This window comes from Numida meleagris, chromosome 12 (assembly GCF_002078875.1).
Source record: "Numida meleagris isolate 19003 breed g44 Domestic line chromosome 12, NumMel1.0, whole genome shotgun sequence".
Taxonomy (NCBI): Eukaryota; Metazoa; Chordata; class Aves; order Galliformes; family Numididae; genus Numida; species Numida meleagris.
The window spans coordinates 8,179,242-8,248,452 of NC_034420.1; the positions used below are offsets into that span (position 1 = coordinate 8,179,242).

General features: G+C 46.4%; 2 protein-coding genes across 3 annotated transcripts in view; both read left to right on the forward strand.

Moving 5' to 3' along the window:
• UBTD2 (ubiquitin domain containing 2) lies at window positions 5,189-52,287 on the forward strand. Of its 2 annotated transcripts, none has more exons than XM_021410980.1 (3): window positions 5,189-5,213; window positions 26,216-26,452; window positions 46,524-52,287. In XM_021410980.1, exons 2-3 carry the CDS (start codon window positions 26,278-26,280, stop codon window positions 46,919-46,921), a joined length of 573 nt encoding a protein of 190 aa, XP_021266655.1. In that variant the 5' UTR covers window positions 5,189-5,213; window positions 26,216-26,277; the 3' UTR covers window positions 46,922-52,287. The 2 variants fall into 2 exon arrangements, with proteins under 2 accessions (XP_021266655.1, XP_021266654.1); XM_021410979.1 differs by lacking the exon at window positions 5,189-5,213 and adding an exon at window positions 6,661-6,709.
• The window catches only part of STK10 (serine/threonine kinase 10), a 44,379-nt gene continuing 32,507 nt past the window's right edge, over window positions 57,340-69,211 (forward strand). Inside the window, exons 1-2 of the mRNA XM_021410977.1 lie at window positions 57,340-57,633; window positions 68,499-68,663. Coding sequence (XP_021266652.1) covers window positions 57,478-57,633; window positions 68,499-68,663 — 321 coding nt within the window. The 5' untranslated portion in view covers window positions 57,340-57,477. The remainder of the gene's footprint in view (window positions 57,634-68,498; window positions 68,664-69,211) is intronic.

Genomic DNA, 69,211 nt, shown 5'->3' on the forward strand with positions numbered 1-69,211 from the left:
GCCGCGGGGCCGGGGCCGGGCGGGGGAACCGCGCTGCTCCGCTCCGTTCCGAGCTCGCCTTCCCTGCACCGCGCCCGGCCGCTGGGCTGCCGCCCGGGCCGCAACTTTCCCAGAGCGATGTGCGGGTGTGCTCGGAGCCCTCGGCCCCCCGAGGGGCTTCCCCCTCTCGCCGGGAAGGTGCCGGAGCCGGGGGCTGCCGGGCACGTGTGCGCCCCGCGGTGCTCCGCGGACGGGTCCCCCGGCGCTGGGGGCTCTGCTCCGCTCCCCCCCCGCCCGCAGCGCTCCTGCAGCACGCAGGGGCGGGGGAGCGGCCTGCCCGGGGCTCCGGAACTTTGTTTTCTTCGGGCTCAGCTCCTTGTGGTGTGTGGAAAATAATTCTTCAGATAACTTAGGTCCTGGCACTGCCGTGGGCTAGGCTCTTTTCTCTCTCTTTTTATTTTTTTCTCTCTTTATTCTTTCCAAGAAAGATGGATGCTTTCTTCTAGCCTAAATCACCCATGCTAATAGTCGGTTTCCAGTGACTTCGGAAACTGGAGCGGTGTGCTCTCACTGTGTGGAAGTGCACTCCTCCTGTGTGCAAACACTGCTGCGGTGTAAGTGCCTCAGCCCTTATGCTTCCCTCCACCTAAACGTCTGAGTGATTGCTTTTTCAATCTGAGGTTTGTGGACCCCTGATGTTCTCCAGCAGAGCTGTACGTGGTGTGCAGTCATCTAAGTCAGCCTACCAACAGGACAATTCGTGTATCGGTCGTCCTTGTGCATGCAGGGGCCACGGGTTCTGGGCTGAAAACTGCTGACCTAGATCTACATCTTCCCCCGTGCCTTGCAGAGTTTTATTTATTGGTCTGCTTTTACTTCAGACAGCCCAGCTGGTTGGTGTTCTGTCACATCAGTGACTTTACCATCATTCCATAATACATATACAAAAATGCAGTTCTTACATCTGAAGCAGCCACCTGCTGATTAATGCTGGATACATAGTTTACAGAAATATCAGGAAGTCCAGCTGTGTGGGATTTAATCACATCGTTTTCATTAAAGGAAATCTTATAGCTTTGTCTAGTGTGAGTCTTTCTCGCTCTTCCCCTCTATTTAAAATAGGTAATTCATTTTTTTTAAGATATTCTTAAAAGCTGTGTCCAGTGCTAAGGAAACTCACCAACCAGTAAGAGATGCAAAAATGAGCAAGGGACGTGGAAGTCAAGGAAAAAGAATGGCAGAAATCATCACATACCTATAAAATCTTGTCCAAAAACCATCGTTAAAAGCTGTGTTGACAGTTTTTCAGGGAGGTGTTATGAGGTTAGACTGTGTCACAGAAATAGCTGTGGTTTAATTTCCTTACTCTTATCTTGCCTTTGATGTCCAATGAATGAGAGAGGGGAAAAATAATTATTATCAGAGTTGTGCTGATGTTGTAAAATAGTAATGCTGCTTTATTACGTGCAGTGCAGAGGTAGATGATTTCCATCCAAGTTGTCTGAAGATTGCTGTCCCAGGAAGACTTAGTTGGAGCACGTTCCCCTGTGGTGTTTACATGGCATGACACGCTGCGGCTTTTGGGTTAATAAGCTATTGTGCTTGGTGCATCAGAGCAGCAGCTGGATTCCTCGAGATGTAAGATGCAGAATGCATGTCAGCTGGCTCGTGTTGATTCATGCTCTGAGGATAATGTTCCTTAAGGTTGTCTTGCTGAAGTGAGAAGTGACGTAATTTCAGTTGAATTATGTGCTTCTTAGGACTGTCTTAAACAATGAGCTGCAGTGTGTGATAGCCTGTTTTGTAAGGCTGCGTATCTATTCTGCTTCTCCAAAACAAAAAAGGGGAGGTGAGAATATAGGTTAAGGTGCAAGAACTTCAGTACCTCTTCTGTTACGTTTAACTCCCAAGACACTGAAGTCCAGCCTTTGCTAATCCTTAGGGTTACAAATTCTGCAAGTTTGTCCATGCTGAGAATGAACTCTGAGTTGGTCTCTGGAGGGAGCTTATGTCTTGAGGCATCAAAAAAACAAACCAGCTGAAGCCCAAGCGAGTGTCATTTTTGAGCCCTTCCTGGTCAGAAGGGCAGCCTGCTCCTGTTCCTGATAACAAGGCTTACTTCCTCCAGCTGCTGTTTTGTGACCAACTCAAATGTAATCACTTTCAAATTGCTGTCAATCAGCAGCCTCATTTTATAAATCTCAGGAAGATGTTTTAGAATAGAAACATCCCAGTTCTAGCCAGAATGTTGCAGCTGATAGCCTTACTTTGGAGGAGCTTTGTTGTTTTTTTTTTTCCCCCCAGAACAGGAAAGTTTCTTAAAGAATGACAAGCAGTCATGAGATTGATTAGATAGCAGCAGCAGTACTTGATGTTGCATAAAAGCGGGAGCCAGATCTCAAGTCTAATTCATACCAGTCTCAATCTATTACAGTGCAGTGAGGAGCTGATGAAATCCTGCTAGATGATATCATTGGAATTAAAATGAGAATTTGTCACATCCCTGTATTGTCCTCTGAGCTTTTGTCAGTCACCGGCATTTCCAGTTATTTCCCTGCTGCTCAGCAAAGCTGGCAGTGCCCTGACGGTGTGCAGTTCCTTTGTCTTTTCTTATTGGAAAGGTCAGAGGGATGCTTGCATTTATCCAGAGAACTATTTAATGTACTTAGGTGTGTCTCTGAGTGTGAGAACAAGCTAATCAAATGTACCAGCTCTCCTGTGTGTGTACAGCTTACTGCGTGTTCTGTTCCCATTGACCAAAGCCGGAGGACTTGGCAAGAATTAAACAGATGCTGCTCTGCCCATCCTGCTGGAGATGAAATGTTTTTTTCAGCTTGATACCACCTGTTTCGTTATCATTGCCCTTTTTAGTGGGTTTTCATTTTGATAGAATAGTTCTGTTGTATTTAGAAAAAATTCCTGTCTCAAAGCTCGGGGCATTATAGTCCAGCAGAGCTGTGTGGTGGTGTGTGGATGTCCTGGATGATGAGGTGGATTTATTGGCGACTCTTTAAAGGAGATAAAAAGAACAATGGGAGATGATTGTATGTAGACACAGATGTTTTTTCCCATTGCTTTAGCTCAGCTGTCTCCCATCAGACATTCCAAGCTTTCAGGAGCCAAGCAACAAATCTCTTCTTGCTGTGCCTTGTCAAAGGTGACGGAATTTCTGCAGGACAGGGAAATCGGGGGAGAAATAGCTGCTCCCTGGCTGCATACAGGTTGTGTGATGACCTCGGTTGTCTGTTCAAAAAAGCTTTGAAGCATTGGGTTTGGAGTTAACTGCTGGAGAGCTCTGCATCGTGCTTGCAAGTATGATTTAACAGCTTATCAGGTTATGTTCAGTTTGGCATGAACCAGAAAATTTGCATTCCCATGTGAAAGCCCTTTTCAGAGGGTTCTTATATTTCTTTTCCTTTTTTTGGAGAGGAGGATGGGAAAGGTTGTGAAAGAGAAAAATGAATCCATTTGTTTTTTTTCTGGTAAACTCTTATGTCTGTTACTAGTTGCATATTACTTTGTCTTACTTCCCAAAGTTCAGAGACACAGTTATCTGTGCAGAGTAACGCAGGGCAAGAAATCCAATGTCCTGACGTGCGGGCATGACAAGTCATTACAGATTAAGTCTCTTGGTTGTGGCTGTCTGATTGCTGCTGTGCTCTCCTTGACGGGATGCGAGCTGCCTGTTGGAGCTCTTATCACCCTTCTTCGTTAGGTAAGGCGATGATTCTGTTGGAAATTTGTCTTACTGCCGCCCCTATCACCCAGCAGTGATAATGGAAGCAAGCGGAAATAGGGCTGCACATCTGACTGCCGCACTGGAATGTGTGAGAAGTTTAAATTATTCCTGCAATATTCGGTACGGTGCTGATGCTTTAAGTTCTAGAAAGCCACATGCCAGGCTTGACTTCTGCTTTCAGTGGCTGGACAACGGTTTCTGACGTATCTTCTGTTGAGTGCTGTGTCGTGCTGTACATCACATGTCTGATCTGGAGTTACAATAACTGCTTTCATGGTGCTTCTATGGAAGGCTGACCAAGGGAATTTGCATATTAAGTAGTCAGATTTGTTGCTCACAATTGCACTAATACAGTAGGCCCATGCACAGCTAGCACAGGGTTTTTAAACAAGGATCTTATGACTGAGCAGTTAATAGCATTTGGTGCATACCCCGTATGTCAGCATACAAAGAATCTCCCAGATTGCATTTTGCAGTGTTTTAGCTGCTGATTGCAAGCTGTGGGTAGTGTGTGCCAGCTCGGAGCACCTTCCTGGGATTATGATGTCATCTGAAGAAGGGTTGTTTGGGACTTCAGGTAGTTCCTGCTGTTTTATATTGCAACCCTAAGATAAGGTGCTGCGTATGTTTTTGCAACTGTAATACTAAATTCCGAGTAAGCATTGGGTGTCACATCCTGCTGTACTTTTTTTGTATTAAAATGGAATAAAGAAAGCTTAGTATGGTTCTCACAACTTGCTGTAAATCTCTCATGATTTCCACAACAGTACATGTGGTTTTTATCAGGGCATTTTAATAAAAACCATTAATGAATGACTTGGTTTTCTAATGGCTGGGAACCCACAGCCTGCTTGGATTCAGTGGGATGTGCAGATTGGCACAGGGAGCACCTGAAGGTCACCTTGATGATACCATTTGTAACCTCGTAGACTTTTGTTTTTCAGATGTCAACAAATAACTCTTAGAAAATGAAATAAGGTATTATTTTTACTGTTAATAAGGGCTGACTAATGCAGCTGTTGTTTCCTTTTTGGCATTGTTCCTTTGTGTAATTGTTTGTTTGGTTTCTAGATGAAGCAATTTGTTTTAATTTCTCTGCTTGGGATTTCGGTGTTGAAATCACTGAATATTAAATATAATAAATTGAACATTCTTTGTGCTTTGGAGATTTTTGATAAATGAAAACATGTTATTCATTGCCTGTTTTGAATAAACTCGAAAAAATCAGTAATCCCCTCTTATTACAGCGGGATAATATGATAGCTATTATTTTTCATATGAATGTCGAACAATACAATTTATGAGTCACAAGTTATAATACAATTGAAGCCAGAAATAAAGATCTGCCTTGCAGTTAGGTCCTGGCCATTCCTGCAGGTCCTCTTGCAAGTACCAGGAAGGATCAAGGAAACCACAGCTGGTCTGGTTGCCCTGCTCTTAAAAATAGGCATCTAGCTAATTCTGAAGAACTTCTGACCAGATGACAATGTTCCAGGTATGAATGCAACTATTCCTTTGTTTAAGTATCACAGTCCTTTTTTTTTTTTTTTGCTTGGAGGGTTTTAAGTAAGAAGCACTTTCGCTCTGTCCTGAAGGCAAACACTGTATGTGTTACTTGGGTTTTTAGGCAGTTGGTACCAGCTTGTAACCAGCATGTTATCAGCATCTCCTTCACTTAACATTCAGGCTCCACTGAAGCAAATTCTTATGCTTTATTTTCTTTTTCCTCTTAGACTTTTGTAAAATTATTTTTCTGTTATTCATACATAATTTTATTATATATTTATAACTTGGCAAATTTTGCTTGTGCCTGCTACAACAATGGATGGTTTCCTGGCCGGTAGGTTCCTCGTGATCTCCCAGTTCTTTCTCATCAGATTGAGGTGACTTTGGGCTTGGCTGGTGCAGTATGGCCATCCCCTGCTGCGGAGGGGCCAGGTACCAGCACGTATGTCGCCGTGCATCGTGGCTTTCCAAAGAAGTGCTCTGGAGGAAAATGCAGTGGGGGGTGGTTTCCATTTGTGCTGGGGATAGTCCATGAAAACGTGACTGAAAAGTACAGCCGGGTGTGCAGCAGCAAGCTTCGGTTTTCCAGTGCCAGTGGCATCCCTGCTCCAGAAGGGGAAGGACAGGATCCTTTCCAGCCGAGAGTCCTGCAGCCAGAGAGAAGACCATGTGGCATCAGTTGGATGCATGTCAGGCAAGTGTCAGCCTAAAGGCAGGAGCCACTGGTTTGCTTTTATCTTCCCTAAGCAGGTGCTTAGGGTGTAGTTCATGGAGGTTTGTTTTTTCTTCTTCCAGCTGGAAGCTCTGTAGGTCTTAAAGGCACATTATGAAAATAAGCCTTTCTACATGTTGCTATATCTAGTTTGAAGAGCTGTTCCATTTAGACAGCCCTAATCATCTTATTCATAGCGTGAGTGCAGTAAGCAGGCTGAGCTAGAAGTCTCCCCAGTTTGGGATGCTGGCAGGTGGCTGACCTCGGGTGGGTGCTGGGCGACGTGGGCGCTATGTGCGCACACATCAGGCTCTCAGTCCTCTCTGCGCTTTGTTTACTGACAACACACGGTCTCTATTTACTCACAGTGATGCTAAGCCTGGGGTGTTTGTGTTGCCACTTGGCACTGTGGAGCGGTCGACAAGTCGAGCACATCGGCACGTCAGAGTCATTGCATGGGCAGCGGTGGTGCCACAGCCCCCATTGCCTGTCACTGGGGACTGGCATGGGGATTTAGTGGGTACTGGGTGGTGTGGGAGCGTGGCAGGGCTCGGTGACCCGGCTTCGGTGAGGTGACCCTTTCCGTGAAGCACATAGAGCAGAAGGAAGAATAAAAGAGCTGAACCTGGTTTCTGGCTGTTGGATGAACAGCTTTACTTGCGCTTTGGGGTTTCCAGTTACAACTTAATCTGCTGCCTGTATGCTGTCTGGCTGAAATCTAAGATTTCAAGGAACAGAAATGTTCCGCTGCTTGAGATGCGAAAGAAGTGAAGGTTTGTTTGTTTATTTTAAAGAAAAACAGGTTTTCCCCGCACACTGTGATTGTGTTTCTGGTGTGAGAAGTGCGGAATTGAATTCAGTGCTTCATACTGGTTTATCAGAGATAGGCAGAAGTACAAGTGACACATCCAAAGCTGCTGGAGTGCTTGTGTTACGCTGCTTGTACAGTTAATGGAAAACACCTATAACATCGCGTGTAACTGGATATTTTACTGTCTTGACCTGTGCGCAGTAAAATATGCAGGATGTCTGATGTGGTTTAAGGTTCAGCCAGATCCTGAATTTTACATTTCTGCCTCTGCTGACCCTGGGCTGATCTCCCAGCTGTCACCTGGCAGCAGCTCTCTCTGCTGGCAGCCTGGGTTAGGGCTGTGCAAGTGAGCGATGGCCAAAGACAGGGCAGTGCAAACTGTGTAAGTGGATTTTAAGCTGTTTTCTACCTTTTGAAGTGAACTAAAAACTCTATTTTAAATGCTGAGTGGTGCTGGTATCTCTTAGGCTACCTTAAATATTTGAAATGACATAAGTAGCCTGTCATCCTGAGACTTCACAGTAGTGAGAGAAGCAGAGCAACTGCAGATTCTGCAGGTAAGAAATGCACAACTAATACATGCAGAGAATGGATTTGCATCCATTTGACCCATTGGGAACTGAAGTACAGCATTTGAAAACTGTAATTTATAAAGTATAAATACAGGTGAAGGGGCAGGGCCTTGCTGCTGCGTTTGCCTATTTGACCACTTTTTCAGCTCCCCCATTCTTTTTCCCCTTGTCCTTCTCTGTTCCCGCTTCCTTAGTGAACAAGATTTAACAGGAAAAATTCAGAGCATTGCTCAGAAGCCATTTGTGGGAGGAGATGGGCACAGTTTAGAAGGGAAGAATCATTTCTTCAATAGAAACTCAGGTGTGCGTGTGTGTATGTATATGTGCATACAGAGAACCTTGTGCTGAAAATGAGGTAGAAAGGGGGGGGCTGGGGAGTTTCTGCAAGAGCTGTCATGTGGTTCTCCCATGTTCTCAAACGTGAAAGAGAAGGCCCTTTACAAATGGCAGTGAGGAGTACTTCAGTAGTTTTAAGTGAGAACAGGTGCTGCCATGGAGAAAAAGATTACAGGCTAAAGCATTTGGAAATGTACAGTGTTAATGTTGTAGACTGCATGTTATCATTTCATGTTTCATAGAGAGTGTTTATACTTAGTATATGTTCAGTCTGCCACTATTGACATTTTTCTATAAATAACTAAAATATTGTTCATAATTATTAACATTTTATAATTTGTAATTTCTAGTAAATGTCACAAATGTAAATAATTCGTGCAGTGTAGACAACCTATAATGTAGGAAGGAGTTTTTCACCTTTTTCTCATTAGAGATACGTGTTCTTTGAGAATACTCTCAGGGCCTGAAATTGCATCAGAAGCAGAGCACAATAGTTCGGGGTTGGGAGCCTGCTACCTTTGTATTTTTAAAATTCAGTTGTGGAACTCAATTTCTGATCTCACGCTGTGATCAAGGGCACTCCAGATTCATGAGAAGGATCTCTCATGGCATTTACTTTGTCGCTTTATTTTTCTGCCATAGAACTATCATCTCCTGTGATTCCTTGTCTGTAGGGATAAATACAGTCTTTTTGTAAAAGAGTACCTACAAAACAGTGGATAGCACCTGCAGCTGGCAAATGCCATTTCCTCCTGCCAATTTTTATTTGGCAACGTGCTGCTTCTGAGCAACTGAGCTTACTGTGGAACATTGGCAGCTGCAGGGTAATGCCTATCTGGCGAAAAGGTAAATAGTTGAAGAAAAATGGTTAATTCACATGCTTATCATAGACTCGTAGAATGGCTTGGGTTGGAAGGAACCTCAGAGATCGCCCAGTCCCAAGTCCTGCTGTGGTCTGGCTGCTCCCACCAGCTCAGGTTGCCCAGGGCCCGTCCATGGCCTCGGGCAGCTCCAGGGATGGGGCACCCACGACGCAAAATGAAGTGAGCAGGAAGGCGAGGGAAAATAAGCCATTTGGAAATGTTAATGGGAATGAGGAAAATGGTTTGGAAGTGATAAACATTGCGTGGAGGTTAGACTAACAATTTCACTAACACTTGGTGGATGTACTGTCGAGGAAGCTATATTTGGTGGCAGCAATGGTTAAACATACGTTGAGATGAAGCTTTGCGCTCCAGTCCTTCACACCTCTCACTAGCATCGTCCTTCGCTCCTGCCGCATTTGGTGCAGTTGTGTTTGGAACATGAGCAGAACCCCCCGCTGCTGAGGGCGAGCAGAGCTGTGCTTTGCATTGTGTGTGTGTCACGGGCACAAAGTGCCCACTGCAGAGTGGGGAATTGTCCCAGCTGGGAGCTAGCACTTCCAGGAGTGGGGAAGGGGAAAGCTGTCAAATCGCTGCTTAAACTTGTTTTAAGGAGTTGGAACTGATTTGAGTTATATGTTGATGGTCTGGCTGGGTAAAATGCATAATGGACTGATTTTTAAAAAATGTTTTCTATATGCCTAGAGAATGACATTAAAAAAACCATGGTTTGGTATACACGTTCTGCTATTTAGTGATTGCTTCTGTTCTGTGAAGTGTTTATCAATACTGGGTATTACTCTTAGACAAGTTAAAATAATCATTTGAGGTAAGTTCTCCTATTTGCTCATTTGTACGTCAGCTTTTCACATCTGTGTATCCCCATTGTATCCCTGTCCAAATCTAAAACTAGTTCTGGTGCCAAAACAGCTTGAGTTCCAACAGAAAACCACATGTGTATTGAAATTACATTGCTCAATTGAAGTCACATGCTTTAAATCAGTCACGTATTGTATAGCCTCACGCTGATGGTACTTAAGACAGTGATGGAACATTACATTAACACGACTGAAACAAACGCGTTCATTGTACGTATCCAAGGCATTTCGGCCGCTGCATTGATATTACAGCACAAAAATAGCTCCAAAAATATGACAGGCTCAGTTTCTGGCCTCAGCTGAAATGCCTTCGGAAAGGAACAACAGAATTTTGGTCTCCCTTCTGGGAGAAGCAAGGAACAGCAGTACTGTCAGAGCAGGCAAGTATGGATGTTGTGGTTCAGCATCCCAAGGCAGCACTGCAATGAGGGACCTTGGGCCATAGGGAACCCACTAGTCCTCCAACTGTAACTTACAGGAGAGGCTCTTAAAGTCTTAGTTTTTCTCTCAGTGGGAGAAAAACAATACAGTAAACAGTTCATTTTCATGAAAACCTCATCAAAACAGCCTAACTATTTTGAGATTTTAAAAATGTATTTAAATGGCATGAACCCTATGGAAATATACCTGGTGCTTCTACACTGTGATGAGGTGCTGATGGCCTAGGCAGCTCCAAAGAGATCATTACGGAGTTCATGCTGTGCCTCTAAACAGGATTCCAAAAGCTTTTATACTTTTTATTTCTTCTGGGAAAGGAAAAAATACATTATCAAAATGCTCAAAATGCCCTTTGAGTTAATTTACAGTGAGAAGGAATACTGCAGTGTTTCGTGACTTTCTGCGACCTTGTGGAGCTGTCTCGGATTCTGTCCTGCTGCTGATTTCTTTGGGGAAGCTGCACTTGCAGCTGGATCACACGATGTGTGAAGTCACAGACAGAGTCCTTGCTGGACAAGCTAATGAACGCTGGATAGATTGAACCGATGGAACAGAACTGGCCCCAGAGGGTTCGTAGTCAGATGGGCCCCGAACAGGCTTGTGAGAAGCAACTTCTGCATTTTCTGATTGCACGGACCCATTTTTGGTCAGTAGGCCTGACCAAAAGTGATTTTCTTTGACTCCTTTTCTTTCCATCTTGCTTCTGTTGTCACCCGACTTGTTTACCATTAGTTAGTGCCCCGAGGTAGCGACCTTGTGTGGAATGCTGTCTCGCTTGTGCAGTGATGGGCTTTGTGGGCCTTCACTCACTGAAGTCCGGTGGTATGTCAGTAGAGGTGAAGCTCAAGTTTTGTCTGTTTGTCTTCCTGGGCTGTTTCACACCCTTTCTAGTAGCCCCACTGGTCTGTTGTGCCTAATTCTCCCAAATAGCGTTCTTTCTGGGAACTGGTTTTAAGTTCAGAAGGAGGAGAAGTCATGGCTTGTGGTTAAATGGCCAATGGAGCTTTTTAGGCAACTTGAAGAGGGAAATACTTTACTGGCGTTTGGAGAGTCAGTGCCCAGCAGTGGGGAAGGCACGGCACCCTCATTTTGAATGGGAAGAATTTGTATTCCCTGTTTAACTTTAAAATAGTGAGCACAGCTTAGCTTTGCCGGTGGAGAATTCCAAGCGTATGTGACAGAAGTCAGTTATGTGTGGATTATTTACCAGACAGCCGAGGAGCAGAGCTCTGGCGGTGTGTTAATTTGTGAACCCCAAAGGGAACCTCGCCCTTAAGCCCACCCGTGGCCGGGTCCTGCTGACTGCTCTGTGCTGGTGTAGCAGTGGCACATGCAGAGCGGGAAGGCTTTGTCACTGCCTGTATCCCAACACCATCAGCCCTGGGGCTGATGTTCACTTCCCATTGTTTATACTTAGGGAAACTAGCATGCTGTGGAGCTGTGGAAGAAACAGCATTAGTGTTTCACCATCTTGTGGTGGAAATGTATTAGCGAGACTCAATAATTTGCATGAAGCTCCACTTTAGTTAGGAAAATGCGATAGATACTTGGGGAGGTGGGGGCGGTTCGGTTCCTGCAGGCATCCCGCCTTGTTGATATCTCTTGGCAGCCTCCATGCAGAGAGATGCTGTGAGAGCTGCTGTCTGATGAGCAAACCCGTTAATAGTTTTTGTTTATTTGTTTTTATAGAAGTAATGATGTTTCAGCTTGAACCAAGATTGTGCAAAGTCCAAGATGACAGTGCTGGCAGAGGTGTCTGTGTTTTCTAGTTCAGTGCTGTGTCAAACAGAATATTCCCCATTAGAAATGCTACCAACCAACCTAATCTTCTCTTAAACTCTTTCCAGGGTTGCCTACTCAAGTATGCTGTCACTATCTGATTGCTCTTCCTGCCAAATTTCCGAGCTGAATTCATCTCCCATTGATAAAGTCTGCTTCTCTAACAGCTCAGTGCAGCCTTCCTTCTTTCTCATGTCGTATTTTGTTATTATAAAAATAAGAAAATAAAGGATTTTTTCCAGCAGGAGGTACTCTTCCATGCAGGTCAGATTTAGGTATGTGCCCCTCCTCTTTTATTGTTTTGTTTTGATGCATTCCAATGCAGATTTGTTAGTTCATACTGAAGGTTAATAAATAAAGACCACAGTTTCTTGGAAAACGTATTTTCTAAAAAGAGTGCAGGCTATTATGTATGAAAGTCAATTTTAATGCTGAATAATGAGCCCATATGAACCAGCTGGTTTTGGTTAGGAGAGCAAATGCTGTTTTTACTCCACAAAATGTATCTTAGGATGATTCAGTGAATGGTTCTGGGCAGTGAATATTCTGTATTGCTTTTAAGGACTACTGGAAGGCTTAAGACTCCCTTGCCTTGAAAATGGGATTACAAATAGTTATGCCTGACTCAACCTAAATTTAATATTTTTTCATTATTTTTGTAACTGTTGAATGGTGAGTTAGAGGGGAAAAGAGAATGTGTGATGTTAGCAAGGCATGCTCATTACAGGTGCTTAGAAAATTTAATCTCAGCAAATATCTGCTATCTAGGAATAGGCATACCTTGAACTGTATTAGCCAGAAATTTTTTTACTCAGCTCATACCAAATGAATCAGAAGGCACAAGCTATTCTGTGACAGCTGAGAGGAAAACGCCGTGATGTGGGGAAGGGAATTACAGCTCAGTTGTAAAAATAGCAGTCTGTTCAGAATGCAGGAAATCAATCTTTCAGGTCTAGTATGAAAGGAATATGAAAAGTGGCTTATTCTTTCTGGTGGTTTTTCCACCCGTTTCTAAGTAGCTTGTACTCATCCTGGACATACCCCAGCAAGGATTACTCTTCCCACAGCAAGGGAATCTTTTGTTTCTTGCAGGTTTTCTGCTTATTTTTAATGGCCTCTGTTGCTAGTAGTGCCTAAATATTGCTGGAAAAGGGAGGGTACTGGATGCTGGCCATAGTTCTCTGAATCAGAGATGCAGCCTAAATAGCAAAGAGAAACTACTGTTGGAAAAAAACCCTTGCCTGGGGGCTGGCTGTGATAACAATGCTGGATTGATGGCTTCCAATCCCAGCCGTACGTTTTTAGTTATTAGTTTTGATACAGGCTTTTAAAAGCAAGAAAACTTAAATAGTTTCTTTGTGTGTTTGTTCTATTCACGGGGGCATCTGAATGGCTTTCTTTCATGTTTACAGTGGGACTGCTAGTGTCAGGGAGGCAGTAGTGGGGTCCCTGCTCAGCCGGGCCCCTGGTTTCAGGGCGCCCTGATCGCAGTTTTGCAGAAGCAGCGTTCTGTGTGCATAGTTTGCTCACTAGAGCATAGCAATTAGCACAGCAGGCTGGGTGAATCAGAAGTCTTCTTGCAGCCAGTCATTCTGTGTGTTCTTCCCTTAGCCCCTGTAAGCAGCATTTTGCTCAAGGCTTTCAGTAGTGCCTTCGCCTAAACAGAAGAGTTGTACCTGCACAGTAAGTGTATGGAACTCCGCAGGAGATGGCTTGTTTTCACATGGCCCAAATAAGAACCTCTTTGTGAATGCTTTCATATGCATTGACTGCCAACATTTCTTATCCTTAAATTTTTAACTTAAGTGTATTTTCTCATCAAGTAAGGGAAAAGGTTTGAGAAGAGGCATCAGTCAGATGATGCCCTAACCTTAGGGCCAAAGACTTCTCCTACAAGAACTGAACTCTCAAGTTCAGAATCAACACAGACTTACTTCAGTCTGCTATTACACCACTTGTTACTTAAATTTCATGAAAGTAAGAGAAGGGGCATGTTTCCTGACATACAGTGCTACTTTTTCTTACAACAGATGATAACAACAGAGGAATAAGCTCCCTCGAGCATATGGTGAATGCTTCTTTGAAAAGACAGAGGTACCCACGTTCAAGGCCTATTGCAGCTATTGCTGTGTGCACAGGAGCCAGTGCCTTTGCCAACATGATCATTGCACAGCAAGTCTTTAGCATGCTCTGAGCTTCTGAGAATTAAATGCATTTTAAATCAAATCCTACTGCCTAGTTATCCCTCCTTTACAGAGGAAGAGAAGTTCCTTAAGTGCTGTTGTGTCTGCTGGAAGTGCTGCCCTTCATTACAGAGCAGGCATCGCTCCGTGCATTCATAGAGCTGAAGACTTCTGCGCTCGGGGCCTTTTGAAGGAGATCAAATTAATTTGCAAAAGGTGGAAGGGTTCTGGCTGCTCTAATCTATCTTAATTTGAGCAATTTCAATGAAGAGAGCAGTTCCCTGGCCTGTCCCTGGGTCCTTCATGCAGGCTCTGTTGGAGGTTGGCAGCCGGGGCTGAGCCAGGCACTCAGTGAGGATGCCGACCTTGCTGGCTGTGGGGTTGTGCTCTGCTTTCAACACCTTCAGTTAAACACTTACATTTGGATTGTGTCAATAATCCTCAAGTAGAGGCTATAATTTGCCTCCTTTCTATTTTTTTTCTTTCAAGTGCATCCACAAGGGCCTAAAATGGCCTCGAAGGGATGTGATTTTAAGGCTACTTTGTGCAAGTGCTCCCATTTAGGACTGGTTTTATTTCTGCCTCAATGTGAGAGACGCTAGCCTTTTTTTGCAGCCTGTGTATATTTGTGTACACTTCTCATTTTAGGTTAGGAAGACAGATGATAGCTTCCTAATTATCAAAGCAGTGCACTAAGGACCCTCGTTATTATAACATGTCTCTAATCCCAGGAAAAGGATGGGATGTTTTTCTTAACAGAAGGTGTACTTGGGAAGTAGGAATTCTATGTCAGAGTTTTATATGCCTAATACAAACAGACACAGTTCTTGCAGCTTGGTCTTTTGAAGTTGCTTGGGCATTATTAGTAAACTGTGCATAAAATAGCACAGGTATACTTTGTGCAATTCTAGAGAAGTCCTGCTTGTAGATAAAAGTTAACAAAACCTCCCATGAGTCGTTCTGAAGCTTCACATGTTAAATAGCCTTTCAGAAATGTCTCGATATCCGAGCAGTCCTGTAAATTCTATCAGCATTGATCTGATCAACAGTGAAAAGTAACTAAACCAGTAGAACGTGTTCAGCTTGGCCTCTGCTAAAATACAAAAAATAGCAGACAAAGCACCCCAAGTCCCTGAACGCAGTTTGTTTCATGTTGATATCATATGCTGTTAGTTTTGTTGTCTTGCATTACACACAAATTATGCACAGAGGAGAGGGATTTCTCTGCTTGTACCACCAAAAGAAGGATTACTCAAGGGTAGTTGTGCTAACTAATGATGAATTATTATCTTTAAACTAGCTACTTATTAATTATGCAGCAAGATGGTATGGAAGGTAAACCCTTATTCTGATTACAGAAGAATAATTGGCTGAAATTTGTTACCCGGAACCCTCCGGTTCTGATAACATTTTTTCTCCTTTACATTTAAGGTAGCGACTGAAAATCAGTTTTACCATAAAAACTCAATTCCTGGCGTGTTTTAACCTTTCTTCCATGATCTGCATGTTTCCACGTGGAAACCGGAGCCGAGAGGATGGCTGTCACCGTGTCACTGTAGTGGAGCCTTGCGGCTCCATGCTGCCTTATGGCACAGGAGGGAAGTGCGTACACCAGACACGAGCTGGGACACATGGGCATGAGCTGGTGGTAGTGGGAAGCCATCCAGCTTTGCTTATACTTGCGAGACAGCGGTCCTGATCTGTTCTTGTGCTGTCAGGAGATGCCAGTAGAGCTTCCCGTGCTGAATTGCTGTCCTGGAGGGCCATGGCACCGTCTGCCTGGAGCCTTCTGTTCTATGCCTGTCCTCACAGAGAGCTGCTGTGTGTGTGCAGCAGCTGGGGCAGAGCAGAACCGCTACTGCGCGTGAAGTGAAACTATTAGAACATCTCTTAAATGGGAAGCAAATCGAAAGCATCTAAAAATTGATAAAAAAAAATAATCTGTCAATAAGTGTGAAGCAGTGATTTCATCGTGGAAAAACCGCCTTGTAAAATAGAGCTTAGTGAAGCAGCAAGTGTAAGAAACAGAGCTTATTGATTAAATCCTTAAATGTTTGCGTACTGTGTCTTACCCATTCCTTACACTGAGCGATTGCTATTTGGCTTTCCAAATGGTGCCTGTGGAACATAAAGCAGAACTGTAAAATTAAATCATTAAGATAATGTATGTTTGGTGTGTGTGTCAGGTGAAATTCCTATTTTCAGTTCATACTGATCTCTTAATTAACTGATGAGCTTAAGTAGCTGAGATGCAGTAGCAGTGCATTTAGTTAATTGGCTAACGTGAAATTCTATCCTTGTCAATAGCTATGTCACTGGAATAAATTCAAGATACAGTGTTGGGCCCTGTAACTAAGCTAATTTAATCATTGATCTTTGTTTGGAGGAAAAAAAAAAAACAGTTGCCAACTGGGGGCTTTTTGTTTTTTCCTTTCTGGAGTTGGTGACATCTGAGCACACCTGGCCCCATGCTTCCCTTCCCAGCTCCTTGCTGGGTTGGGAGATGGGACAGCGAAGGGGAGCTTTGTATTGTCATCAAGGAAATTCCCTGGTGCTGTCTCCCCAGAAAGCCTTCGGAAGCAGCAGCATCAGAGTGCACGCAGCCGTGTGCGGTTCTGCTGGCAGGGGCTTGCTGGCTGGATGTCAGCAGGTTTACACCTAATCAGGGTGGAACCAGCTGCATTGTTTAATGAAAGTTATTAGCTTAATAATTCTTATAACTCTAGCAGGATAAAAGATAATGCTGCCTTTGATTTATAATTTTTTTCTTAAATAAGTCCTTCCAATATTAGCAAAATTGTGGTGCACTAAATAGAGAGCAGATAGGCAGCAGATGACCTTGTCTGTCACTTGGTGAATGCAGGGAACTCGTGACACCCCTGTGCTGCTGTGCTGCACAGCAGGGGCTCAGCGATGGCACGGCTCCGTGGGCACGGCCCCTGGGAAGTCGGGCTTTGCCCTGAGCTGAGCCCAGCTCTGCCTTTGTCTCACTTGAAGCTCATGCAGCTCGGCTGTTAGCTTGCAGGGAAATGCTTGCAGCACTTCGGCTGTAAGTTTTTTGAGTTTTGCTGTCCCGTGATCGCTGGCAGGCGTGCAGCTGGCTGCAGGAACCTCACCATGCAGTTTTACCAGGTGGCTGAAGTTCCCCTGCTAACGGGACAGGAGGGGAAGCTACAACAGGATCTTGGCACATTAGTAGTGAAGTTGCTGAATTGCATTCTTCCTCATAATGGGAGACAGAATGCCCTGGGTTTTTAGGTAATTCCTGCAGAAGCTTCCTGCTGCATTCTCACTGTGGTTTCCAGCTCTGCTGTGCAGCGTGCTGTGTTTTGTTTTGCACGTGAGAAGCTATGTTGGTGCCAAGCTCTCCGCTGTGACCAAGTCTCAACTTAAACCACGTTGTACAGCCTATCTCAAACAGAGTCACAGAATATCCTGAGTTGGAAGAGACCCATAAGGATCACTGAGTCCTACTGACCACTTTCTTAATGGTGGTTGCCACAGGTAGCCAATAAGATGGCCAGGTTGTGCAGTGAAGGTCTCGGTGCTCGCATGCTGTGATTTGCAAACATGTAAATCTTCATCCTGTTCCGCACCAAGCTGAAAACAAAATATTCCTATCTACCAGAGATAGGAGTAGTTTAGATTCTAGTTTAAAGAGCACTGAAACTAATTGAGGTAATTGTGTTGATAAGGGTGGTCCCTTGAAGCTCATCTACCACAGCAGGGCTGAATCAGTGTGGTCAGTGTCTCTGCACTGTGCTCCTTGCCTGCTGCAGAGCAGGATCTGTGGCTCTGAGATGCCTCTGGGGTGCAGTCGGAGCAGGTGGGCACCATCTGGCTCCATGTGCCGTCACCCCTTGGTGGAGGTGCTTAGGATTGGAGGTGGCGACTGCTCCCAGTTTCCTCTGTCTAGAGAGAGATTGTATCAAAACTTTGAGATGATCAGAAAATTTCTTGCTTGTGCTTCCAGCAAGGCGCCAGTGGGCAGGCAGGGCTCAGGAGTAACCATAATGTCCTTTGAAGCTTTTGCAAACAAATAATAAAGAACTAATACTAGGAAATAGTGCTGAGCTTTCAGTGACAGACCAATGTGAAAAAATTCCCCTTGAAAAATTGTTTGAGAAGTTGAGGCGAATAACAATAGAGAAGCTTCGCAGTGGCTTTTCTTGCATTATTGCTCTATCCTGCAGCACTTATTCAGAGTGTTTGTAAATGTCAGGGTTCATTGTCCTATTCTCGCAGCCTTGGAAGCAGAGAAACCATCCTCATAAAATGTGAATGAACCGACTGGAGGCTGACTCTCACCTCTCGCCAGCTGGCTCTCTGCTGCGAGCTGCACCTCACAGACTAAACAGAGAGGTTTCCGAGTTCTGTGAAAAGCACCTCCATTATCACAGTGCAAAGCGGGTGTCAAGGCTGCTGGGTAGCTGGGCAGAGCCTGTGTGTGTTTTGGGATGAGCTGGGGTGTTTGGGTCTGGTATGCTTTGAGTGTGCAGATCTTACTGCTTTGAAGCTTTGACTTCTTGCTGCAGTACTGTTAGTCTCCTTGAAATGTGAGAGGTGATGAGATGAGCTGGAAATCCAGGCACTTTTGATTTCTTCTGCAGTTCCTATTGAAAATGATGAGAGCAGTGGAAAATACAGCGTAATAGCTGGTAATTAGAGTGAACTCTCTTTGTCTAGCACATTCATACGCCTTCGTCCTTTCGTGTGTTTTATCCCGTGCTGTGAAGTCTCTAGATTGACTGTGCAAGGATCTAGTGCCTTGTATCTGCAGAGTGCCTTCTGTTTGACTTGTCCAAAGCTGCCTCTCGTTACCAGCATAACTTGCGTTTTGCACCATACCTCTGTTTCTGTACAATCAGTTGGTTTTAGAGGAAGGTTTTGGGAAAAGGTGAGGGGAAACTTTGAGAAACAGAGAAGGTGTGTTCCCTGTTCCTGCCTTGCGTGGTGCTCCATGCAGCCACTGGGATGGCACAGGGCTGGCACCTTCGTCCCCAGTGGACTGCACACATTGCACCAGCACGCTGCGATCATGGAGGAGTGCAGGCCTGGCTCTGAGCAGTCAGTTCCCTGGCCTCCACTGCTCCTTCCCCTTTGCCACCTGTTCCTTTCTTTCTTTCTTTTTTCCTTCTGTAACCTTATGTTTTATGACACATCTGTTCAAATACAGAACTTGAATTCCTGTCAGGAGATACAGTTTTTCTTGTAGTGTTCATTCCCCCCCGCTTCACCGTCTCCCTTCATGAAAAACTTAGTTTCAAGTATTACCAGATGGATAGATATACATACATATACAGCATCTGGAAAGTTTGTGACTTTCCCAGTCCTCAGCATCCCCAGAAGCGTTACCCTGCTCTGAATGCTCTCACAACTGTCCTAATAGGCATTTCCTTCAGTTTTCTTATGAAATCTTGATGTTCCTTCTTTTACTTGTTACAAACATTTGACTATTCAGTGACATATTACATTTATAAGGCTGAAAACCTTTTATTACTGCCCAGGGAGGCTTCCTTTCCAAAATACTGTTCTTGCCTTGCAAAAATGTAGCCTCCAAAAGAAAAAAATAATGTGGAAAGCAATAAACATCAGATTCTGCTATTTTCCCATTGTTGTGTAAGCCTGCATTACTTAATGCAGTTTAGGTTGTATAAGTCTATGTGACTTAATGTAATTCAGATTGTCGTCATCTTAGATGCAATGCATTTTTCCCTACCCCCTCCCCAGTTTCTGTTCTTCTGCACCTATTCTTTGTAGTAACTTTTCCTCCAAATGTGATTGTCATTCAGTGTCTGGAAGGATTACACCAGAGACAGGTACAAAGACAGGTACTAGCTATTGATGCCGAATTACAAAATGCCTTATGAGGAAATTGGAGCAAAATAGATTTAAAATGAGAGTCATTTGATGATAAAGTAGAGTACTACTCACTGATTTTGGGGAGGGAAGCCCTTGGGACTATTACTAAAAGAAACTTTATCGGTAGCAAATTGTTACTTTGCATTTCATTTATCTTTGAAAAGTATTTTGTTAGCAACCGATCCTGAACTGCAAAGCAATTTTTCAAACATTATTTTTGATTAGTTCAATTTGTGTAATAGTTAGTTAACTTCTCATGACTGTCTTCCAGTAATTACCCTTTGTTTCTCAAGTTGCTCATCCCCGAGAGGATATCACTTCCTCTGTTGAAGCTGTGCGTACCTACGGCTTAAGTGAACTGAGCAGGAGATGCATGCCGTGTTCCTTGCTGGCTTATGCAGAGCTTGGTCAGCTCTGTCTCCTCGATGGTTATTGCTTCTGTCCTCCTCCCCTGGAGCCTGGCAGTCATCAGACCTCGCCTTTTCACTGAGAGCAGCTTTGGAAAATCTGTCTTTTTCTTTCCTATTCAGATAGTCTCCATTTTGTTAGTTTTCTGCCCTTCTTTCAGCACTTCTGTTAAATGTTCCTGCTCTTTTCCCCACACTTCATTCAAAATTTTTCATTTCTTAACACTTAAGCAGTTGTCTCCATCTCTTACATATTAAACAACAATAAAAAAAATCATGCCACATTCTCCCGATGCTGCTGTCATTTCAACATTTTTATGTTCTCTACTAACACTTGCCCATATCTGTTCTTAACTTGTGCTCTCCAGGCTCAGGAATCCTGCATGCTCGTCGCCTTGCTCACTGCTTAATGTGCGTTGCTCTTGCTGCACATTTGCAGAGGTGAAAGCTGCAGAGCACCTTGTTCTTGCAGCTCCTGTACGCAGCTTCTGGTAAATGCATAGAGATCAGCAGCTTTGGGCCTGCAGCCCCAAACCAGAGTTTGACCAGTCCACAGGTTTCCTTCTGAGAACTGTGCTGCCGGGCTCTCCACGCTCTCCCTGTGGGCTATGCGCCCATAGAGACATTCCTAAGAAATGCTTTGGCCAAATTTGGATGTGTTGTCTTGCAAGAGCAGCAGAAGGCTGATGCTCCAAGCAACAGTTTCAAAAGAAAAGGAAGAAATTCACTGTGGAGCACTTGCATGAATTTAGCATAAGCCCAATATTATTCCTAACCTCATTTTAAGAAGTAGATGGAAGATATTTGAAAAAGTGGAGTGAGAGGGAAGAAGTTGGCGTGAGGATGACTGAAAGCAAAGGGGCCTTTCCCTGGGTGGTTATGGTTCAGCTCAGCTGCAGGAGGTAACTCAGGCTGTTGCCACAGACCAAATCCTGTGATCTTAGGGGGTTACCTGGGTGGTTAATAACAGGGAAAGGACGAAGATCGAATTCAGCACTGAAGCAGAGATCTACCCGTCCTTCCGTGGAGAGCGTACATTGTCTGATGTTGCATTTGTGTTATTTGATTTGACAGTAAGCCCTCTGGGGCAGAAATATTATCCCATTTGATTATCGAGTGCTACAGTTCATGGGTTTATAAAACTAGGAATTATGAGTACTTTAACTGGATATTGGCATTTAGCATGAGACTTTGTTACCAGCTGCTTCTGCTCATCTGGCCCGCTGCGAAGGAGGCAGCAGTGCTGTGATCTGCGGTGATAGCGGCGTAACGAACACAGCAGCTGTCTGAAAAGAGTTCCACGTAGACACTTCTTGACATTCTGTGAAGAAACTGATTTAAATATCTGGATTTATCTGCATAAGCTCACTCGAAGTGTACATAACCTACTGATTCCGTTCCTTTGCTGGGAAGCTGTGGGGAGAGGAAAGAAACCTTCAGAGTTCCTGTTATAAAATAGTCTGAGGGGACTGGGGATGTAGATCTGTTCTTCTGAAAAATAAGATTTTGCAGTTCTTCAGGAGCTGTGGTTAATGGGACCTGCAGCAGAAGCTGCCTCCAGGATTCAGGGGTGTTCTCTGCCTGTGAAGACACGTCACGTACTGCAGCACAAGCAGCCTACTTGCCTCTCTGAAATAGTCTTAGGCCACTGAGGGATGAAACAGCCCAGTAAGGGACACTTGGCTGGGTAGGTGACTTGAGCAGTGCTTGGATTCTGCATGTGTAGGAGCAGCACGTTGCAGCCATCCCTTCTCCTGCCCCAACCCCCTGTATCCTGCGCTGTCTCAGTAGACAGGTGTTTTTTCTTCTTTGCATGCTGAGCCCTAGGAAGTTCGAGTATCTGTGAGCTTCTGGAGCAAGAAAACCCTGAATATTTTTTTTGGGTGGTGTCACTAATGGTGCTGACCTTTGTCTTTTGGAAAAGCAGTCTGTTAATGGTCTTTGTATTTCTATCTAAATAAATCTCTTGCCAAAAGATCAACCATTGCCGTCTATTGAGACTTTCAGTATTGCTTTAGAAAGAGCATGCCTTTTTGGCATTTATAAAACAGTTTCACATTTTCAAGAAGGATATTAATAATTTCTTAGTTATGTCGAAGTGATGTAAGATGAAAATTTAATGTGGATGTGACTGTCTATTTGAGATCTTGCAAGCTGTTGTACCTCTGATGTACGTGGTTTAAACAAAGTCAATGTTTTCTTCTGAGCTGTAGTTAACTTCTGAAGTGAGGAATGTAAAACCAGCATTGTAAATGCCTGACAAACTGCTAACACTCGTTTCAGTGCGGATTCTGACTCGTCTTTATCAGCTTTATTACAGCTTTGATGTTGTCTAAAACTTTGACGATAGAAGTTCATGTAGTGATGTTTCTCTCTAGTGACTAAAACTAGAAGTGGAAAATGAGAGATTTTGCCTATTTCGCACATTATATTTTTTACACGTCTTACTGCTTTTTGCATCATTTCTGCTCCATCAGTTCACACAGCTGAAGAGATATGAATATTTCTTCAGCAGGGCCTAAAGCTCTTAGGGGACTCTTGAAACGTTTTCAATAAATAGTAAACAAGCTAAAGACCTTTTTGAATACCAGCTCATGAAGCCAAGTTGTGTTTAAAGGCTTAGTGCTGGGATGGATGGCTTCCACTATCTGTCTTTCCAGCTTGGAAGGAAAAATTATCGCTGGGTTGTTCATCTCTGCTGTCTGTAGACAGGGTTGTATTTCTAGGAAAAAGTTACATGAGACTGCTGAGGTCTCTGTCTCTTTTGGTCTCCACCCTACTGTTGTTGTCTGGTGAAAACACATTATTCAGGTGATGTCTTGGGCAGAGAGGGGTGGGAAGGGGATAGAAATGGTCTCGTGCAGCTCCTGCTGCAGGAACCGCTGCCGTGCTCAGGGACTGCAGGGAGTGCCTTTAGCCTGCTTCCATAATTCATGTCGGGCAGGAGGAGAGGGCCCTGTGGGATAAATTAGCATCCATTGAACGTACATGCTAACAGATGTTAGCCGAAGTAAAATGGAGGAGAAGATGCCCACTGACCCAAATTTGTTGCATTGTCCTGTTTATTCTGTCTGTCTGAAATTTCCGTGCTCTGACATGGAATAATTGTTTCCTAATAAGGAGACAATTCCTTGCTCGAGTGTTTTACCACATACATTTTTGCAATTTCATAACATACTGTTTAATGCATGCAGTGCATCTTGTCTGGGCTGCCTCCTTCGCCGTTGTTCTTTGCTGAGCCATCATCAGCTCCCAGCCCGCATGTGCCCGACCAAGACTTGGACCATTAACATGGGGACTTTGCCAGGAAACTTGGTGTTTTGTAAACACTTAGGTTTGCTGTTCTGAAGTCTGTTAAATGGTCAGCACTTCTTTGAAAAGCAAATGGAAGCAATCTTGTGGAAGCAATCCCATGGAAACAACAGGCAATAAATGCTTGTGGTCACTTGAAAGGATTCTGTTTCAGAAGTTTATTATTGTTAGTTTCTGCATGGGATGCAGAGTAACATATGGAGTGGCATGCAGTTGTCATTTGCTGCTGTTGATTGTGCTCTGACTTAAGTTTCCATACAAATAAGTTCTCTACCGTAGTTTTCTTTTTTAATTTGAAGAAGGCTCATGACTTCCCATAGTTGGAAGTGCCACCTTGCCATCAGTAGTTCCATTAAATTCTCTATTTTCAATGACTTACATCACCGCTTCTTTAGTGTGAATGTCATTCTGAGCTATGAATTGAAGTAGATGCTTCTGTGGTCCTAGAAAGTCAGATTGTATAAGAGCGCAAGCTGTAACCATGAGTATGTTTTAATCTCCTTAAAAACTGTGTGAAGTCAGAGTGCCTTCTGCATCACCAGACGCTGGTGGTTGGTCCTGAGACACAGTGTTTGCTGTCGGCTGCTGTCCTGAAAGCAGGGCTGAACACATCTGTGGCAGGAAAAAAGTATCAAGGAGGGAGAAGGATATTTTGGCAAAGTGTTACAGCTCATTTGAGGCTAGTATTTCTGATATATTGAAATTTGATGTTCCCGGTCATGTCTCACCCCTGTCCCTCACACACAGTTGTGCTATAGTGAGCTGTAGTGAAATGCAAAAGTATGGGCTGCAGCTAAATGAAGGGATCGTAGAATCATTAAGATTGGAAAGACCACTGAGATCATCAGCCCATGCCTGTGGCTGCTCTAAACCACATCCCTCAATGCCACATCTTCCCTTTCCTTAAACACTCCCGGGGACAGTGACTGCTCCCTCTCCCTGGGCAGCCTGTGCCAGTGCATCGCCACTCTTCGTGAGAAGAAATTCTTCCTAATATCCAACCTGAACCTCCCCTGGTGCAATTTAATGCCATCACCTCTCGTCTTATTGCTAGTTACCTGGGCTGCAGTGTAGGTCTAGGTCAAGAACTGTGAAGGATATTTAGACATGAGATTATCCTTCCATTGAAATCTGAGCTCTAGAGTAAGACTAGGAAGAGATATAAGGCAGTTTCGTAGCTATTGCCAGCTCTCTGACAGAAAAATCAGAGGGTCTGGTGTGCCTGCGTATGTGCAGGGACAGCTGTGGGGTGCAGAATGCTGGAGGTAAGCCCTCGTGTTTGTCCTGCTGCTCTCCAGCCCTCATAGACTAACCAGGAGCCTGAGCTCAGCCTACCAGTAGCTGGGAAACCACATTCCCAGTGTGGTGTTCAGGCCTCAGCTTCACAGATGTGGAATGACAGGAGGTCAGCTTGTGCTTCCATGGCCTGGTAACAGCTGCAGTCTCCTCTGCTCTCCTGGGACTGCCCAGACGCTTCACAGAGAAAGGATGTCACGGTAGAATCCTTACTGGTACTCCTAATAGCATTTACCTGTCCATCAGGAATGTTCTGGAGCCATCATGTAGAGTTTGTGACCTCTCCATGTTGATGCAGCTGCTTATTTTCAGCTGCGAACACCCTTAAGTGCAGTGTGACTGCTGAAGGACATGTTACTTCCTCTGGAGACATCTAAGCTATGTACTCGAGGTTTTGCGGTACACGGAGCGGTGGTGAGAACTGCTTTTGTGGTTTGTCATTGTTCTCTTCCCATGCTGTTGTCGCAGAATCCCATTTCAGCCAGGTTCCTGCTGCCACTGGTGTTCTGACTCTTGCAGGGAGAAGTTCTTCCCTGTGCGCGCTGAAGTTCAGTCCTGTCTTTGTACCTCAGATGGTTATAAAAGCTTCCCTGGTCCAATTTAGTGCTGTACAGCTAGACTGTTAATTTTTAGTCTCTGCCAAATAAAACACGTGAAATAATTTTTGGAAAGCACAATTTTAATTTTCGTTTTTGCAGCACAGTGGAAGCTAATAATATGTATCTGGTTGCCATCACAATGTTGAAGTTCTCATTAAATTCTTTGTCCTCGGAATGGAAGTCATCTAGCCTTTTCACATAAACCACAACAGAAGAGCCCAAATGATGGATTCTTTCTGTCACCAGGATACGTTTGGGGCAGTTACTAATGACAGAGCCTATTCTGTGTGTAGGAAAGAGGCATTCACCCTGCTCCCAGGCACCTCTGGGCACCGTGCTTAGACAAGAGTTGAAGTTGGAGAAGCAGACAAACAGAAGAAGGCTTTTAGTGTGCTCTCAGCAGAGCTGTAATTTAAAGTGAGCAGGTAGTTTTAATCCACCAACATTAGACCTAAATGATTATCTTAACTGGCTTTTGCATAAACATAGCTGTAGTTAAAATAAAACAAGCGCTCTCATGTTTATTGTGAATGAAGTAACTTCTCATTAAAGCTTGACAGATTCCTGGATATTCTTCAGGGATTCGTCTCTGACTATTCTGGCGTTTGTGCATCTTTTTTGTCTTTCCACACTTACTCTGAATTAAAACCATTTAAAAGGAGAAGATGCAAGAAAATCCTTACCCTTTTAAAAGTCTGCATTTAACAGAGCACTGCATTAGCTGAGCAAAATGCGAGGTAGTCCCTTAACTTTTTTCAGAGAGCTAAACAATTGGAGCCCAGCAGGAGGAAGGTGATGTCCTGGAGCAGATTGGTGGGACAAGAAGGGTCAGGGTTGCCCAAAAGTAAGCTTTGTCTTCATAGAATAACCAAGGGACACTGGAGTAACTTTATGCTGTTAACTTTTTTTTTTCTAAACTTCTCTTTCTCTTTTCACTCCGCAGTTGCTCTTGGTCGTAATCAGCCCTTGAAAAAGGAGAAACCGAAATGGAAAAGTGATTACCCCATGACAGACGGACAGTTGCGCAGTAAGAGGGACGAGTTTTGGGACACAGCACCAGCTTTCGAAGGCCGCAAGGAGATTTGGGATGCCCTCAAGGCTGCTGCACACGCTTTTGAGAGCAATGATCATGAACTGGCACAAGCAATCATTGATGGTGCAAACATAACACTACCACATGGTAGGTTCATCTGAGATGGATGTGGCCTGTGAGAAGCGTAACGGCAGGTTTAGCAAATGAGGTTTTAATCTGAACATCATTTGAGGCGTGCAACAGGTTTAAGTACTCATATTTCAGCATGCACAATATCTTTCTATTTGATGTTTCAGAGCAAAATGAAGTTAGTTTGTAGAGGGACTAAGAAAACCTGCTTTTCTGCAGTTATTTAAGTATGAACGTTTGATCTGGTACATTTCATAATGAACAGGTTAAGCGTCTGATCTCTGTGAGTAACAGTTTTTTATCTTTCCCTAATCCTGTAAAACACCTGGGTGTTCAAAGATACAGTTTTAAGTTTTTCCAGTCTACCTTTGCAAAGCAGTAGCTATTTTCCTTATCCTATGGGAGTCTGTGACACTTGAATTTGTTCTTTAAGTTACTTTTCTCGAGAGTTTGAAAAACCAAAAGCTTGGTGCTGGCACTCTGCTGTAAGCTCTTGTGCAAGATGCACTGTAAGCACTCACCATTACACTTGCTTTCCTTTCACTCTGTTGTTCCAAATTCTATTTTTTTCAGGTTCTGCTCTTATTCACTTTGCCCCTCTGAAATGAATCACTTCCCTTTATGCCAAATACAAACATGGAAGAAAGAAAACAAGGAGGGGGAGGGATAAAGAGGTTTATACCAAAAAAATGAACTGTTGCACCAGACACATGAAAATGAGTTCTTTATAAACAACACTATGTATATGCTGACTTGGGTCTCCTGGGAAGAGAAAAAAGATAATTTAGAAGATTTTATACCTTACTTTCTTTGCTAATTAGTCTTCACAAGGTTGACTACTCATATAACCAATTTTTTTTTCTTATCCTTTTTTTGGCAATGTTCAGGATCTCGGTCTCCTTAAGAAGTCACTGTTTATCTTGCATTTCCTTTGGAAAAGGTGGATTTAGTGGTCTGGCTGTCTTTTTTCCACACAGAAGCATGGAGCATTGCTAGTTGTTGTGCCTCAGGATGATTTTCCCTCTCGTGTTCAGCACTCAGTCAGTAACCTAGCTGAGAGGTGGAAGGTTTCAGCGCCGCAATATGACCTGTCTTTTCCATAATTCATGGGCAGTGTATTGTAGTCCTCTAGAACATTGTTTGTTTTCAAGGAGATTTGTATTTTGCTGGCTTGATTGATAGCTTCAAGGGCAGTTACACGTATGGAAATGATTTCTGTAGTAGCTTTGAGGAGGAATTTGTCAATTATTTTCAGAATCTGCCAATGCTGAGGAAATCTCAGTTTTTCTTTCACAAACCTGCTACAGTTTTGTCAATAATTAGTTCTAATCAACTGGGGAGAGAAAAGTAATTCCCTTCCTTACAAGCTAGTACAATTTTCAGAAGATTAATTCCTTTCTCTGAAGTGAAACTGATGTCAGAAGACCTCTTTCTGCAAGTGTTTGTCATACCGAGTATTACCTCTCAGGCTTCTTGATTTTATATATCAATACTATATTTTTAATAATGTGTTATATTTATTTTGTCCAGAAAACGAAATTTTCTCCTTCTAATTACGTAACATTTCTGAATTTTTGTCCTTCCAAAACATCTGTGTTGTTGAAAATGTCCCAGCAGAAACTGGGTGTTGAGGCAGCTTGTGAGCTAGTGGGAACTGTACAGGTGAGAGGGGTCTGGCAAAGTGGGTAAGTGAAGATAGCAGTAATTTTAACTTGCCATTCAAATAAATGGGAATAATATCTCAGAAACTGAGGATTTGCAAGACATAAAACAGCCGTTGCATCATCTTGCTTACTTGCAAAAAGAAAGATGTTATAAGTGGATTAAGTCCAACAAACTATAGATCACCTTCCACTATGGTTTCCTACAGCATATATGAGCTGTTCTCCAGGTCACATTTCAGCTTTGTGCAAAGAATACTCTCTCAGTCTGTGAACGCTCGCTCTGCAGAGAGGGTCTGATTCTGGTTATGACTGTATGCCAGACTGACAGAAACATAATTGTTCTAGAAAACGATAATCTGAATCACAGAGCATGCTTTTGTGGAGAGAGGGTATTATTTGTATAATGCAGCTCTGGAATTTGACGAGACCCCGATAATGAGCTATTTTGACAGCATTAGAATATGTATTCAGTTTAAATGTTGCACAAGTGTACATGTGAACAGCACTTCCAGGGGAAATGTTAAATTCATGGCATCCAGTCATGCAGAGAAGCTGCTTGACATGTTAGGTCTCCGCTTCCACTCGTTAGAGTGGCACAACAGCTTGTAATTGCGGAGGAGGATTTTATTCAAATGGGAAAGTTTCAGCAGTTCAGCTCTGCTGGGAAGAGTGTGTCTGGATTCGGAGATGGAGTCACTTGTGTGTGAGTGCACTTCACCTCCAAGGAGAGAGGTTGTGTTCTATGTAGTTCTGACACCAAATGTTGAATAACTTAATTTCTTGAATAACTGCTTGCTGAGCCCAGTCAGAGTTTCAGGCTTTAAGTCCCAGCACTTTCTGGTTGCAAGCAAAAATCTGGAACTAGGCAGATAGCTCACGTTTCTCTTCTTTGGGCAGTCTGAAGAATTTAGGATGAATGCTTTGCCCTGGAAATGAGCCCTTTCAGTGTCATTGAGTGTAATACTTGGGGGGGAAGAAGTACGTGCCCCCTAACGTTTTGGCTCCAGAGCAGACAATTTGCTCAGCATACTGCCTACTACTGGCAGACTGCAGTCTGCTTTCTGAGGCCCACGTACAGAATATTCTGAGTATTTCTGAAATAAGCCAGGAATCAAGCTTGTATTAGAGCATCTGTTGCCTGGGCAGACCTGGGCTTTGGTCAGATTCCAAATACAGGGAACATTTTGAGTATTTATCCAAAATCTTGAGTTCAGTGCAGTGATTTTGTACCCACTAAATCGAGTTATTTGCTTTTTATCCCTCTTTTTGCTTGTGACACTTGTCTCATGCATCAGCTGCTTGCATAGTTCTCTGCTGTGTGACCTTTCCACTACACAGAAAGCAACTTCATGTAGGAACTCAAGTGCTTCTTAGTCAGCAAGCATTGCTGGTGTCATGCGTGAACAGATGATGAATGAAAGCCTTCTGTCTGCCTGCTATCAGCTGAGCTTGTCTCCAGGTAGGTAGAACAAACAAACTCCCCATGTTCCAAATGATACCAAAACTCTCCACACTTGTTTACAAAAACTCAGTTTGTGCAAAATGTATAAAGAGGGGAAACAAGCTGTTAAGGAATGTGGCTGCTGCATGTGCATTAGATACGGGATTCTGTGCGTAACTGGCTCGTGCCACCAACCACAACATAGATGTGTGTTCACAGATGTGATGCAGAGCTCTTCCCAGTGCCAGGAGTGCTGTCCCCATGGGGTTCACTGCTCTCTGCACTGACACTGCAGCATGGCAGGTGTCACCCATGTCACCTCTCTCATCCAGCTTTGTGCCCTTCTTATTTCCTATGGCTGCTGACTTGTCCATGCAGCAAAGACACTACCAGCTCAGGCTGTCTCTTCTTCAAAGTTAGGATGCAAACTGAATGCTTGCAGAGCCTCCTGAGAGAACACATGCACATGCCCACCTGTTTTGTCTTCTAGTCCACGACAAACTGATAGGAACTGTCCAGAGGTGCCTTTGTGCCTCCTTGGAGCTTAGGTTTAGCTTCTTCTCATGAGTGGAAAATAGGAAATTGGCTGCCCAGGCTGTGCATAAAAACATTTATTTGAGGAAAGCAAAGCATTTAGGAAGGCAAAGTTTTCATGTCAAGACTTTTTTTGTCTGAGTAAAGAGTTTGACAATGTAGTTCTGGTAATTCAGTACACAAAAATCTGTATTTGTGGTGGGTCGTTTTTGACAGATGAGGATGAGACATGCTTTCTTTAATTTCATGGCTCACCAGAGAGTGTTGATTCCTCAAGGAAACTACATTGCAAGCACCAACTAAGATAAATTTCTTGGGTGGAAAAAATAGAACGATGCAGTACATTAATGTGAGCCTATGGCATTTCCCCTCATTTATTTTCTGTGTACAACTGAGGCTTAAAAAAGAACCACCCTAACAGAGCAACATAGCCATACCTCTGCATTTTGCCTGTCCCTGTGTGCTGACGTGTTGTGTGCGCATGCAGGCTGTGTGCCACTTCCAGAATTACACCTTCGGGGGAATGGGAAGAGGGGCTTGGAGCAGGGAGTGGTGGCGGTCAGCAGCTGGGGATGATGGCCTGCAGAAAGGGAATTGCTCTTTCATCCCACCAACCTAGAGGGAAGTGGGGAGGAAAGGCATCTTTTTAACACTGCATCCGGCATTTTCTCACCTGGGTGAGGAAAAATGTAACCGATGTGTTTTTTTCTAACGGATGCCTTCTGCTGTCTTCTGCAGTTAAAAATAGCACCTAAGTATTAAATAAATAAATAAGCTTGTGGGATGGGCTTAGCACTTCTCATCTATCTTCGGTGCCTCTGTGGGATGTATTTAAAAATAGAAATAACATTCTCTCCAATTTATACGTTTTTCTGATGTCTTAAAGTAGCACATCCTCAATATTTTATTAATGAGCCCATTTAAGTTTAATGAACACTTTTACATACTTCTCAGCTATCAAAAATGAAATGTTAGAAAGTGTAGTACTTTATTAGGGTACGCGCCAAACATTAGTGTTGAGCTGAACTTATCCTGAAAGTAGTTAATTTTAATGGGAATCTGTCTGGGGTTAAGTGGAGTTTTTACATTTCAGGATGGACACTTAATCTTCTGTAGCATAGTAACCAGAGTATTGAATTTAGCTTGTTTAATACTATTTGAACGATAAAAGATCCCCTCTGTGAAGCCTGGTGGCTTTGTGCTCAGGAGCAGTCAGCTTCTCTGTGCCTTCAGGTGCAGCTGCTGTGGCTCGCAGTGAGCAGTGCTGGCTCTGTGTGTGTAAGCAGAACTGTCACATCTACTGTGTGCAGCACATGAGGTCACAAGAAGTGGGGATGTGAGTATTTACCTTAAGTGCTGGGAAAAAGTGGGTGAAATCACTGAAATGTTCTAGCAGTGGGCAGAACGTTTTCTTCCCCTTCAGGTGAAATACTCAGCAGGAAACCATGAAAAAGCCTCCCTCAGTCCACCAACAATGGTGTAAAAGAGGCGTGCTTAGCCTGTTCTCTTTATCCCTACCCTAGTTCAAACGCAAATACCTGATTGTGGCCAAACTGTTTTTCACCTGCTGTTGAGCCGTAGTTGTGCATCATGCTGGGGTGCTTGCTGCCTGCTGCTTCCCTGAACTGAAGATCAGCTCCTGATGTCAGTGCCTGAAGTCCTGCGTCCCTCTGCGCGGTGCCTCTCATCTGTGTGCGTTCGCATGTCCGAGGCTTTCGTCATCTGAAAGGAGACGTTGTGTGGCTTCATGTCTGTGTCATCGTGACTTCATGTCCTGCATCACAGAACATCCTGCTGTACAGCAGATCAGGAGATGGTCACAGGGGGCCGTGGCTCAGCACACCATCGGGGTGTATGTGCTCCTCACTGATTTTTGTTTGCTTGACATATGTAGCCAGAACTATGGCAGCACTCACTAACTTTATTTTATACAGAAAGTTGCCCTGTCTGATGTTGAAAACTGCTCCATTTCTGTTTGTAAGTGAGGGCTTTCGCGCTGCTGGATGAGACTTTGAGAGTACAAGGTGAAGGGGAGAGAGCGCAACGGCTGAATGTGATCAAACAGTGCATGATATTGGGCAAGTGGGAGAGCAGCCAGTGGTCTGCAAGTGTTTGGCAAGGTGTCAGCTCTGCTTTTAGCACTGATTGCACTCATGGCGCTGAGTCCCAAGGAGGTTGTTCTGCTGTGTAGGTAAATCACTGGGAGTGCTGGAGAGCTTCTGCTCCCTGCTGAGGTGGGTACTGCACCTTCCTCACTGGTCTTGGAGTAAACCATAAGAATTGAAGCTTCTTTGGAAATACTTGTATTGAAGGGGAGCCAGACAGCTCTCTGTGCTGTTGGAGATGAGGTAGCACCTAAGTGCCAGTGTCCTTTTAGGGCTGTGTCAGCACTTGCTGCCTGTGCTGCTTACTGTTAATTTAATAACAGGAATTACATATCACAGACATTAACTTCTTTGTATTAAAGCCAAATCCTATATCGGAAGAGGGCTTCTTTATGCCGTACATAGAGAAAACAGACTTTTTTCCTAAATGGTATTGAAGCATCATCTCAAGTTCAAATGATCAGATAAGAATTTTGTTCTTCTATAGTGTTTGTACATCACTTTCTAGAAAACACATTTGCTGTGCTGTTTTCCCTACTAACTGGGGATCTCTGCCAAACTCTTTGCTCCTTTATGAGTGTTAGGACTCCTGCCACAGAGCTGACCTTTCCTAATGCCCAGGTGCTGCACAGGGATGCAGTGGTGTGATGCTGCTGTCAGTCAGCTTCCTGCAAAGGGCCCTGCATCTCCATCTCGTGCGCTGCGTTCCAGGCTCCCCAACCAGCAGTCGTGAAAAGTGAGCTGCCAGACAGAGGTGGGGAAGGAAGCAGTGGGAGGTAGTCAATAGGCGCTCAGGAGCTGGTCTTTAAATTTGTACAATAATTCAAGAATATCCACGGCCAAATTGTAACACCGGCTATGTAATATGTCCCATTTAAAGTAAGTACTTCCAAAAGTGGAACTCTAATTTTTGCCCTTCTTTGTGTGCAGTAGCTACATTTGACATCTTAACTATTGCATTGATCAAACTATAGTTGCAAAAATCTATATGGTACATTTCACAGTAGCACCCTCAGTATTTTAGATTTAAGCTGCTTCTCTGAACTGCTGTATCCGTCGCTTAGCTTTTGCAGGCCAGTTCAGTCGCTTGTTTGCTTTCTCATAGCTTATTTGTCTGAAGAGACCTTTTAACTGTCATTAAGAAGATATTTTTTTATGCATTACATTGTCTACGCTCAAATGTAAAAATAATGGTGAACTGTGTTTTTCTATGGATCCAGAATGCATGGTCAGGCTTTTGTAATGTCTGTTTAAAATGACAGTGGTATTTATAGTGGCTGCAGATGTCTAATTTTAGATTCCATGCTTCCTAGTGTTCCCTCTGCTCTAGGCTGAGCCCATCCACCTGGTGGGATGGCTCCTTCCACGTGGGAAGCACCTTTTACCAGGAAGGCACCTGCATGAGCAGTGTTGGGAAGGAGAGGATGCACCATGCCTGTGCTGCAGCCCCGGTGCATGAGCAAAGGCCTTACAGACACTGGGCTTGTGTCAGGAAGGTCCCCTTTGCTCTGTCGTTGTCATCATTATGGCTGGCCTGATACTTCTCTCTAGCAAGTTGTCTGGTAAAAGGAAGAGAACTGCTTAATTTTTGCCCTGGATCCATGTGAAATTTAAGAAGACAAATAAGTAATTCTACCAATGATTTCACCTTTTGTTGTCCTTTGAAAAGGAATTAAGTATAGATGCAAACTACGAGATGCTTCAATCATTTCTAAAGGCCTTGCTTCACATTCTCTCCAACCATTTTGTAGCTGTTTGGTTTAGAAGTCCACAAGCTTCATCTCATGACTGCATTGCATGACAGGCAGCTGCAGCTACTTTTTTTTTTTTTACTTTTTTTAAGCTAAAACTTCAAGGAGGAGGTACTCTGTTTACAAATAGGAGTGAGAATAGCTCCTCTAGACTGAAAATACAGCACATCATCTTGGTTCCTGGATGCTCAAAGCAATGCGTTTGTTTACCTTCACACTGAAAAAGGGCAAGGGCATTTATAGGCTACAGCCCCGCAGAAACAACTTTCAAGTAACTTCTTCAGAGCTGGTAGTTGAAAGCTTTGGAGAAACCTTTGATTTGATTTTTATGTTTAAGTGGAGCTCTGAATTCTTAAGCTCTTGAGTACTTTACCCATTTCCCTTTTGAAAGCCTTCTAGCAGGGAGGGGCAGAAAGTTAATGCAAATAACGCAATCCTGCGCTGACCTGGAATCTCCCAGCCAATTATTTCTACTCTTCAGTTCTATTTTCTCCTGTGTTAGCTCCAGGTTTCACTCCAGAAGGACTCATGCAAGCAGAGTGTTATGTGAAGGTGTCTATGAGATGCACGCACTGAGGAAGAGAAAGCCTTGATTTCATGTGAAGTGGTATAAAAGATTGCTTTCCTAAATAGTAAAGCTAGAAGCTGGTATTTTTTTTATTTGATATAATTCCTTAGGTTGTACTTGAGTCAGAAGAGGGATGTAAGGGAGCAGAGTGTCAGCTCTGCGCAGCAAGATGGGGCTGCTGGTTTGCCATGTCCTCATCTTGAGAGCTTTTCGTAGTTTGGAGGGGACAGTGCATAATTTAGCAGGACAAGTACTGAGAACGAATTACTTTGGAAGGGTGTGAGTGTATGTTCACAATTTTCTTCTGGTACAAGAAGGAGCAGAAACATGTTCTTCATTCAGGAGAGCAAGGGTGAAGTGGAAGAGTTGGCTTCCAAAACGGATCATGGTTGAGGACCCTGAGAGCTTTAAGCAGCAAAGCAAGGCTAAGCAGGTTGCTTGCTTTCCTCTCTGTAACCTCCTTGTTCCCCCAGGACATCTGTTTGAGGGGCCGCAACGGGGTCAGAGAACATCTATAGGTTTAAAATGTCCTTTGCCACAACTGCAGGTTGACTTCGATATCCATCAGCAGTCCAGTTTTTAATGCAGCCGTGAGCACCTGTAGCAACTCAGTAGATAGTGCAGGAGCTGGGAGTCAGGTGGCTGCTAGGACAGTTTTGCTGCTTAAACAAGGATCCATAAATCCACAGCCTCAGAGGTGGTTGTGGAAGGGATCATTTGCGAAGGGCCTTTACCATTACAACCAGCAGCTTGTGGCTGTTTTAGAAAAACAAGGATGTAAACCAGTACTTATTTAAAGTGCAGTGCACTGCAGAGGAACCCTAGTCCACCATATACCAAAGTGATTCTTAACAGCACCGTTCAGTGGATTATTCATTTCCATTCCCTCCCAGCTGGGTGTGATGCCAGCTTTCCAGAGAGCTCAGGGGTGTATCTGCTGTGTCCTGGGCGGACGGCGTGGCCCAGCGGTGTGATTGGAAGGGAGAGGAAGAGATGTTTTGGTCATCGTCCATTGCCAGGCTGTCACTGAGCAGCTTGCAGCCAGGTCAGAACCACATGTTTCTATGGGCTCGTTCATTAGAGAAATGCCTGATGTAAAAGTGAGCCCTGCAAGAAAAACGCCAATAAGTTCTTCTGTAATTGGTGAATTCCGTTTGAGAAGGCCTCATTTAGAGTGCCTAGCACCTGGTGCCCTGAGGGGCTGATGTTTCTTTCCTTCTGAAGAAAAGAAATAGCAGCTAGGCTAACGTTTGGCCAGTTTGCTGGGTTTTTCTCTGTATTGGAACCACCTTGCATAGTATGTAGTGGAAAGCTGAGCGCAGAGACCTTTGAGTAAAGAATGAGAGGAAATGACAATAGCTAATCAATGCGGCAATTAAAGATAATCGTTTGAATCGGGTTAGCACATCATTACCGCAAGTGCTTTTATTTTAATAGTGCACTCCCTTCTTTTATTTTGATTATGTTTCCCATCTTCAGATTTCCAGACCAAGACATAGAATGACTTTCTCCTTTTGCTTCAAGCTAACAGGCTGGGTCAGTACCCAGGTCCCTCCTGGGGGTGTTTTTCATTCCCTTACCTCCTTATAGCGAGTGCTTGGTGCCAGGGTGCACCTGCAGCAGCTTTCTCATCGCTTGTGTTTTCAGCAGGAATTGTTCATTGCTGCTTCTGGTGAGGTGTGTTGGTGCCAGCAAAGGTCGTGTTGCTGTAGTGCGTGTTGGATTGGGTACTGTGCATGACTCCTGACCTTGGAACAGAGCATATTTTCTCAGAAAGCCCTCAAGTCCTGAGATAACAACTAAGGTGATGCTTTCTGTCACGACTGCTGTGATTAATACTTTTAAAATAGATGCACAGCATCCTGTCTGAAGGGTGCTGGATTTCCATGCTTTCCTCATACGGAATATTGAATCAAATCATCAGGATGTGAAGCAGTTGTGACTGACTGAAATATTTATAAATCTAAGTGCAGGTTAGAAATGATCAACTCTTCAAATAGAAACCCACTTACAGCTACATCCTACAGTTGTTTTCTTTAAGTATTTTTAACTCGCGCTCTTGTTCTCTGAAAGGTATTTTGAGGAGTTTCATCAACATAATTGCTTGGACTCTTCTCAAGTCTCTTCCCCTGGTAGCAGATGCCCGTCTGTTTCCTGTCTTTGGTTTTAGTTTGCCTTTTCTGCTGTGGTGAGGACGACTGTACAGTGGTATTTTCAAAACTGCAGCTTGTTTGTTTCTTTTTACCATTAATATATGACCAGGAAAGTACAGCTAGCTCCTTTAAGGAAAGAAACAAAAACCAAACAAGACAGACTGTGTGTTACAGCCATAAAGCACTCAAAGTTGGCCTCATGATGAAAAAATATCTCAAATTCTTCTCAGAAGAAGCTGCAGGCTGCTGGTTGGTGTGGTGGTGCAGGTCATGCAGACAGGAGTGTATGTTTGCCTTAAGGGAATAGTGGTCCTTTGGTATCTGATAGTGGCCACGACGTGATGGATAGTTTATTAGATATTCCACGGTGGACATTTACTCCATCCCTGGGTGCTTACAGCTGGGAAACTACACATCTGCTGAATGTGCCTTCCTGTCTGCTAGTAAAATGAGGAGAAGAAATATGAAGAGCTTGAAATGTGTTTGTCGTAGAAAATTTCAGTGTAAGCCAGTGAGAGATGCTGCTGTCTCTCCACATAAGTGATCTTCAGAGGTGGTATTGCTTGTTCCTGTGCTTGACGCAGAGCATTTTGTCCCCAGGTTTGTACACGTGGAGCACACTGTCTGTTAGGAGTCTCGGGCAGATACACGAGGTGTCCCTCTCCGTGCCATGGGTGCACCCTGCTTCTCCTCTGTGATCTCCAGGGGACAGTGGTCAGGACGTTTGTCATCATTCTCTATTTTGGCTTCAGGTCTCTGGGTAGGACAGCAGTGGCACCTTTTCTCGCAACACCAAGGCAAGATGGTTACGTTCCACGGTGTCTGAGTAGCTGGAGAAACCTCCTCATATTGCAGCTTTCTGGGGGCAAGTGATGACTGAAGGGGGTGCTCCTTGGTGTGTTGCATGGCAGCACAGTGCTCACAAGCCTGTGAGCGTGCCAAAAGGAGATGTTCTAATACTTGGAATTTTCTACATCCTCTTTCAATAAATACCTTGAGGTGGTAATTGCAAGTCATTGCAGGGTTTTGGTGAGCAGGTGATAACAGCTTTAACATTCAGTCTTCTACATTCTTTCTTAATCCGTACTTTTTTTTCCTTTTTTTTATTATAAATAATTCTAAAGGAATTATTATAACCAGAAATATTATAACCAGGAATTCCTGGTTATCCTTGGAGGGTGAGCATGCAAATGAATGACTCCTGTGCTCATTAACTTGGCTTTGGATGTTGACTCAGGGATATGAGCAAGCTTGGGAGCAGTAAGAAAAGAATATTCCAGGGCAAACTTGTCTAGGCTATTCTGTGCTTTCTTTCCATCCCCTGCTATATGTAAATGGGGGGTAGTGTTGTTTAGTCTTGGAAAGCAGAAGTTTTCTGCATGTCCATCTCTCATTGCAAACAGATGTGGGACTTCAGTGCACTCCGTAAAAGCCTACATTTGCTTTTATGTTAGTCTATAGGGTTGTCTCCACTGCTGTGTTAGCTCAGGCTATAATGAGTACTGTCTTGAGCCAAATTTCCATCCATAATCGTTTCTAGCTCAGACTAAATCAAGTCTCAAATATCATTTTGCTGCCCAGAGAGAGCATTGTGGCTGGCAGGGGATTGCTGAAGGTTAAGCATACTGACCCTGGTCATGCAGGGGTGGGGTGGGTTACAGCAGTCACTGGTTGCTGTTTGAACCTCCCTGTGTACAGCAGTTCTTCTTTCCCTGGCCAGCCCATGCTTCCTTTGCCTGATAAGCAAAAGGACATGCTGCATCTTGGGGTGGATACGTGAGTGAGTCCAGAGTAGAACAAGCAGGAAGGACACGTGGATTGTACCTAATGAGATCAGTCCCAAGCAAAGGTAAAGTTGTCTTTGCCTTATGTATTACTTGGAAGGGAGCTCAGCAGGCTCTCGCATATTTGTTGGATGCTGAAGTAGTCAGTGATATTGATCGATAGTGTCCTGCTGATCTCAGCTAAAGGAAAATCCTTTTAAAGTGAAATGCGGATAGACAGCAGTTACCTTGTCTTCTAGGAGTAACTGGAAATAGCAAAGAGTTTGTCGTGGTAGGAAAGCGAGGCTGTATAGCTGTGTGTTTGGTGTACCACTGCTATGCAGAATGTCCTCTGGTAATGGACAGCAGCTTTTTTTCTCAGTACATCTAAAACAGCGCCCACAAAACACGCTGCCGTTCATAGGATGATGGAGTCCTTTTCTGAAGGTGGGGGTTCAGTTTAAGCTCAACACTATTTCTCCAGTCTGAATGGTGTCTTCTATTTCTGAAAAAATAGAGCATCTGTAGCTCAAGAGCTGATGCGCTGTGTTTTGTGGTGACCTTTCTGCTGCATCGTGGTCAAGCATCCATGACTTCTACATCAGAAGGAGACAGATACAAGTTTATATCAGGAGAGCAGAGCAAGAACTTTGCATAAGACCACGTTGGCAAGAAAAACCTCTATCAGTTGTATAAAATGTTGCTAATAACCTGCCATCTAGTACTCCATTTTAACCGCTTTAGTCCCTGCTGGCAGACTACTTAAAAATTCAGTGGTTGTAAAGGCAGTGACAACTTCTGTGACTGAGTTCTGCTTCTGTGTCTTCACACTGAACAGATAACCTGGTCCCATTGCCTGCTTAGCTGTCTGCGGGGGGATGTGATCGGGATACTGTACTTTTTACCCTAACACCACTTCATCCCCTTTAAAGAAACTGGATAATGAAGAACAGCAAATGCAAATGAAGAGGGCACACAAAGGAGCTCTTTTACCAAAAAATAAAAATCTGGTTATCCAAGAAGCCTGTCTAGACAGACATCCATTTTAATGAAATGCTAAGCAGGATAGTGCATGAATACTTCATTAGTAGAAAGACTTGTCATCTTTGAACCCTGATGTAACGTTTCTTGGAAGCTGTTACCTTCTTGCAATATTAGATCCAAGTTTTTGGGAGTGTTAGAGAAGTGGCAGTACATATGGTATTGTTAATGTGACAACTACTGAGCATTAATTCATAATTGACTTTCTCTATCCAACTTCATTTGGATAAAAAAGTACTCACTGGTGAATCTGTTCTAGAGTTCTTATCACAGCAAAAGTCTGCGCGGAAAGGGAAGTGGAAACTTACTGTAAATGATGCTGTGACCAGGTGACTGGTTAACCAGCCTCTGACCCCATGGCTGTGGTTAACAGTCACTGTCTTTTTGCATTGTTTAGTTAGTAGCATAGGTTAGCATGAGATACGAGTTTCTGGAAGTTTACTACAGGCAGTGCATGCAGCACCTGCATCCTCCCATAGTGTCAGCTGTAGGCTCAGATCAGCTGCTAGCCATCCAGTTGCTGCCCCCTCTGCCCATTAAGATTTGAGGTGAAATGATATGGCCTGACTGTCGGAATTAACAAAAACAACCAATATGGGATCGGCTCAGTCCCTGTTGTGTGGAGCGTGCAGGAGCTGGTGTGTGCGTGCGTGCTCCACTCGGGATGAAATACAGTTGAGTGGCTTGGTGCTGCTCTGGGCGTCACCGAGGGTGGCTTAGCCCTATGATGGTTCATAGGGCAGGGCCTGGCAGGAGGAGCTCTGAGTTGTACTACTGATGGCTGAAATCTGAAGAAAAACGGATTGCTTATCTCATTTCTGTCTTTCAGAAGACAGTGTTAATTATCTTTCACCTTCTGCCCAGTTAATCAGTGCTAATGAATTAACTGATTCCGGTGCTCTTGTTGTGATGTAGGGAGAGGATCTGCGTGTCCAGTGATGCACCTAGCAAATTGGCACCAGCATTTTCCCAAAAGAAACACCACTGCACTTTCTTTGCTCCCTCCCTCCCCCTCAAAAATAGAACCCAATACAAAAGGTTTTTGACAAATGCAGGTAGCGGTGGCATGCAGACAAGTTGGCTTTAATTTGAAACACATGCACGAGACGTACCTCAGACTGAGTAATGATGGCACATCCCTCTTAGCCAGCACATTAATGCAGAAGGAGCTGCACAAATCTCTCCTCATTGCCTCTCAGTTTCTTTGACAGAGGAGCGTTCACAAAACACCATTGTGGAGCACAAGCGCTGCTCTTTGCAGTGCTGCTGCCCTCTTGTTCCTGTAGGTACCTGGTGCTGCTGGTGTGGTGACCGTGGTTTGGGTTTCCCTCCTGTGTGTCAGCCTGCAGGTTAGGACTGGTTTCCTGATGGGATCTCCAGCTTGGTTCCTAATCCCTGCCTTCAACACGCACCCCTTCCCTGGCTGGATGCTCAGGTGGAGATTTGCTGCTTGTTAGCATCATTTGGGTAAGAAGGGGCCTCAAGAGGCTGTCCAGTGCAGTGCTCTGCAGCAGGCGTGTGCAGGTGATTGCTTTGCCAAGCTTCTTCAGCTAGCTGCGTGTGCATTATTTTATCAGTGATCTCGGAGCCCAGGTGAGCTGTGCTTTCTGGAGAACATCCAAGTGTGAGTATGAGCACAAAGCAGCCACAAGCTAGTCCTCCTGCCAAGGAATGGGGAGAGATGTTACAAGGGCAGCAGCAGAATGCCCAGATGTCCTCCTCCTTCCCCTAGCTGTGCCATTCCTGCCTGCCTCCTGCACGAGCAGCACGGAGCTCCCAAAGCACGGCGATCTCCTGGCTCTGGGAGCAGCAGTGCTGTGGAGCTGAGCCAGCTCCCCTAATGGAGAAGCTCTTTTCCATTGAACTTGAAAAGAGATGTATTAAATGCTTATCAATTATTATCTACAAAACCCGTTCTTTAAGATGGTGGAGAAAGTTCTTTGGAATAAAAGAGGCTGAAGAGGAGAGCAGAGCTGTGTGGGGTGAGTGCTCATGCTGCGCCTTCGCAGGGAGTGTGCAGCACTGCTTTGTACAGTAGCATTAGGGTAGTTGAAGTTTGCACAGCCTGTGGGAGTGTAGTAGAAAGAGGCCTTGTCTGCGTGGCTTGTTATGAAACGCTTCATCCACGCCATTAGTGATTAGAGCAGGTTTATTGTTCTCCATACGTGAGGTAAGGCACAGGCTTCCACAGAACTCCCTTGCAGTGTCCTCCCGAAAATGGGAAAGCTCCAGTTGTCAGCTGCAGTGCTAACCTGTTTCAGTGGTCATTAAGTTATATGGGCTTTCATGTGACATTGTTTGTTTTTTTCCTTTTAACTCCTCCCAGTTCGCAGTGGTTGTAGGTGAGCTAGAACAGAGCACTGCATGTTTTCACTTGTTTGTCTCAACCCTGCTCTCTTACTGAGCACCTTTCACCACTCATGCATACTGTTGACGTCAGTACACCTTTTTTCCTATAAGATTCTGTGTTTCTCAGCCATGACCAGGAATCAGGTGCTAATGAAGATGAAGAGAAAGCTCAGCTTCTCTGCCTGACTTCATCATCGCTCTCTAGGAATTGTACTGTAGCATCCAGAATAGGAGCCACTTGTTTTCTGATGCTTGTAATGAGTTTTCAGGCATTTGTGACCTATAATTGGATACAAACCGATAGTCTGCAGGTGAGAACACTACTCTTGCCAATTTATTCAGCAGTCCAAACTCAGCTTGGTTTTGGAATGGAGTTTTTCAGTAAGAAAAACAAATGAACCAGCTGTTCCTTGGGCAAATGTGTTATACACAGACACTTAAGCTCCTTAAAGTAGGTAGTCTCACTGCAGTGCTAGATTTTGTTTTGTGTTGGTTTAATTCCTGTTCCTGCAGCAAGCCCAGCTGAGGGAGGGGAAGAGGAAAAATCTGCTCTGTTGTTAGGGCTGGGGCATTTCTGAGCAACACTCCTCAAATTGCTTAAAATCTTAGAGAAATAGAAGATGCTTTAGGAACAGAAGACAAGAAACTCTCGGCTTTTTCTAAAGAGATAATAGTATATAGCTTTCAAGAAATGCCATTAAAATGCATTAAGGCTTTCTGTGTTTCTGGATGAATGTGGTCATATCACCTAATTTCAGTAACTCTTAGCAAAGTTTGCCTTCATGCCATTTAGGTCTGTTAAATTGCTGGTGTTTGAACGTGCAGAAGGACAAGGATGTCCAAGTTCCGAGCTGCTTGGGGATGGAAGCAGTATCCCAGCCAGTCCTTTTCCAGAAAAACATCCACGTCCTGATCATCTCAGTAGAGCAACATTTTACAGCCTGCAAAGCAGTTTGTTTAGAAATGTTCCAGTTCTGCATGCTCGAGGATCACATCTGCTTTTTTTTCCGCCCAAAACTATCAAGCTGTCTCCTACCTGGGTGGCAACCAACAAGAAGCTCTGTCTTGTGATTTCTTTCCAGAATTCCCCGGACTCTCCAGGTTTATATTACTTTGAAATATTAAAAAAAAGAAACAAACAAAAAAACCTCACTGTGTTTCTAGCATTGGAGAGGCTTATGGTTTTAGTGGGATTTTTTGCTTTTTTTATCATTGGCTTTGCTCAAAGGCAGCTCTTCATATTGCCACCTGGGTACTCTTTGCAGGAGTTGATTAAAGTCACGTTAGCATCTAGAGAGCTGTTTATATACTTGAGTATTCGTTGTGTATTTATAGCATCGATTTGCTTGATCTGTGCTCTCCTGGCTATTGCAGTAAAACCTTTCTGTAACACTGTGATCTTTCACACGAGCAGCGATCACTTCTCCTCCCTCTGAAGGAGCTGCATCCTTCCTGTGCTGTAACTGGCTGCTGGGGGCCCTTGTTGCCTCAGTAACAGGAAAACCTTAAAAAATACATATTTTTTTCATTCTCTCTGTTTTCTCATGAGAGCTCAGCATTCTCTTTTGTGTCCCTTTCTGCTGAACAGTTTCAGTGGCCCAACCTAGTGCATAGTGCAGGAGGGCTCAGAATGTATCTGAGTTACAACAGCAGCATTATGAGGGGCTGCAGCTCAGGCGTTTGCTTGCTGTGCTCTGTGCAGGGCTCGCTGCATGGTCTGGGTGGGAGCTCTGCCCGGCTGCAGTGACGGGAGCACTCCTGTGGGCAGCACACTCGCCTTCTCCTTTTCTCTCCGACAACTTGCATTTGCAAGCATTGCTTAAAATAGCTCCAAACTCACCGTGCCTTCTGGTAAGTGCACTCAGCCTTCCCTTAACTTTTGGACTCCAACCAACATGACGCTTCTTCACACTCTGCCTTTGAGCCATTTACAACGTTTTGAGGGCTGTCAGTGGAGCCTGACCCTCTCCAGAAGTCACAGCCCAAATCCTCACAACCACGGAGCGAGGGAGCACAGGGCTGTGCCTGTCCCACTGGGCTCCTGCAGATGGGTCTGGCGTAGGTGCACAGCCATAAAATAAAGGTTCTGCTTGCAGCAGACTGTTTCCGTGCTTAAAGCATACGTCCACTTCATGTCCCACACTCCATGTTTTGGATGTGATATGGCTCAAGAGTCTGGAGGATTTTTACCAGCAAGAGAGAAAGAATGGATGTTTGTTGGCTAGGTTTCTGGTGGCTTGTGACATGAACAATTTGCCATAGGCTGATCGTCAGCCTAGGATAGGCTCCATCCCTGGAGGTTCCTGAGGCCTTGGATGGGGCCCTGCACAGCCTGAGCTGGTGAGGGGCAGTGAGCCCACAGGGGCTGGGACTGGGCCATCTTTGAGGTCCCTTCCAACCCAACCCGTTCTATGAGGCTGTGCTTCTGTGATAGGGCTGTGCAGTGTTTATTGCAAGAGGTTTCCTCTACAGTGTCTTGGAGAACTAGAAAAAAAAAAACTAAAAACACACACCCACACCTCCAAGCTGGCTGCACTTTCATAGGATTTTTAATAATATTACTTATCTGATGATGATTAAGCAATCAAATGTTTATAGCATATGCCTTGACCTTGATGCTAGTTCAGCTGGGCAAGGATATAAACGATGAATAAATTCCACAGCAAGCTTACCCCATTGTGTTTGAAATCAGCTCATGGTTATACTTCTCTAAAACAGGGACGCTCTTGTTAAAATGCATGGCTTTTAAAGAGTGATACAATTTTAGCTGCAGTAACTAAATTTAAAAACTGTTGGGGTTTGGCTTCTTGTCTTTTTCTTCTTTCGGCAGCAAACTGTCTGCTTGTTTCTGTGAACCGCGATCCAGAATTTAGTGCTGCGCCATTTACGAAATTGATGAGGTGTACAGAGTGAAAGGAACGTTTGAAAGCTGAAGGATGAGGACTTCAGGCCTTACTACATAAATCACGCACAAAGTGTCCTGAAGGCTCTGGATCCGATACAGTTTTGATCAAGCTGGTTTGCTCCGAGGTTCATCAATGATACAAGACTGCACTGAGTGCTGTATTTCTCTGAATTTCCTTTTTTTGCTTTGTTTTCTCAATAAATACCGCAGCACGACAGTCTTGGCCCTACTGGTACACACAGAAAGTCCCCAGAAGTAGCTATTTTAGCCAAACCTTTCCTCTGTGTGTTTTCATCAGCAGAAAATTATCCTTTAAAAAAAAGCTAAAATAGAAAACGAGGGCCCCATCTGTCTAAAAGGCAGCACATATCCAGCATAAGAGTGAGTGATGCAGTGGAGCCTCCAGATGCAGTATTACAGCGCACGCGTTTTGCTGATCAAACAGCAAGGTTTAAGGGAACCCACTGTCAGCACGAAGAAGCCTCCAGCCAAAAAAAAAAAAAAAAGGGGGGGAAAAAAAAGCATCGTTTCTAAAGAAGGAGCAGTTGGGTGTTTGTTGTGTGCAGGAGTGCCGAGTCAAAGCGTGTCTTTAAATATTCTGTAGCTCAAGGACTTGGCTTCTCTTCAAACGCTCCAACTACAAAAGGATGGATAATGTTGCAAGAGAATGTGCCCCCTCTAGGGGCAAAAATGTGGAAATTCGCTGGAGCAGGTAAACCCCAGGCTCTGGAGAGGCATTTCCTTGGAGTGGGAATATCTGTTTTATTTTTAACTCCACTGAGAAGGGATTTCTGTTGTGGCGGGGATGCAGTTCCCTTGGCATCACGTTTCCCTGGCTCGCTGCAAGCGGTGACGTGTGCTGTGCATAGCAGGGCTCGTTTCTTGGCTTCTGACACTTCAATCCGAGCATGTTACAAAAAACGTGCTGCTGTTTTTCCAGGGTAGCTCTTGAAATGTCTTTACGAAGGGTGTGTTTCATCCTGTGTTTAAAACAAAAATCAGCTTGCATTTATTAATTCTGCAAGAGTCACAGTTCTGGAGCTGTTTGGTGTGTGTGCTGTATGCAGGGCAGCACAGCAGTTCCCCATCTTTTATAGCAACACCCAGATTATTCCAGGGAACCTCTCAGGAGTCTGAGGAGATGGAAATCACTCCTGGCATTACAAGGATGTGGGACTGCTTTAAATCTGCTCTGGTTCCACGTGTGCTGTGTGTCACTGCTCCGGCAATGACACCGTGTGCTGTATGGAAGTGCAGAGTTGTCCAGCTTGGGTGGCCGTGTTTGTTTTCCCTGGCAGCGAGCACTAATACATAAAGCCTATATGAAACCATTTCAGCAATTTCTGAATGTTTGAGAAGTTACAAAGTCTTTTTTTTTATTTTCACAGTGATCTTTTGCCTCCAGTCTTCGCCATTTTTCCTTTTCATAACCCACGTTTGGGATCATGTAATTCATCCCAGTAGTATTTTCTGGATGTTTGCATGTCCTAAATATCAGGCTGTGCTGCCAGCGAAATGCTCTTCTACGTGGCCCATGTAGAGAACAGCTCACTCCATCTCTTCCTTCTTGCTGCTCCTGAAGTTTATCAAGCTCTGTTAGGAGGGTTGGGTGCATTTGGGGGAGTGCTTCAATTCAACCCCAAGTTTCCATGTGAAGCAGTTCCTAATGAGAACTTAAGGTTGATCCTTTAAGACCTGAAATGAGGCTTAATCAATGCCTTAACTGTGGGGTTAACGCTCCAAAGCGTGACTGCTTCAGTGTTAAAAGTGAAACACATCCACGCTCACTTTTTCCTGTTCTCTTGCCCCCTCAAGGTGCTCTTACAGAGTGTTACGATGAACTGGGCAACCGGTACCAGCTCCCCGTCTACTGCCTCGCTCCGCCCATCAACATGATCGAGGAGAAGGGCGACCTGGAGACTCTGGACATCCCCGACCCACCGCCCAATTCAGGGCACGAATGCCAGCTCCGTTTGCGCCTGTCCACAGGCAAAGACCTCAAACTCATGGTCCGCAGCATGGACACGGTGTACCACATGAAGAGGCGGCTGCACGCGGTGGAGGGAGTGGAGCCCGGCAGCCAACGCTGGTTCTTCTCGGGCCGGCCGCTCGCAGACAAAATGAAACTGGAGGAGCTGAAAATCCCAAAGGACTACGTGGTGCAAGTCATCGTGAGCCAGCCCTTAGCAAACCCAACCCCGGTGGAAAACTGATTTCTGCTTGTTTATCTATTCTCCTTCTCTCCCTCTCTGTCATGGGACTGGTTTTCACTGCCCTCTCTTCTTTCATTTTGTCCCGCTAATGGATTGGTTCCAAGAAATGACCAGCAAAAATTCCATCTGTGATGGAGATCTGCAAAAACAAAACATAAAAATGTAAACTGGCCTTCGGGGTTTGCCTGATCTCATATTTAACACAGCAGCAAGCAGCAAAGGGCGAGGGCGAAGAAGGGAATGGGGAAGGGAAGGGAAAAGGGAGGGTGTGCAAAGAGGGAGGGATGAGGTTGTCTTTCACTTAAACAATAAAAACATGTAATGATCCTTAAAACTGTAGGTGGTGTCCTGATCCACGGAACAAGAGCAAGAGAGCACTTTTATTTAAAAAATAAAACACGTTTCATATCAGCACCACCTACAGTTCACGCAAGACTCGCAGCCGCCCTGCGTAGGTCCCACGGCGTGCTGTGGGGATCTTGCTGCCTGACCCAATCCACGGCTTCGTCCGGGTGCTGCCGAGGCACTGCAAGCCCTGGGCAGGGAGCGGGGCTGGGGCTCGGTCCCTGTCCTTCTGGCAGCTCCTGCCGTGCTCAGCCCAAGCAATTGTACATTCCGAGGTGGCAATGCAGTCCTGTGCCATTGCTGGCACCAGCGCTGGGGATGCAGCCTGCTGGGGCCTTAGGCAATAACTTCGTAAAAGTATACTCTCATGTACTGTACTGTAAGCTTGCTACAAGACTGACTTTGCCTGAAGTTTACCGGCTGACTGGCACCCAGGTATGTGCCTGCCAAGTACTGTATAGCACTCAGAGCATTCAAACAGACTTTGAAGAAGCTAGCTAGGAGGAGTGGTGCGCTGGTCTGCAGCTATGGATGAGGTGCACGACCGTTGTCTGGTGGCACCGGTGTGCCCGCTGCAATAGGTTAAATGCAGTCGCACCCAAATGCAATGGATTGCAGCCTCCCCTGCTCTGTTCTAGAGGGCTCCGTGTGGAAAATGGTAAGAACACAAAAGCACACAAGTTTCAGCTTTTCCTGTGTCATTTGAAGCAACGGTCATTCTCGATCTGGAGATGTCCTCACCAACACACAGCAGCAGCCCGGAGTGTGGCTGTGGTGTCCAACCACCAGTGCTTTCCCTTCAGAATGTAAGAGGAGCCCTTGTGACAAATGACAAATCCTTTTCTAGTCTCAAAAATCTGAATCAGACAAACATATCTGGGGGGGAAGAGTCTGATGATCGGTTACCTTGGGTAGAGATGCGCTCTGTTCCTCAGGCTTGTCTGGTAATGCCTTTGCTTGAGATCAAATCCACTGCTCCTTTTAAACTTCACTTCCAGTTTGCTTGTTTTTTCAGCCATCAGTGAAATCACTTCTTCGAAGGTCCAGCACGCTGGCCAGGTTTGATCTTTTTTCATTGATTTCTGCCTTCCCTTTCTGAATCTGCAGTCTAAACCTACAGTTACCTCAGTTCTTACTCATCTGCTGGTGAAACTGGTGGGTTAAGGCTGGCCATCTGAAACCTGGTTAATTGCACAGAACTCAGTTTGTCCAGCTCTGGGGGGGTTTCGTGCTCCACGAGTGTCATTGCAGAGCCAGAAGGAGCAGGGGCCCTGGTATGACATCGCAAGTCTGACCCAACAGATGGAAGCAGATGCAGGTAATAGGTGCTGCCAACTTTCACCCCTTGGAAAGCAGATCCACATTTTATGTGCATTTCTTCTCTCTCCCAGAATAGCTTTCATTTTGGTCCCTGTGTTGTACGCTACGATTTCCTTACAACTCCTTAAGTCCCAACTTTGTGCAGGATGATGGAAGTGTAGTGGCAGAGCTGTGTAAAGGAAAATTAGTTTCTTGTTCTCATGAACACCCAAGTGACTTGTTTTTTGCTTTTACTTTTTGTTTACTTGTTTTTTTTTCTTTTTAAAGATTAAATCAAGGCTGATAAATACTAACCTAGATCAAAAGTTTTCTATTGTGGAGTTTTTTACGACAAGTATGCTTTCTTATACTGGGGTTTTGCAGCCAAATCTTTCGCATTCCAGAGGGAAAAATATTTATTTGATATATAAACAAGTCAAATCTCTTTGATTTTTCACTGGTCAAAGTGTGGCTTTGTGCCAGGAAGACTCTACTTGTCTTGGAAGGCGTAATTGTACATCTTCATATGAACGGTCACTTCCCTCCAGTCCTTTCTGCTGAGGGAAAATTGTGATGGGTGATGAAGAGAGAGCAAAGCTAAAACCAGGGTGACATTTCTGAAGCTGTGAACACTACAGCGCTACTTTTTTTGTAGGATATATGTTGGAGGTTTTTATTTTATTTTATTTTCATTCAGGCAATCGTCACCATGTCCAGCTGTTGAGATTAGACCATGTAGGAGCCGGGAGACGTTGTTCTTTCCCTCTTGCCCCTTTTAGAACAGCATCAGGTGCATTTTGCTGTACAAGGTGATGGTGTTTTGTGGTAACTGCTTCTCTGGCAGGGTGCAAGGTGCTGGTCTGAAGGCTGTGTCGTGTGTGTGCTCTGAGCAGAGCAGAGAACTGGTTGGTGCAGATGCTCCATTCTCTGACAGCCTCTCCTGTCTCCTGACCACTAAGCACGCAGCCAGAAGTGACAGAAATTCAGTGGTAGAAATGTTTTTACAGGTGGCAGTGAAATCTTTTCATTTCTTCTTTATAAAACAGCAAATGTGCTTAGCACACACCCTGCTGGAAACAAATTGTACAAGATTTACATGAGAAAAGAATTCCAAGTTGCAAATATATATATATATATATATATACATAAAATAAAAATCAGTAAGGAAAGCATACGGCATGTTGACTAACTTATCCCTTGTATATTCCTGGAGGCTGCAGTATGCATTGAGAGAGCAGACCCTTCTGTCTTTGTCCGCTGGGGTGGTCTGCAGTGCCAGTGCCGGTGCAGGGGACCCGGATTGGGTTTGCATGGAACTCATGATGGTTCCCAGAGCAGGGCAGAGGGAAGGGCTTGTTCCAGTGCAGAGCAGGGGAGGCATGGCTGAAGCAAGGCTAACTGGATACTGAAATGCCATTCAGCTTGCAGCTCCGGAAGCAGGATGGGGCAGGGCTGGGGCTGCTCGCATGGGGAGGACGAGAGGAGCCTGCTGGTGCTGCCCCTGTGTTTAGCGGCTTGGGCAAACGCTGAGCAGTGAGCTCAGTGCTGCTGGCAGCCCGGGCTGTAACACAAGTGCTGCAGCAGCTTTGGTGATGCGCACAACCACCAACTGCAATGCCAAGCGCTCACAGCTGAGGAGAAATAGGACTCGGTTTTTTTGTTAAGCCCGTCAGCCCTTTGTGTCATTTCCTTGGGTACTTGCAGCAGGGTGCTCCGGGTCTTCCACAGCCAACTGACAGCACTCCTGCACGGTGCCCAGCACCTGACAGCCCAGTTCACTGTGTTGGCTGCTTGTGCATTGCTGTGTGTTAGCGTCTTGTACAGAGAACACAGCTGGGAACAGCTGCACTATGAATGTTCTTAGTTTTCTGGAAGCCTTTATTCTCTGGAGCTCGGAAGACGTACTGATGTGAATCAGCAGTGTCACGAGTTGGGTTTTTAATAGCCACACAAATGCTAAAAGTAATAGAAACAACACAACAAAGGAACTCATCAACCAGACAGAGCACAGCTCCTCTTTGCCTTCCGCAGCGAGCTCACAGGTTGGCTCGGGGAGGAGTGGGGCTCGTTGATGCAACAAGGCAACGCGTGCAGTGCGAGCAGCACTCAGTAGAGCAGGTGTCCAACTGACAAAAGTATTGCTGTGGTATGACATGCTTCTGCATATGTATCTGTTGTTAGTAAGTAATATAAAAACTTCAGCGATACTATTAAAGATCCTAGTTTGTTGCAGCAGTGGGATGTTTTTAGCCCCGGGATTTGGAAAGCATTTTAGCTGTGTCAGTGTTGGCCAACTGAATGCTGTACATTTCTCCATTCCTGTTTTCTTCAGAGACACAAGCAGTAACAACATCTCTGACTCCTGATCTGTATTTTACAAACTCTTTTGTATTTCACTGTAAGTACCTTCCAGACTCCCTGCACCTTTTGCAATCATGTTTACTTTGGGGGAAAAAAAAAAAAAATGGAAGGATTTTTGTTGGCTTTGTCACTGCACTGCTCAGACCTCGTTCTGTTGAAATAAAAGGAAGCTCTGTTGGAAAGGGGCTTCTGTCCTTCACCACGTCCCCATAATCCTGACCCCTCCCAGCTGGCAGCTCCCGGACAGCTCGCGTTCCCTGGGACAGCATGGAGAGGGAATTTGAGAAAGGAGCCTTTGAAAAGTTGCTCTGGGGAGAGGGGAGGATGAGCGTTCTGCGCTCTGCAAACTTGCTTGGACGTAACAAACAAAAGCTTCACATCCCCGAGATGCTGGTGGTCTGCCTTGCGAGTTAACTGCTGTAGCAAGTCTTTGAGCTAAACTCAGCAACTGTGCTTCTGTCCTCCCAGAGAAGATGAATGTCCTGCTGTATATCTGCAGCTACAACGCTTCTGTTGCTCACTGACTGTATATACAAGTCCGCCTGCTTTGAGACTTCCGTTTTCATAAAGCGTTTTGGATTGCTCTGTTCTGCCCATGGCTCTCCCCTTCCACGCTTCATCCGTTTAGATGCTCCGTAGCCGTGTGTGTGTGTTGCTCTTGTTGATAGGAGATGGAGCTGCAGCTCCTTCCATGGGAGACATGGCGTGGCACCGAGCCTACCGACGTCAGCAGTCGGAAGATGAGAGGTGTTCAAGCAGCAGGCTTCTTTCTGTGGACTTTGAGACTTGAGTCAGAAATGGGTCCACCGGACTCTCCGTGAAGAAGTGTGTTCCAGCAGGACCACCTGTTGGGTATTTATCCGGTAGAACTCCGTGTTTGTATATTTTACAGACGATGACCATTTGATCAGAGCCATGGGGCAAATAGAGAACTTAAAATCCTGACTCCTGCCTTAAAACTCCCAGTTCATCTTGAGCTGCAAAAATTCTGCACCTGCCCATCTCAGAGTCCCTGTTTCCTTAGGAAATTTGAGTCCAGTTAAAGGCTGGAGACAATTAAATAAAAAGTAAAACAAATTAATTCTTAGATGATGGCTTTATTAAAGTAACTAACTGGTCTTGTCATAAAAACCCTGTTTGTGCCTCTCAAGTCCAGGGAATGTTTAAAAAGCAGAGGTGGCTTTCGAGCAATGATTGACATGACGGCGTTGGCTGGGGATTTGTAAGACACTTGCTTTCACGTGTCCTGAGCAAGAGACTTAGGTTTGCGTCCTCTCTGCCTCATGGTAATGGCTTTCAAAGATGGCTGGTACCATCAAATTTGTACTTCTTGAATAAATATCTTCATTTTTATGGTAAAACCTTTTGTACGCAGTTTGTTTTGTGTGTGCCACGCAACAAGGAAGCGTCCATACTACGTAGGGCACGGTGCTCGAGTTGGCGCTGACACGGAGAACACAGTTCCAGCACATGGCGCAGCAAGGACGAGGGAATCCCAGCAATGGGACCTTTTGTATTTTTTCCCCTTGTAATTTTTATAAGATCTTTTAGAACCGAGCATAGAGCTGTGTAAAATAATGCTTTTTAACTTTTTCCCCCTCCCCGGCTCATTCGGTCAGTGAAGAACTCCCGGCCTATACAAAGATGCTGTGAACATCAGGTCACTTTCAATGCATTCTGTGGTTTTGTTGTACCTCTGTTTCTTGGCTGACATGTGGCAGTAGTGTGTGCACATTTCTAATCAATGGCAAAGCACAAGTAGCTTGTCTTTAGACTGTTAAATTATGTGATTTTTTTTTTTTTAACCTAGGGAAGATCTTTTGCCACTGAGATCAAACCACCGTGACCTTCTCTGAGTTGGGAATGCTGTACAAAATTTCCTGTACTGAAAACAGAAAAAGAGAAATTCTTTTCCTGCATTTAAAAATAAAAGTAATACTGGAAATGCCATGCCTTAAGGAATAAGCGCAGCGTTGTTTTTCTTTTTTGAGTTTCTCCGATAGGGCTTTTAATTCTGAATGGGAACTCTGCAGCTTTCCCATGACCTTCTGATACGGCAGCGTCACGTCTCGGGGTAGACATGGCGCTGAGCGACACGGCCGAGAGCGCTCACAGCCATGGGTTGGCGGTTGGACCCCATCATCCTGGTGGTCTTTCCACCCTTAATGGTTCCGTGTTGGTGTGCGACAAAGTCCTTTGCCATGAGGCGTGCTGTCCATGGAGAGCCCAGGAAGGCAGCGCAGCCCAGCGCCCGGTGGGAGTAACCACCCTGGAATTACATTAGCTGGTACGTTGTCTTTGTTCAGGTCACCGCTTTGGAGTCCTGATTAACTGCCCAGTGTGCTGGAGGAGCATGAATGGGTTTTTTGTGAGCCACGTTGGTCTACTGGTATGACAGCACATGTTTCAGTGCTTCGGCTTTCTTTTAATCTGTTTTCCCGGTAGAATTGATGTGAGTTAGAAACAAACAGCTTTGTGACTTGCCTGAATTTATATATATATATATATTCCTTTTATGTGTGTGTATACATATCCCCTTATATAGAGATTATTCATGTGTGTCATACGTACACCGTCCCTGGTGGTGCTCAAGAACCGTGGAGATGTGGCACTGAGGGACGTGGTCAGTGGGCACGGTGGGAGTGGGGCTGGACCTGATGATCTTTGTGGCCTTTGCAAACCTTAATGATTCTGTCATAGGAGCTTGGGGGAATATACAATTTATAGAGCTGTGTTAAGTAGACTGCTTCTGTTCCCTTCTAGCTAACGTGGAATATAATTCATGTTTATGTTGTGACCATACTGATAGTTCATTGCGCTCACTGCACAAAGTCAGCGCACTGGGACCAAGGCAGCATTCCTTCCCGTGGCTGGTGTTGCACGCTGCCGGCTGCTGGCTCCTGAAGATGGAAGGCATGACGGTCACTTCCAGCTTTGCAAGGAGCCATTCGTCGCATTCTCTTCTGACCTATCCCTGAAAGTTGGGGCTTCAGCCCTCGGAGGTGGATGCCGCGGGCGTGCTGAAGCCGTGCGTCATGTGGGGTCGGCGGCTGAGCTCACCGACAGGAAGTTTCTACCCTAATTAATCCCTTATGCTATGGCCTCGCAGCTTCATTAGGGGAGGTCTGTAATGGCAGTGTGCTTGGAGGAGGTTGAACACTGTGATGCCACGTGCAAAGTGAGAGGGGAAATACATTCACCAGGCTGCTGCGTCCGAGGGCTGAACAGCCAACATTTAGCAGGAGAAACTGCCTCTCTTACTTTCTCTCCACATGGCTTTAATTAAGTGTCTGAGTTAACACAGAAAGCAACGTTTCCTTCTGTCGAACCACTCCTCATGAGCATTAACGAGGACGCAGGGACTGCCTGACCCCCAGGCACACGCTGCTAATGCAGAGCAGAGAGCAGGGCAGCAGCAAGCTGAGAAACCTGAGTGGATCCAGCGCTGAGCCTCAGAGTGCCTCTGTGCATCACACAACGGCTGGGGAGCACCGTGTGACGGGGAGAGGTCATCCCCAGTGCCACGAGGGCCACTGTTGTGTGGTACATGGCGGGGGAAGCCAAGTCGCACCCATCCTTCTTCCTCCTTGGATGCTGCTCCGTGGCACTCATCTTGGTAGAGCAGTGGTGATGTGAAATGGAGAAAACAGAACACAAACACCTCTGGGCTCCGCTGTTGGTTTCTTACCTTCTCCGCAGTCATCCCATCCGTTCGGTGGCTGTGAGCTGAGCCCAGGGGGGAGGAGGAGCACAGCTGCGCTGCCCGCTCTGGCTGGCAGGATGGGCACAGCCCGATGCTGCCTTGTTCGGCTTTGCTTCTCCTCTGGGATGTCAGTGCAGAGCACTGCAAACATCCTGAATTCTGCGTAGCTCCGTTTCCAGTTTTGGAGATAGATAGCTTAGCAAAACAGCCTTGGCTAATGCAAACTCAGAGAGACCCCCGAGCCCCAGCTCCTGCCCCCTTCTCCAACATGCTGCTTCCCAGCTTGCTCAGGAGAATTTGGTTCCAGCTCCTTGCCTGCGGCACATCCCGAACATGTTACAGGCTAATGGGGCACCTCCCTGGCATGTTTCTCCACCATTCCATGATGAGTTCCAGATGTGGCCGTGATTCATAACATCTGGGGCTGGGCGTGGCTGGGCACAGGGGAGAGCTGAGCTTTCACAGTCGCATCGCACAGCCCGCCCGCAGCATCTCTGCCACCAGGCAGCCCCGAATAAGGGACAGCAGCAGCGCGACGCAGGGCAGGTCCCGCTCCCTGCATGAGGGCACAGAGAACTGGTTCTGTTTTGGGGCAGAAAGGTTTGGGAGCAGATCGTGAGCACTGATTTCCTGCTTTGAAGAATATGTGGACTACCAGATGATGCTGCCATCCACAGAATAAAGGTGACCTCTCGCTGGCCGCGCCTGCAGGAAATCCTGAGCCCCAGTGCTTCCTGCACATGGGCTGTCCCATCCCTCCCCTGCTTTCATGTCTGCGCAGCAGCGTCATGGCCACATCCAGACCCAGAGACGCTCCCCACCGCTCGCGTGCCATGGGTAGAAGTCAGCCCCACACCTCGTGGGCCAGGAGGATGCACGCCATCACGTAGAAGCCATTAAAGTCGACGTTCCCGCTCGCACTGTGGTCCAGCAGGTCCAACAGCAGCACGATCCGCTTTTTCTTCAGGTCCGTCACGTAACGGAGAATGCAATAAAACTGCAGATCTGGAAAACAGCGAGCTCTCAGGCCTGGTCTGCACAAAGCTGTGAGCAGCGATTAGCGGGGTTTGTTTTATTTCCAATGCCACTGCTCCCAGACGAGCTGCACGGGCAATTCAGGCAATTAAAAACACAGTAGGAGATGAGATTCCGCTCAGAACTAACAGACAGCATTAACCAGATGTCTGATTTATGGAGCGGCGTGTACGCAATTTCTGCACAGAAGACAGTGTAAAAGCACTCACAAATTTCTGACTTCCTTCTCTTCCACCCCACACCCTAGAAAGGAAAAAAAAATAAAAACACAAACCAAACCAAAACAAAAACTTTGCGATAAACAGGAAGCGCTGGGAAAAGAACCCATTTTTCTTGTGGGGGTGTCACCTCTAACCCGTGACCCACCCGCAGCCATTGGTAGTCCACTTCCATCTGCTCCGACTGCCCTGGAGCTGGCGGTGCCTGCCGAGGCCAGGCCCTGTGCTGCTGCCTGATGGACAGGAGCGACCCGGGGCTGCAAACAGCCTCACACACAGAGCTGCTGGCAAGACACCTGCCTGCCTTCTAGCACGGAGCACGGCCGGTTTGTGGGAAGGATCACACGATGAGGTTGCACAGTACTAAGGAATGAGCCTCGCTGAGCCAGAATCCCCTCTTGCCCCGTGCTCCTGGCATCTTGCTTGTACAGCTGTGAAGACCTCCTTTATCAGCACCTTTTGTGTGTCTATGATCTGCTCACGGGGCGCAGGAGCTGGTTATCGTGCTTGTACAGCACTGGAAGCTGAGCTGGGGGCTCTGCGTGCCATGGGGATGCAGGGGGTGATAACGCTGTAAAATCAGGCAGGGTCACGGGCTGTGAGACAGCAAAGGAGGGGGGAGGAAGAGCTTCTGTGGGGCTGAAATCCATCCCAGTCTCTGGGAGCAGTCCTATGAGCAGGCCCGGCCAGGAAACCTTCAGAGAGCTGCACCAGCGTGGGGACGGCCGGGGCTGTGTGCTGGGACTGCAGCTGTTCTTCATTCCGAGACCCCCAGCAGCCACTTCTCTTGAAGCCCAGAGACAGCAGACCTGGTTATAGGGTGCCAAGCACAGGATAAAAAATGCCACAGCTCCTTTTCAATGTTGTGCTGAGTCAAAGTTGCTCAAAAACTTCCCGAGGGTTCACTTGAGTTTGCAAAATGTACGTGAGTGGAGAAATCCCCCCTCCGAGCTCCCCTCTGCTTGGGCTACCCTCAGCTGTGCTGAACCACAAGCCCTTTGGCACGGAGCTTATCATGAATTCCCTGCGTTCACAGAACCTGCTAAGGATGGAGCTCCCCGACAGCTGCCCACAGCTCCCTCGAGATGATGGGGTCAAACGCTTACTGGGGAGACAGACGATGGCACAAGGAGAACGACCGTAGGAAGGCCCAGACGATTTTAGGAAAAAACCTCCCCGGCTGCACCGTCGGCTCTGTCCCCTAGATGTCCCCATTTAATACTTGATTTTATAGCGGCTTTTCAGAGGGGCTTGAAGTTCTGCCACGGAGAGCGTGCGGACCGGCACCGAGCGGGGTCCCAACCCTGCTCACTGCCCCGGCTCGGCTGGCAGCCGCCCAGCTGGGCTCGGCTCGGCAGCGTAGTGCAGCACGGTAGTGCCGAGCCGAGCCGAGCCGAGCCGAGCCGGGCGGGGCGGGTGCCGGCCAATGGCACGGGGGGGCGGCGGGCAGGCAGGCCAGCAGGTGGAGCGGCTCCGGCTCCGTGTGCGCGGCTGCGGGCGGCTCCGTGCTGCTCCGGGGCAGGGCGCGGGGCGGTTGGCAGCGAGGGGAGGGGGGGAACCGCCGCGCTCCCGGCTCCGCGAGCGGCCCCAGCAGCATGGCTTTCGCTAATTTCCGCCGCATCCTGCGCCTTTCCACCTTTGAGAAACGGCGTTCCAAGGAGTACGAGCACGTTCGGAGAGACTTGGATCCCGGCGAGGTGTGGGAGGTCGTGGGGGAGCTGGGGGACGGAGCCTTCGGCAAGGTCTACAAGGTGGGTAGCGCTGCCAGGCACCTGCGCTCCCCCCGCGGTGCTGCCGGGATCCCCGCTCCGCACGCCGCGCTGTGCCCGGAGCCCCGGGCTGCCTCTGCGCGTCCCACCGGGTACAAGGCAGGGGAAGGCTCTCTCCTGGGAGCAGGGGCAGCGAGAGAACTTTTGGTTCAGTGGAACTGAAGTGCAGCCGTACTTGGGTCTGGGGCAAGAAAGGAGAGGAGGATTCTCTCTCTTTTTTCTTTTTTTTTTTTTTTCCTCCAACTTTTTTTTTTCCCCTCCTCCTAAACTGTCAAACTTCCGAACCTTGCCAGACTGTCAGAGCAGTGAATGGGGAGAGCTCTCAGGGAAGGCAGCCGTCCCGGGGCTGCCTCCGAGGTTTGCGAGCCTCCAGGGCTGCCGCGATGTGTGTGGAAGCTCGGTGAGCAGAGGAGCGCAGCTCCTTTCCGATGGGCACGGTGCCATGATGATTTTACCTTTAGGGTTCTAAAGGCCAAACACCAAACCGGATTTTGCACCCCAAAGCTCAGCTGTTGTTAGGGCTCTGCGGTGCTCAGCTCTGCTGCCCCGCAGCTGGGGAGGGTGGGATGTGGGTTGGGGCTGGAGGAGCAGCTTGGGCCCCAGCTTCCCTGAGCGAGCTGCCCTGGTTGCAGAGATCATTTGGAACTGGAGCTGTGAATGAGCTGTTTGGCAGCTGCTTTCTGGCAGGCTCCTTAGGACGTTTAGCAAGGTGTTGCCATTTCAGAACTGAGAAATGCAGTGACCAAGAGAAGGGCAGGAAGGGAGCTGGCAGTTTGCTGGCCAGGACGGCGCTCTGGCATTTGTTTTATCTATTTATTGTCACGCTGCTGGAGAAAAACGCTCTAAAAATCAGGCTTAAAGTGGAAATCTTTAGTGAAGGATCCATTCTTCTAATATAACGCAACTGCTTACAATTGCGATTTAATCTCTAATATATTTATCATTTTAAAAGTAGCACCTGCGTTAATTAGTTCTTCTGTGACCCGTTTGCTTGGTGTTGTATATTGGAAACCGCTTTGTCTATAGCAACGCTCACTCTTGCCTGGGTAATTATTTGCTTGTATTTGCTTAGGTTTCTTATGCAAGGAGAGGAATGAGGTAAACACTATAAAATAAGTTAATGGGCTTCTGAGACAAATGAAAACTTGGAGGAACACCTGATTTATATCTCCTCTGCTTTAAATGTGTTTAATGTATCCAAAATAGCGAACTTTTTGGGGAAAAAAAAAAAAAAACTTTCAAAGCAGCTGGATTGGTTTTTAAACCCGCTGTCAGACCCGAATGCCTCTGCTCTGAACTGACACCGAACTGCATTACCGCAGTAACTCTGTGTGCTGCTGCTCCGGCTCGCCCGTCTCCTTCGATCCCCTCTTCTACCCGAAGCAGGACGTGGGCTGCAGCGTGTGACGCAGCGCAGGCCGCGCGGTGGTAACCCAAAGTTCACTCCGTTACAGCTGTAATTGTACTTGAACAACTCAGCGTAGACGGCTGGCTGCTAGGCACGGGGTGGTGGCTAACCTTGTGATGAAGGAGAGGGCTGTTCTGCTTCGCAGGTCGAGTTTCAGTTCTCCATCTTTGAACTCTTCTTTGCCCATCCTTCATCTCAGAGGACACGGTTGGCTTTTAAGAGCTCTTGTGCTAGACTTTGTTTAAGAACTCCAAATAATTCAGGTGACGCATTACTATAAAGCCTTATTGTAGCTCATAGCCAGTAGCGTTATTGCAGAGAGGTTTCCTGCCGAGTTAAATCTTAACTTGCGTATTGTCTCCCTAATCTGGAGCACGACCCTAGTGATGATGCGTATAGGATGGTGACGTGAAAGATTAGGCTTGCCATAGTGCTCCGCTCAGCTGCCAGGAAAGCCCAGAACAAACAAACCAACCCTTGTGCACAAGGAAAACGTAGGTGACCGAGGTGCAGTGAGAAATTGTAAGCGTTCTCTTCAAGTTGCTTTGAAGTCAATTTGCTTTTCGCACCAAAGCAATCACTGGGAGGGAGTCGGGGTGTTTGTACGGCCGTGAGAGCTTCAGGATGTTTGAATGAAGTTCCTGCCTGCCCTCCGCCCCGCAGCAAGGGGATGTGAGGCAACCGCCTGTGCCTGCATCCTGCCCTAGCTCCCATGCGTTGAACTTGCTTGCAAGAGCAGTGCAAAAAGATGGGATTTATTCGTACCGAAAATAGTTTGAAACACAACCGGCAAGCTCCAAGCTGGGAGAAATGTGCATTTTGGTGGAAGGAGAACTGTGTTTGTTGGAGTAGGTTTAGTTTTTGTGATGCTGGGTTTGAGCAGGGCTCAGCCGTGCAGTGCTGTCGCTGGTGTTGCTGCACTGCAGAGCACTCGGGGAGCTGCTCTTGGACTCAGTGTGCACTCAGCTGAGCAAAGCCGAACTGCTTTGACACAGCGTTCTCAAAAGGAGGACGGGCTTGATTTCAGTGTATGTTAATTACAAATAATTGAGTCCGTAGTACCACTGCAGTGTATATGGTTGGCCTTAAGTAGCATGCAGTTAGTGAGAACTACAGGGATTTCCCTATTTCTCTATAAAGCCCGCTCTTTTTTCCCCAGCAAAAGGAGATCTGATTGTATGAGGAAGCAGTGAAACTCGCTGCAGAGGGTAATGAAGCTGCAAAGTAGGAAGGGGGTGGGGAGAAACTGTTTCTTCCTTGCTTTCACTCTATGAATCCTTTGCTTTTGGTACTTCCAGTGGGTGTGATAAGGCAGCAATAGCAGCCCACAGAGAGCAACACAATGCATGCCAAATGTGCTTATTCACTTCACCCAGAGTTCATTAAATCAGTGATCTGCAGTCAGTCATTAGGCCGGTGGTCAGCAGCTGCCATCAGTGTGTGAAGTTAGCAGTACCCCTACTATAAAGTATAAAAATAAATAAATAAAAAAATACAATGTCCTAACTCGGACCCTTTTAGCGTCAGCAGGAATAGATGCACCCTGGCTCTTATGGGCCCTGGGAATGGCTGAGCTGGTGGGGACAGGGCTAGGTCTTGCAGAAGCATGGGCTCAGCTGGAAGGAGCCCTCAGTCTCACTGCCTCTCTGCTGCCTGTTGAACCGTGGGATCGTTTTGCCATCCCCATGCCTCTTGCTGAACGCTATCTCCTCTCCCCAGCGCGTACTGATGGGGTGCTGCACTGATAATGCTTTCTTCTAGCAGGGTGGGAATGGGATGTCTCCTCTGCGCGGAGCTGCCCGCAGCCACCAGCACTGCACAATGCTGGGGCAGTTCATCTGAACCTGCCGTCAGCATGGACACAGCCACTGTGCTGAGCTGTGCCGTGGCAGTGCCTAGGTGTGCCTCTGGTGCTGCTCACCTCGTTTCTTTTCTAATATCCAGCTTCAGGAGCCATGTGTGTGTTATCTGATGTGTTAACAGTGGCATTAGTGCTTCATTTATAGCCCTACAGGCTGTAGGTAGGCTCTCAGGTTTTGGAATGGGGGTGGTAAAGGGCTCATGGCCGAGGTGTAGTGCACCTGCAGTGTAAACCCAGGGCGGGCCGGAGGAGGCACAGGGCTGTCCCTGCTGCCACCAGCCACTGGCCTGGGCTTCTCCCGGGTCAGCAGGGCTCACTTCTGGCAGTTCGGTTCACAAAGAGTTTAACACCCGGTTCCTGGAAGGGGTGTTGTGGAGGGGCGTGGAACTGCTAGCTTTGCTTCTTGCTGAAATAAAAAAAAAAAAAAAAGCAAAGAAGCTGAAGTTGATTGCAACTCAGTCCATAAAAAGAGGGGGGTTGGGGGGAAGTTAAGGTTATGATCTGATCTTGTCCCTTGGACTAGCTGAAAGGTTTTCCTAAAGTGTTTCACATGGGGAGAGAAGAGGAATGAGAATACATCACTCCTTTGCTGAGGGAGCAGTGGCCCAACGATATTAAACTTGGTTGAACTTTAAACTTGATTAAACTTAATGTTCACTTGAAATGCACTGACACATGTGCTGCTCCAGCCCTGCTGAGGGCCAGGAGAAGCCTGTCTTCAGCTCTGCCGAGCTGTGGCTGTGTGTAGGGGGAGCGGGATCGTTCTCCGTGCCCTAAATATTTTGACAATGACTTCTGTGTCATGGCCCGGAGCTTGGCAGTGCTGTGCGTGGTGGGCAGCTGAGCTCAGAGCAAGCCCTGGGGCCTTTCACCCTCAGGCACATGGCAGTCATTGTCTCTTAGAAAAATCCCCACGTGTCATGATCTTTTTCTATTTTTTTTCCCCCCTTGAATGTGCAGTTTCTTTAAAGCAAGGATGGGAGGAATGTACTTTCTCCCATCCTTGGGGTGCTGCTGTATGTAAATCTGGGGCTTTCCTAATGAACCTTAGGTGAAACCCACCCTCAGTGCCGCGCTGCATGAGTGCTCAGGGAGCTGTGCCCACCCGCAGCCGCATGGCTCATCCCCTGCCCATCCCCTTCCCCATGCATGCAGCCTCAGCCCTCTGCCAAGCCCTTAGCACTCTGTGCTACACTTGTAAAAAGTTGCAACCACTCGAAAGTGTTCTCGTGTTTGCTTTTTTTTTTTTCATGTTCTAAGTATTTGTTTTTCAGTGTAGTGGCACTGACTGGGTGAAGATCAGGGCAGACAGGCTGAGCTTGGGGCACTGTGCTCTTCCAGGTGGTTTGGAGGATGTTTCATGCATCCGTACTCCAAGTCTGTCCAGGCTGAAAGTGTTTGATCCATGTCGAGCTTTCTTCTTCCCTCTCTTGGAACCTCACATGGGTTTTTTTCTATTTCTGGCTCATGTTGGGACCGTGCAGCCAGCTCAGTTCCTGCAGGTTATGGTGTGCTGTACCAGCAGAGGAGTTTCTTACCATTCCTTCAGCCTCTCCTGCTGTGCTCGGGTACAAGGTTCAAAGCACTGCACAGAGCTTTTCTGCACCTCGGCCAGTACGCTGCTGCTTGGGCTGGTTGGTGCCCACTGCCTTCTGCTGGGCTGCTGCCAAGGCTTTAAGGCAGGAATGGGAGTGTGTGCTGTGCTCTGGTCACTTTGTTTGTGTGTCTGTATAGAAAAGATGTCTAGGGCCGTTGCTCGGACTCGCTGGCAATGCTCCTTTCCATTGCCCCAGCACGTCAAACCAGAGGAAGACATTTCTGCATTTTTACTAACGCTTTTCTATTTGTTTTGCAAGCCACTTCCACTTCCCCTTAACTCTTGCAAAAGCATTGCCACAGCTGCCTGCACAGCAGTGTGGTGCAGCCCTTGGGCTGGAGCCCTCCCACCCGGCCTGGTACCCACGTGATGCTGTGCTCACAGGGGATGCCAGGCACGTGTAGCCCCGTGCCTTCATCAGTGCGATGTGCAGAAGGGATCGTTGTGTGTGTGCTGCATTTGGCCCTCTGGCAGACATGGCAGGCTGCTGGCATCCTCTCCTGTCTTGTCGGGATGAGGCTCAGAGTTATTTCCCCAAACGCATGTATTGCACCTGAGAGTCATAACTCACAAGGTTAAAATGTTCCTCGTAAAGAATCGTGCTCCTGGGAGGCTGCGCTGGAGCTGGGTGCAGCACATGAGGCTGCAGGCGTTGGGACAGAAGGTTCGAATTTTGGGTGGTCCTGTGTGGAGCCAAGAAGCGCACTCAGTGATCCTCGTGTCCCTTCCTTGGGACATTCTGTGTGTCTGTGGTTCTCTGCCAGGCTCAGTGTCCTGGGGCTCCCCACTGCCACAGCCACACTGCTACGCCCGCTCATCACAGCCAGCTCTGCTCCCTGGTACTCCTGGGTGGGGTGAATTCAGCATTTCCAAAAAAGAAAAACCAAAGGAACAATAATAATAATTTAAAGGGAGTTATTGTGACAAACTGAAGTGGCTCAATGGGGCTCGTTGGACATGGAAGTAATTTCAGCTCCCATTGATTATTTGGCAATAATAGGAACACTGACTTGAGCCTGTCTACTCTGTGTTTATTGATGCAGACAGCTCAGGCAGAGTTCATTGGAAGGCAATTAATCATTATGCTATCCCTGAGAAATACCTAATCAAGCAGTTGTTTGCATACAAAGACACAGAACAAGAATACGCTGTATAGAAAACCAAGCCAGAACCATCAATTCCCAAATGCAGCATCCACTGGAAGGAGGCCAGGGGGCTTCTCCCTCTTGGTTCCCTGACTCGGTAATACCTGAAGCATCAGCTCTCACAGCGCATGGAGAGAAGGGACAGAAACATGACTGCACGCCATTGCAAACCAGCTCTGAAAGGGTCATGCTGGGCTTGGGAAGCCCCTAGGCTGCCATGCTGGCAAACAGCAAGGGCAGAACTCTGGTGGCACCGCTTGGAGCTCTCTGGCTGCCAGCTCCGTTCTTTGTCGCTGGTGGGTGAGAGCTCGCGGGGACATTCTCTGTGCCTCCCCTCGCAGCGTGCTATGCCATGGCAGCGGTGCTGCCTGAGGAAGGACAGAACAATCTGCCTTCCGGCAGCGCGTTCTCTAAGAGCTTAAAGTAGTTCCTGTGTTTGTCAGAGCCTAGGTTTCACAATAGGGTGAGTCACAGGCAAAGGCCAAACAGCCTTTTGTGTCACCTGAACAGTCACCTCTTGCCCCTTAAATCCATGACGTGAGCTGCGCTTTCTCTGTACCTCTGCTTTCAAGGAGTGATGGTGCTTGTTCCCTGGTGTTCCCAGTGTGTTTGGGGGCAGGATGCCCGCACCCATCTTTCTCCAGAGGGCTTCAGCAAGATTCTTTCTCCCTCTCGCTTTGTATCCCGAATGCTGGCTCCTGGCATGGCTTTCTGGAAGCGGTTTGTTGGGTAATTTCTATTTGATTCGTGTTCTCCTATGAAACGTGTGCCCCATTCCTGTCTCTGCAGAGACCTGTCAGTCATTGTCTGTGCGGTGCATTGATTTGCAAAAAGGCACATAGGGCCAGAAGGGCATTTCAGGTTTTAAATGCCAGGACTGTAATGAATCCAGCCACAGCTCAGCAGCACATCCTGGGCACTATGCTGGCAGCTGTCTGCTCTATATTTTCTGCTAATTAGCACTCCAGGGACAAATTATCCATGGCATTAAAACTCCCAGCAGTGGAGGAGATACGTGATGGCAGTGGATTTTTTTTTTTAATTTAACTATTTTTATTTTTGACTGACCAGCCATAGGTCACATACTGGCACCAAACAGTTTCTGTTCTTGGGATCTCACCGGCTAGGTTCTTCTTTCTCTCCAGCCCACAAATTTCAGTGGAAAATCTGATGGTGTGGGAAACGCTAATTCATCAGAGTATGCATTTTGGGGTATTTTGCTCAGGAACAGAAACTCTCTCCCCATCTCTGCATTCTCTAGAGGTCATTTCAAATGCTGTGGCTGTCTAACAAACTCACTGCTGGTGAGTCAGCCCAGGGTACTCTTGAATCTTCTTGGTTTTCTTTTCCTCTATATTACTGTCTTTAAATCCCAAAGAAATGAAAAGACGGGGAAAACAGCTATTGTGAGAGAAGTTCTCATTTCCCTTGCTGCAATATGAGGGTTCCACCTCATTGTAGCTCCTGATGGAGGTGAAGCTGTAGAGATGCAATTGTCTTCTTCCATCCTGAGCTCTCAGAGAGCAAGCAGTGGATGCTGCCTTCTGAAGCCTGGTGCTGTGTCCCCTCGTTGTGAGTACTGCTCAGGCCAGCAGCTAATGGACTGGAGGTGCAGGTTGCTTCTCTGTAACTGCTGGTTTGGCTTTTTGAGGCCGGAACAATCTGTATTTCGCTTTGTGCTGATGTCTCAGGGCAGGTTCCAACTTACTGCACAAGGACAAGTAGAAATCAGAAAAGGACTTTAAGCCCTAAAGCATCATCGCTTGCCTCAGATGTCTGAAACTGGCTTGCAGAGACAACAGTGTAAGTGTTTGGCCTATTTAGCATCCAAACAAACCTTTCTGGGAGAATATCTCTGTTTTAATGTGCTGCATGCAGGAAAATACCAGCTGAGAAGCTGAAGGAAATTGCCAGATGTGAGTTACGGAGACCGCACAGCACGCTTAGCCAAAATTTGACACTGCCTATATGTGTCTGGCTGCTGCAGTGCAGGGCTGTGACACGCATGCTGCCTGCTGATGGGGGACAGCTGTCCCTTGGCTGCTGCAGGGCTGGTACGGTGGGAGCGCAGAGGGCTGAGTTTGGGCTTGGCAAGATCGTGGGCAGCTCAGGAGGGGTCACCAGTATGGCCTGGTGGGGTCTGGGTGCTCTCAGGGTGTGGGGAACTGTCTCCTCATCGTGCTGGAGGAACTTTGTTGCAAAGAAAGCCAACTTGTGCAGCTCGTGGGACGCTGTCCGTTGCAAAACTGCAACCCCAGTGTCCTCCAGAATGCAGAAATGGCTTGGATAGTGCTCTCACTCGGGACAGTCCACAGTGGTGGGGAAGGGCAGCATCTGATCATGTTGTGGGCATCTGTAAGGTCCAGAATCGCTGTTCTAACACTTAAGATAACCCTTGGCCTGTGCCAAAGCCATATGGAGCCCACAGCCCTTCCTGCTGGGCTGTGTTGGTGCTGTGGCCCTTCCTGCTGGCCTTGTGTGAGATGTGATGAGGCACTGCGCAGGGCCAAGCGAGCTGAGGAGAAAACAACCCTTGCTCTGAGGTTCTGCCACCAGCAGTGCGATTTCACCCACCGCCTGTTTGGACTGAAAGCGAAGCAGTATGCTTACAGGCTCATATCTGGAGAGGAAGCCGTATCTGGAGGTTGCTGGGCTACTCGCCGTTAGTAACACGGGTAACGATGAATAAGATCAGATCGCAGACTGCAATTGCACCCCCGCCCACAGCCTGAGAACTGCATCCTCCAGGCCTATGTGCGTGGCCTCTACAATGCACAGCCCTGTGACAGCAGGGCTGCAGGTTGGGTGGGTACCGGGACCATGGGGGCCACGTGCCTGGGGAGGGTGAGCGGCCTGGGCCCTCAGAACCACCATTCTAGGCCCTTGGCAGTAGGCTGAGCCGTGGGGCTCCGTGGGTGCCCTTAGGGCCCCTGAGTCCTGGCCTGGGCCCCGCTGGTGGGCCCATGCGGTAGCAGGCCTCCTAGGGAAGCCCCACCTTCTCTCACAATATTTACTTTCCCTGCTTGGCTCCCTCCCAGGGCAGTAAGTGCAGAGCAAACATGGTGGGGCACTTGGTGTGGAGGCTGGGAAGCACCGTGAACTGTTCCCTGTGCTTGCTTCTCCCCCGGCACCTTGCCCCAGCCTGCCTGCTCTCCTCTGGGTAGCTGGTGGCAACGTAAGACACAAACTGGAGAGGAAAAAGTCCCCACAAACCCAACAAAAAATGATTTTCTTCTGAAACTAGCATGAGCTGCTGTCTTGCATTTGGGCAGCAGGCCCAGGTAGAAATGGGTTTGTCCCCTGTGGTAAAGACACAGAGGTTCATGCCAACCAGTGTGAATTCAGCAGAGTCAGGACCCCCTTATTTTCCCTTCCTCCGTTATATGGCTTTCCCCTCGTTCCTTCTTCCTTCCACAGCCTGGCTGGTAATACACAGCAACATTCTCACCTAGGCCTTGTGAAACTGTTCAGCAGAGCTCATGGTGTTTACACTGGGAATTAATCCTGCTGTAAGCTCCCATGTAGGTTTTGCAGATGCAGATACATTATCTGTAAAGCAGTAAGAAAGGTCCCAACTGCTCCTTCAGCGTGAGCATCCCCACCATGACTTCTGCCTTGGGAAGCAGTCGTGATCCTAGGAGGAGCAGCCTGGAAGAGGCACAGGGAGTGGAAAATGGAATTGAGATGAAGTTATGCTGCAAGGGCTCCCCTGTGTCAGGGGAGGAGCAGAATGAGTGAGCTAATGGGGATTTCTCCTGTTCCTCAGCCTGCTGATTCAATGCACTTCTGGGAATGGCATTCAGCTCCTGAGTCAACAGCTCCCTCTCGCCCCCTCACCTAGCCCGTGACGCTCTGATAGCAAAGTTCTTTGTACAGACTGTCTTGCAAACACACCCTTTTTGCATTTGGTTGCAGATTTTTGCAGAAGTTGTGCAAATTTCCAACTGCAAAATGCTAATTTGCCCTAACAGTTTTGGAGGAAGCAAGTGGACAACATCAGTTGGAGAACACCTAAATGGTCACATTGCATGATGCCTCACGCTGCTGGTCCAGCATTAGCAGCCTTCTTCTGGTGCATAGCATCTACAGGCAGAGCAGTTCCTATGCAGATGTTGGTGCTCTCTTTCTAGGCAGTGAGTGGTGCTTGGGGAAGGGAGGTTGGAGGTGATGGAGCTCGCTAACCCTTAGAACAGCAGTTTCCCAAGCAGCAGGACAAAGACTGGGACATATTTCTAGTTATTAGGTGAAGCAGGTTACAATATACAGGTTAATGGGACTGTTTGAATAGCAGGGCAACCTGCTGTGCGTATTCTTCTTACCATGGTCTGAACAGCTCACAGGAATGCTGTAAAGTCTTCAGAAATCCTGACACACCCTTTTTGGCGCTTTACCTGCTGAGGAGAACATCCCAATGTTTCCACTGTGCATTGCAGAGAACTGTCCTGGTGCAGAAGAGGAGTGTAGGGAGTGTGGTGATGGTTCACAGCTGTACTGTGTTTGGCTGGATTTTGGAGCTATTGCCTACAATATGATCAGAGAACCTCTAGATTCTGAGGTTTTCTTGCTTCCATCTCTTCTCACACTACAAACAAATGGAGGTATCTCCTTGTCTAAAAGCCTCTTTCTCCATGTGATGGCAGTGATGTGGGCAATAGAGACTGGAAGGAGGATGCACAGTGTTCATCCTTTGTCTGAAACTTTGCTCAGACAGGAGAGCAGCAGTGCATCTGCAGGCTCCCATCCTTGTGTTGTGGATGGTACTGGAGGAGCAGGAACTGTGCAAGCTCTGCATGTTCCTCGCTCTCCTCACCTGTTCATACTGGTTTTGTCTTGCAGGCTAAGAATAAGGAAACCGGTGCCTTAGCGGCTGCCAAAGTCATTGAAACAAAGAACGAAGATGAACTGGAGGATTACATGGTGGAAATTGAAATACTGGCGACCTGCGATCACCCACACATCGTCAAGCTGCTGGGAGCCTTTTATTGGGAAGGCAAGCTGTGGGTAAGAGGTTGTTCCTGTGCGTGACCTGTATGAGTGTACGTTTCTCACTTGGCAGAGGGGAAGTGGGTAACTCACAGTAAAGTAGAACCTCTGGGGCACCTTCGAGCACCAGTGTGAATTAGAAATGACTTGCAGACTGTGCTCTGCTTGCTGGATTTTCCCCACTTTCTTTGACAGGCAAACTGTCATCTAACTAAAGGCACTTATAAATAGCCCAGGGAAGATCAAGGGATCTTAACTGTGAAGAGGAGCTCAGAGTTGTTAGATTTTTCACCTTTTGTAGCTTGAAAAGGTAGAAAATGCAGCACTGATGAGAGCCAATCTTTCCCAGCCACCCCCTCATTTGAAGGATCTGATGGAAGTGTAACCCCATTTTTTTGGCTCATGCGTTATTTCTGGCTCAGCATCTGTAGCACACAAAAAGCAGGTGGTCACAGGCACAGGGACACCAAATGCAACCCAGCGGGCTGGTGTGAGGCCTGGAACAGCAGCTTCCTGCATTGCTTTCCTTTAGCCCAGATCATATAGTCTCTACCTGCCCCCCTCCC

Excerpts from the sequence above, each read along its gene's own strand:
- UBTD2 (XM_021410979.1), top strand. The coding sequence starts at position 6,676 with ATGTTCCGCTGCTTGAGATGCGAAAGAAGTGAAG. Across the intron at positions 6,710-26,215 it reads GAGATGCGAAAGAAGTGAAG|TTGCTCTTGGTCGTAATCAG; the intron begins GTTTGTTTGTTT and ends TTCACTCCGCAG. Across the intron at positions 26,453-46,523 it reads AAACATAACACTACCACATG|GTGCTCTTACAGAGTGTTAC; the intron begins GTAGGTTCATCT and ends TGCCCCCTCAAG.